We start from the raw sequence: 72,089 nt of genomic DNA, 5'->3' as shown, positions 1-72,089 counted from the left end.
GTCAACAAATTTGAACATTTTTGATAATCTAATCCAAATTTTTAAATCATTCTAAACATTCAAATTTAATATTTTTACCAATTTGGTTTAAGTGACGATTAAAATTAACGAATCTAATCCAAATTTTAATCCAATAATTTTTAAAAACTGCCACTTTATATGAAATTATATTCCCTTTCCTAATTAACCAAATTTCCAGATCTAAATTATTTAAAAAATCAACTTGCGATCTAAAAATTACAAATTTAGGGAAAATAAAATTAGGGTTTATACTTATAATTTATTGCCGAAACAGTAGGGAAAAATTTCAATCAATTCCGAGTAGTTTAGGTCGTGCAATTAATTGAAATACTTTCCGAAATTGTTAATTTAATTCGTTAATTAACAAAAACGCCCAAAAACTCAAACTTCGAGGCCTGTTTTTGCGATTCTGTTCGCATGACACTACTAGAAAAATCGGATACAGGGACAAGTCATAATTGCCTCTAAAAATGGGGATTTAGCCTCTAATGGGTTTCTGAAGCAAAAAAGTGGATGCCTCTAATAAGTCCGTCGCTAATTATTGGTTGCCTCTAAAGGCCCCTTTTTGAGGCAACACAATGTGTTGCTTCTAAAAGCCCATACATTTAGAGGCAACCATATATCCTTGCCTCAAAATATATTTAGAGGCAACCCCATATTATTGCCTCAAAATATAATTAGAGGCATCCATTTATACTTGCCTTAAAATATAATTAGAGGCAACCATATATATCTTTGCCTCAAAATATAATTAGAAGCAACCACATATTATTGTCTCGAAATATAATTAGAGGCATCTGTATATTCTTGTCCCAGAATACAATTAGAGGCTACCATATATCCTTGCATCAAAATATATTTAGAGGCAATAGTAAAAGTTGATTCTAAAGACACTATACATTTAGGAGCCGGGCAGCCATATGGTTTTGCCTCGAAATATAATTAGAGGCAGTATAAACGGTTGTTTCTAAAACGACGTATATTTAGGGGCAACCATTTAATTATGAAACTATATATAATTAGAGGCAACATCTTGTTTTTAAATAATTATATTTAGATGCAATTTGATATTGTCATAAAAGGTGTTTAAAGGCAACGAAAATAAAGATAGTGTATTGATAAAATAACAAAAGTAACCACCAAATTTGATAAGAATCGAATATTTATCAACTCCAATAATATCATTAACAATAAGAACATCAATTGTTGTCCAATCTCAAACAAAAAAACACCTTAGAGCTTGCAACAACGAGCAAGCCCAAAACAAACAAAAACCACAAAAATAACATGTCTTAGAAGATGTCTGATTGGTATATTCGGATATTACTATCACTCCTGACGGTTTAAACTTTCCTAGATTGGTGCATAAAAAAAAGTCACTGAAAAGTCAAATCAAAAGTCTAACAAAACGAAAAAACAGCAGCAAGACAGCAGCATACAGCAGCAAGACAGCAGCATACAACAGCAAGACAACAGCTTACAGCAACAGCTTACAACATCAGCAACAGAAGCTTACAGCAGTTACAGCAACAGTAGCTTACAGCAGTTACAACAGTTACAGCAGCTTACAGCAGTTACAGCAGCTACAGCTTACAGCAACAGCAACATCAGTTACAGCAACAGCAACAGCAGTAGCAGTTTACAGCGTAACAGCAGCAGCAGATCAGCGTAACAGCAGCAGCAGATCAGCGTAACAGATCAGCGTAACACCTCACCATGCTCTTCGTCCACATCCTCATCCCCATCCTCGTCCCCATCCTCATCCCCATCCTCATCCTCATCCCCTTCCGCATACAATTGCCATTATAGAATTATAATGTAATATATATTAATAATTAAAAAAAAATTAAGATAAAATTAAATATACTACTAGCATATAATGGTTTTAATTAACAAATTATCTCATCCATATCAAAACCCAAACGATCAAATATTTTTCCCATGAACCCTTTCATAAGTTCCATAATTTTTTTCATGACTTTCATCTCTTTAGTAAGTGCTTCATTTTTCTCATTGGCCTCCTTTGCCTCAATCTTTGCCTCATTAGCTTCTTTTCGTAGTTTTTCTCCTTCACTGAATGACCCATATAATGATGTAATAGAGGGGCTTACTCCCTTGCCACGATCACGACCGCCTTTACCAATGGGTTTAACTTTTGCATAGATTTCTTCACCTGTCATCTTTATTTCTCCAGCCTCACGTTGCGCTAAAAGCTCTTTCATTTTTGACTGCGCAAAAAAAATCGTTAAGCATTACTAAAAGATTGAAAAACACATAACCACTACATATTGCTTCATAGAAGCTTTTTATTTTTCAAGTTCTAACATTGGCTTATGTAACTAACAGAAGTGTTGAAACGATGGAAAAATTAAAATGCATCAACAATTAGCAATTAGTATATATATATCAAAGCATTCATTTCTTACCATTGTTTCTTCTGCCACTTCAGTAACCGGTGTCTTATCCTTTTTTGAATGAGTTTCCTCGTACAATTTCAGCATGGTTGGCATTACTTTGTCACGTTCGAACTAGTATTACAAAGGAAAAATAGATTAACAAATTGATATTTTACTCTTTTTTTATTAATACAAAAATCGTAGCAAGCAGAGAGTATTACCACGTCTTCAACTTTTTGAGCAAAACTCTTTGTACCAGAAGTGTGTCCGACATCTTGGTAAGATCGATTTTCGGTATTTCTTGTACTCTTACCCTATATTATGTAAATTTAATTGGAAAATGAGAAGTTGAAAGATCGTGGACGGATATACGGAAAAGGATTAATATTATACGTAATTACCTTAAACTCGTCTGATCCAAAGTACTCAACAAGCCATTCCCAGTCATCTTTGTCAACATTTCGTGGCCTGTTTTCTTCTTTAAGCCTCTCCTCGTCTGTGCTCTCAATATCATAATAATCAGCTTTCAGTCTTGCACGATAATTCCTGTATTTTTTATTCAAAGACCCCATGATGTATGTTTTCCTTTCTTTTTTTTATTTTTTCACGTTCCCCTTCATCTTGATCATCCTCAAGTCCAATATCGAATTTTTCCTTGCAAACAAAAGTACAACTCTTAGTAAAAACAAATACGACACGAAAAGTATATGAAAATTATTTATTACTAAACAAGAAAAACTTATACCAGAACAAGATCCCACATCTTCTCCTTAGTCTCTTCTGGAATTTCTGAAAATACTTTCAACTTTTGAAGTGGGGAATTAAGAGGATCTCTAACAAGGGAGCCACAATAACTTGCAAGACAAGCTCTATTCACACCAATAGGTTGGCCTTTTATGTTGAAATCCACTTTTTTCTTCTCACCGGGTCTCATTTTTGCCATTTGAAGATTTCTTATAGGACCTCTAGGAGTGACGGCCTTGTATATTTTCTTCTTTTTCTTGTTTGCTGTAGTACATGTATATATAGCTTAAACCTGACTCAATACCATTGCAAAGAAGAAAAAATATTAAATTAGAGAGTATAAAATAAGCCATACCAGAATTATCCTCTTCTCCCTCCTTGTCAGCAAGTGTCTCCTGATCATGATTTCTCAACATGTTTGAAATGATATTATTTTCTTGATCTTCTAAACCATAGTTTCTTGTCTCGTCTAGATCGTTACCGCCTTCTTGATCTTCTACAACATTATTATCATTGTTCTCAACAAGTTGCCTCTCATCATGCTCTAAATCAAATGTATTTTCATGTTAAGTATCAGAATATGTAGATTTAATACATGTTCTGAAATAAAATATTTTACCAGACTAATAGGTGGGGGGTGGGGTAGGGGGAATGTGCTGCAATTATTAATATAATGCTTATTTATCAAATAAAAAGAATAACTTATACCTCTATGGAGATTATTGTTTTGCCTATCCTTTAACGTCTTTTGTCGTTGACGGTCTAGAAAACGTGAATTAAAGATTCGTCAATTTCTAATAAATGTGTACTTTAATCATATACGAAATAACATTCAAACTCTAATGAGAAAATAAATAAACCTTCTTGAAAAGTTGAGAGGTTTGCTTTAATTGTTTCCACTTCTTTTGATCCATGTGTTGCTTGTTTTTCCTTGTTCGGTCTTGATCTTAATAACTTGGCAACTGACATCGGTGGAATAAAGTTGTTTTTTTCCCTCCTCCTTTGATCTCATTATTTTTAACCTGAAAAAAAAATCAAATAAAAAGTAAGTTTTTCCTGACATTTGATAAGTATACAGTTCATAGAGGTTCCATTAAAAGTCTAAAACCATCAATCTTTAGTTCTTTACCATATAGATATAGCACAACTTGTTGCAAGTGTTCATTCTGAGGTTACATTAGCATCAAAACATGCAGAATCTAGAGAGGTAGGCTAATTCAACAATACTCCTAAAAAACCTCTTTTAACTGAAACATATATTGAATTGACATGAAGGAGTGCCATTGCATGCTTTTCTTGACCCCAGCGAATGATTTTGCAGGCAAGGATCAGGTAAATTCTACTTGGTTGATTTAATTGAGACATATTATCATCGCTGCAGTTTAGTTCACTCCTATACTTGACAGGAAATTTGACCTTCACTGCAATTAACTAAAATTTTGTTGCAGACAATCGGCTTGGATACGGGTCTCTATATCAACAATGTTCATCATCTGAAGCACAAATAAAGCTCATTGAAGGATGAGAGCAGACTTTAAGTACAGTACTAAGCAACTTACTTGAAAGAATACAAAATGTACAGGCTGGTCGATTGCAACTTCCCAAACAATTCAGATTTAATATGTAGGAAAATAGTCGATGACCCTTTTCTTTTTGTATAAATAATCAACTACTTTGCCTCAAGTCAGATTTAATATGTAGGAAAATAAATCAAGAATCCATACATCCCTTATCAGTGTAAAACCCTGATGACAGAATTCAGAAGTAGGCATTTGTAAAAAGATGCCTCCATAAATTACGGTATAACTTAACTACTATATGCATTAAGCCTAACTGAACAAAACTAGTACCAAAGGATTAGAAGAAAGTAATACTCTAATGTGATTGACTGATTGTTCAAATAACTGCATTGTACTCTCTCAGAAAGTGACCTAAAACATCATGAACATCAAGTCACTTATTCCATATTGCCATAAAAGATGTGGGTGAGAAGCTAGCTAACTCAATCAATCATGAACATCAAGTCACTTTAGGCCATATTGTCATAAAAGATGGATTGGAAGCTAGCTAACTCAACCGGAAACAATTTTCTCCTATAACATAAACAATATCATTTGCAAGAAGATAAGAGGGTGAGGAGTCCTCCAATCAGTAAAAGAGTGAAGGAAAGCACATGGCCCCCAGCTACACTGCACTCAGAAGGAGATAATTACAGAAAGCTTCATGAAACATGAGCTGAAAAGGAGGCCAAAAAATCAACTCTATCCCGCAAAGCAACTCACAGTGAAACTCTCATCGCAAGAAAAATTAGAGATGAAAAGACTTACTTATACTTGTGCCCACCAAATCAAAGCAGGGTCTTTGCAACAACACCAAAACAGAAGGCTAAGAGTTCCGCAGCACTGCTAGAACATTAAATGCAAAGTGCTGACAACATAAAAATGACTTAAAAACTCACAGCTCCATAAATACAAACAACGAAAGAGTTCTTTTGGCTTCTGAACTAGTACAGAGTTCATACAGATCACCATCAAACATAATTCTTTGCCTTTCTAGAAGGCTCAGATTCAGCTTGAGAAAAAAGGAGAGAGTGAGGATATTCAGGGCTGTTTTCCAAGTCTTTATCTACAAGCTAAAAGAAAAGATACAAGAAAAATCCTATACAAAGTTTCTTTTTCGGTACAAACATAATAAATGCTATGTTGCAGGCCTGATGTAATGAAAAGAGGCATCAGAAATGGAAATAAGTGTAGATCAAGGCTGCTCCCTTGCCAAATTTTCAATATCAGCCTCCCTCTTCTTCAGGTTTACGTTTAATATATAGGAAAAGAGACACTGGGACAACTATCTCTCGATCACAGGTTTAGGTTCGGCCTCGATGGAAATGGAGCACCTAACAACGCATCTTCACAAACAAAGAACTATGAGATCACCCATAACTCTTAAGTCAGGTTGCAGATAAGATTTAAGGAACTATAATTTGTTTTTTAAGAAACTTCAATTTTTTAGCGTTTTCTTGGAAACTATAGCTAAGACTCTGAGAGCCTACTGGGAGTTACACAATCAGTTATGGCATGAAGATATAGCCGGTGCACAAAACTTATGTCAAAATTAGATGAATGAAATAATTATGTCAAAATAAGTGTATCAGTTCACAGGGAAGGGTAATTGAATTAGGTAATTAAACTGAACATACTAAAAATAATTTAGACTCCCGGTTTGCTTATATCTCCTGGTTTGCTTATTTTGGTAGCTAAGACGTTGACTTATTTTATTTTAGTCTTGGGGACCCATACAGTGTCAACATTATCCCTAACTGCCAAAAAAAACATTATCTTTACAATAATTTTGTTGATTTTAGCACCCTAAACAATCTTATTATAGACAAATCACATCAAGTTGAAGAACTTGCAGACAAGGATATAATCAATTTAATAAAAATTTAAGTCTCTAACAACTGTGGCAATTTATGTTATGCAAACAGCAAAGATCAACGTCGAATACATCTGATATCATGGGAGAAAATTAAGAAACCCGGGACCAGCTACTGCTAACCAGCGGAGGCATGAGGTTTTTGTGAGCTGGAAACCTCCGTTGCAAGACTGGCTAGCCTTGAATACAGATGGGGCAGCACGGGGAAACCCGGGGCCAGCAGGAGGTGGTGGAATCATTAGAGATCAATGTGGCACCTTACAATATGCTTATACAACAAACTTTGGGGTATGTTCTTCTTTTAGAGCTGAACAGAAAGCCCTAGAGCTGGGATGGGACTTGGAAGCTAGAATGGGAATTAGGAAGCTGATGATCCAAATGAATAACCAAGCAGCAGTCTTAGCAATGAGAAGCACAGAAGAGTATGGTGGAGATTGTGTTCACATAGTAAACAACTGCAGAAGGATGATCAAAGATGCAGGCTGGGAAGTTTCAATCCATCATGAAGACCTGATGGGAGTGGCATGGCCACGAATGATAGCTAGTACTTAGTCCTTTTTTCAGTTTTGTTGGGGCTCTGCCCCTCATTTGCACCAAAATAAAATAAAATAAAAATTAAGTATCTAATGAGTTGAAGAAGCAAACATGAATACGGAATAAATTTTATTAACAGACAACCAATTGAGAACTAAAATATGGTTCACAATAGTGATGCATGAACCAATTTGTAAGTTGAATTAGGTTGACTTGTCAGTTGCAGGAAAATCCTGTTAAATTTTCATCTCAAATCCTATATGCGTGCATTTTTAGACACATGCCCCGTTTTTCCCCCAGTTCAATATTCTAATTTCTAAAAACAGAATTATAGCAGCAAACAGAAATGAGCAGATCAGGAACATCAACACAATAGCTTGTGCAGGGTTCTGCAAGTCCAACATAAACTTCCTTTTACTCAACTGAACAAGAGGCATCCCATCAGACTAAGACAAACCAACTTAGAACAGGAAAACAACACTAAACTTCCAGGCGCATTTAACAGAAGCAAGCAAGCAATAGCAAACTAACAGTCAACTTCCCAAAACCAAACTCACACTCAGCTTTCCAAAACCAAACTAACAGTAAGCTTCCCAAAACCAAAAACCAAACTAACAGTCAACTTCCAGCCGCATAAAACAGAAGCAAGAAATAGCACCCAAGATAATTCTAGGCTAGAAATATAAAATAAACATCAACAACTGAGAAGAAAGAAATACGATAGCATTCAACAGGAGACTACAGGCAAGTTATAACCAAAAGAGTAGATGGAGAGAAAGAAAGCATCAAATAAAGAAAAGACAAAAAAATAAAGACAAAAGAAGGAGAGGAACAGAATGGATGGGCAGTGAACAAGATCAAACACGGAAGTAGAACATACCTTTTTATTTGTAGTCATAATTTGAGTTTGATCCTCACGCTCATCTTCCTCATCCTCGTCAGGCACATAGTCACCATCTTTCTCAAGTGTAAAATTACATTTTTGTCGTCTTTTCTGAGGTTTTGAGCTATCCACCAAACTTGTCACACAAGCAGCAATGCGCTTTATACCTAAATTTTGCATTTTCAGCTTGTTAGATTTAATATGCCTGAGTCTTTGTTGTTCATAATTATTTGGAGTCGTATCATCATGATTAGAAGGCGTCTTCCCTCAAAATCTGGACATTTTAGTGCTAAGAGAAAAAAAAGATGTTGTTAGAAATAAATACAATTATTATAATTCGAATTTAAAATAAAATCATAACATTGTGTCTGCATTAATGAAAATGTAGGCAGAAGACTGCATCTTATCAAACATGTGAAGAATTTTTATTATGGTGGCAAGAGAAGTTGGCAAACAAATTCATCAAACAATCTAATCAGTCACTCTTAACGTAAACGACATGGTAAAAGGCAAGACAAAAGAGCAATTTACTAACACAAATATATTCAATGTAGAAAGCTTAAATTGAAACACAATTGAAGTTCATAATTAATAACATACCAATGAAAATGAGTAATAGGAAAATAGTTATCGAGCATTTAATCTGCTTCGTTCTATTCATTTAGCTCCGGGATATCATAGGAGTTTCTTGGTGTAGTCTTAACTACGACCTTCCAATTGGGCTTCACAACATCATCGACATAAAACACTTGTTGAGCTTGAGAAGCTAAAATTTAAGGATCATTAGCCAACACTTTTGAGGTATTGACGCTTACAAACTCAAAAGAATCTGTAATGATCCCTCGGCCCTGGGTATGAACATCCCACCAATCGCATTTGAAAAAAATGACCCGATTTCCTCCAATATATTGAACTTCTATGATTTCTTACAAAAGGCCGTAATATTCTAGATTTGAAGCTCCACTTTCTCCCTTCACAACAACGCCGCTATTTTGTGTTTCTCTCCCCCTTTCACTGTCCTTAGTGCGATACATCGACCCATTAACCATGTATCCATTGACAGACACCACCGCACGATCTGGACCTTGTGCTAATGATATTAAATTATTGGTAGCACTTGGATGTTTTCTCTTAGACAATGTTGTGACCTATAAATAAACAAAATATAGGTTTTAGAGGATTGCTACAATTATAAAAAGAAACTATTAAAAAAGGATTTCGTTATTTTAAAATTCTTACTTGATCTCTAAACCATTGAATGAATTTTCTTTTACGTGAAGAAACCATCCTCATGGCATTTGTCGCATCGCGATTGTACTCACTATGATAAATATTTCAAAAAAGTTATACAATTTTACCATAAAACGGAGAGTATATAGAATGGAACACAAACTACAAACTTACTCGATGAATGGTTGCACTTCTTCACAATTGTTCAACACATAATAGTGAATTTCTTCCCATTCCTTTGTACTAAGTAAACGAGGATTTTCCTTCCCAAATTCTCTACCTCTTATCCCGAATATAGGAAGGCAGTCAGTTGAACTAATATCATCATCACCATCATCATCATAAATTCTATCTTGCTTGTTGAATTTTGTTTCTATATCATCCATATATCTCGAACAAAATTTCAAGCACTCCTCTAAAAGATAACCTTCTGCCATTGATCCCTCCGGGTGACCTTTATTGCGTACATACCCTTTTAGTTTGCGAAGATATCTGTTAAGTACGTAGAAACACTAATAAATATTTTACTATTATCAACCAAAAAAATGAAATACCAAATAACATAACTTCGCATACCTTTTAATAGGGTACATCCATCGATACTGAACTGGCCCGGCAATTAAAGCCTCACTTGCAAGGTGTACGGGTAAGTGTATCATAATCACAAAAAGGGATGGTGGGAAAATTCGTTCCAACTCACAAAGGGTAACACCAATTTTCTCTTCGAGTTTCTCCTACTCGTCAATCTTCAATGCTTTAGAACATAACACTCTAAAAAATTCGCTCAACTTAATAAGTGGAGCGGACAATGATACGGGCCAGTCACGTATGGCAAGAGGCAATAGATGCTCCAAGATAACATGATAATCGTGACTTTTCAACCCAGTGAGTTTACGCTCTTTAAGTGAGGAATTTCGTGAAATATTTGAAGCATACCCATCCGGAAATTTCACACTAGTCAAAAAGTTACACAGATTCCTCTTTTGCTCCAAATATAAGGTAAAAGGAGCTGGTGGGAACACTTTTGGGATCTCAGTTGGATTATTAGGATCCCTTATAGGATGCAATGACTTTCTAATGTTCAATTCCTCCAAATCTAAACGTGCTTTCATATTATCCTTACTTTTCCCTTCAATATCTAGCAATGTCCCAAGTAAAGTTTCACATACGTTTTTTTCAATGTGCATCACATCCAAATTATGGCGTATCAAAAGACTACTCCAATATGGCAATTCAAAGAAAATGCTTTTCTTTCGCCATAATTTTGTTGCCTTTTCCTTCTTCTTTGTGCGTCGCCTCTTTTTTGAAGTATGCTTTGAAGCAGCTTGTTCATCATTAACCTGTTGTAGCAGTTCCTCACCAGATAACTGCTTAGGTTTTGGTCTCAACTCTTGCTTCCCATCAAAATTACTTCCATTGTATCTCCACATATGATCCATAGGTAAAAATCTACGATGACCCATATAACAATGTTTTCCCCCATTTGACAACCACCTAGAACAAGTATCACTGTTACAAGAAGGACAACCAACAGCTCCGCCAGTACTCCAACCAGATAGATCACCATATGCAGGATAATCACTTATAGTCCACAGCAAAGAAGCAAACATTCTAAAATTCTCTTTCCTTGAGGCATCGTATGTTTCAACACCAACTTCCCAAAGCAACTTCAACTCCTCTATTAGAGGTTGCAAGTAAACATCAATCTTATCTTTGGGCCCCTTAGGACCCGGGATAAGCATAGAGAGAATAAAAGATTTTTGCTTCATGCAAAGCCATGGAGGCAAATTATACGGGATAAGAACTACCGGCCATGTACTGTGGGGAATATGTCCATTTCTAAAGGGGCTAAACCCATCACTTGCTAAACCGAGGAGAACATTTCGAGGCTCGGAGGCAAATGTTGGATATTGTTCATCAAATGATTTCCAGGCTTTGGAGTCCGCTAGATGTCTCATTACTCCATCAGGATCATCAACACGTTCATCGCTATGCCATCTCATACTTGCAGCGGTTTTGGTTGACATGAAAATCCTTTGAAGCCTAGGGATCAACGGAAAATAACGCATTGTCTTGCTAGGAATCTTCTTAGGCTTAGATTGTGAGGTAGAAGATTCGCTACTTGGTTCATTCTTCTTCCATCTAGAAGCATGACAATTTACACATTCCTGTGCATCGGCATGCTCCTTCCAAAATAACATGCAGTTATTAGGACATGCGTCAATCTTAATGGATTCAAGCGACAAGTTCTTTATGATCTTTTCAGCTTCATTATAAGATTCTGGCAAAGTGTTATCCTTAGGTAATGCTTCTTTGAATAGGCTAAGAACCATTTCCAAACTTTTGTCGGGTATTCCAGTTAAGCACTTTATGTGAAACAACTTAACTAAGAAGGACAACTTAGAGAATTGCTTACACCCAGGATATAGCTCCAACTCAAGATCACCCATCAATTTGTAAAAAGCTTCTGCTGCATCTTTAGGATCTCCACCTTCACTCACTTTATCCCTCTCTCCCTCAACATCATTTTCTAGCGGTACTCCAAATGCCTCATGTAGCATATCTAACATTTCATCATGCTCATGCTCCTGGAATTCATTTGACTCGTTTATGATATTGTTATGAGTTGCCTGATCACCGATGCTTTCCCCATGCCGCAACCAGAGTGTATAACTCTTAACAATTCCGAATTTATGCAAATCCAACTCTATTTCATCTCTACATTTTCTCCTTTCGTTGTTGCATTTCACACACGGACAAGGCACCACATCTTTGACACTTTTTTGTGAAAAAGCAAACTCTATAAATTGTTTCACACCAATCTTATACCTAGGGCCACTTTTTTTGCACTGCATCCACTCACGACTCTTTGACTCCATAATGTCCTATTTAATTATCATAGAGTAAAGAAAAAACAGAAAAAATAAGGTAATTATAGCACATAAGTGGCAATCATATATATATACAACACGCTACATGCGATCAACCAAGTACCAATTTGAAATCAACCAAGTACCAATTTGAAATCAACCAAGTATCAATTTGCAATCAACCGAGTACCAAAATATCATTGAAAAAAACATCTCAACAAGTTGTATTCTACTTTTCTTATCTCGTGAGATTGACGTTGCATTTACTTTGCTTTCAGTGTGTCTTGTGACATGTATTCTTTAATTGCATAGCTACTAGATCTAGTGATAGATCAGTTCAATTATTGGACATTAAAAGTGGGGAGTTTTTCCATTTTTTCTATATCTATATCCAGTTATTGATAACTAATAAACCAATTTAAAGCAAGTTTTCAGACCAGCTAAAAGAGGTCACAACTAGCTTATGGTTTGGTTTACTATGTCAGCCACCAGTTCATTAACCAGCAACAAAAATCCCACCTGACTCATGTTGCTTCACAACAAGCCTCAACAATGATCAAGAGATCAACATAATTTAAATTAAGCAACCTCTTGACATGAAAAAATAAAACCATGTACTGTATCATGCCGAAATGGCCACCAGAGAAACTGCTAATACAATGTCAGTAGATGTCAGTTTGTGTGCTGCAGTTCTTATGGGTATTACCAATTTTGCTTTTTTCTTACGAATTTGAGCTGATTATTTTGCAAGTTATTGTTTTAGAATGTTGGTCCTTTTTTCTAAATTAATACACTGACAGACTGCTTAGTGTTAATTGAATAAAGACAATTAGTTTCCTAACAACAACCACCTTATTTATCATCAAAGCAACATAGAATATGACCTGAAATTATCTATATTTTTGGCAGATGCAGAAATGAAAATGCAAAGATGGCAGCAGCATTGTAAAATCAATGAACAGGAAACCCATATAAGAAAGATAATCCACACCCGAAAACCCCATTGCCTAATACCACCATAAATTATTCAATATACCACTACAAACATATATCAGACCACCATAACCATTTTCCACACCGCTACCGGTATCCAAGGTATCACCATAGCCAATCCAATTGAACTGTTTCACCACCAATCCATCCACTCCCCGATTCCCCAACCAATGACCCCAATTCTAAACCATTCCAATTTTTCCATTTATTTGCAGACTGATTCTTGCATAATTTCTTTTAAGAAAAAGATTCAATGATTGGCTTGTGATGCTGATTAGTTTAGAGATGATATTCGTGAAGGAAATAATGCCCTTGGTCCAAGTATGCATTCAATGTTAAAGTCTAATAAATGCGGTTCAGTATTGATTAACAAGTTAATAAATCAGTGAGATCAAGTGAGCTGAATGCCTAGCCAGAGGCCGCTTCAGTTCAAGTGGAATTAATTATACTAATCCACAGCTTACTCTTGAGTGAACCCGTAGGGTCACACAAATAGTACGTAAACGGATCAAGTATTTAATGGCATTAAATACTCCATCTATGGATATTCGGAATCGACGGATCTTGGTTTCAGTGGGAGCTGAGATCGTCACAGGCAATAAATGAATACTCCGGAAACGATGATATTACCGGAAACGGAAATATGGATCGTATTGGAAATATAAATATTATCCAAGTCGTAGATGTTGCCGGAAACGGAAACATGGTACGTATCGGAAAATATTATCGGAAATGGAAATATTGCCGGAATCGGAAATATTGCCGGAAACGGAAATATTGTCAGAATCGGAAATATTATCGGAATCGGAAAATAATTCCGGAAACGGAAATATTAAATATTTGTTCGAAACGGAAATTGATTCCGGAATCGGAAATATTAAATATTGTTCGTATCGGAAATGAATTCCGGAACCGGGAATTTAATCGGAAGCGCATCGTACGAATAAACATCGGACGAGCTTGCTAGACGCAAGGCCTAGCACGAAGCTAGGCCCAACGCCTAGCAAAGCCCGCGCGCGACCAAAGCAAGCAAAGCCCAAACGCGAGAGCAAGGCCAGCAGGCGCGCGCCCCTCGTGGGCTGCGAGCACTTGTTGGGCCAGGGCTCAGCGCGCGCGCGCGCACGGCGCCCCTCGTGGGCTGCTGCGCCTGCGTGAGTGTTTGTGCTTGCGTACGAAACCTTGATCGGTTAGGATTCGTATAAGATTGATTCCCTAAGTCTACTAGATAAATTAAGTGATTGAATTTTAGATTAATTCAGATTCACTAAATCGTTTCCTAGTAGGATTCTAATATTCGATACCCATGCCATATAAATAGGTGATCAATGCTCACAATTTATATCGAGTATTCAAATATTCAAAGTGATTTTTGAGAGAAAAAATTCAGTCATACAATTGCCTATAAGTGCCGAAAATTCTAAGTACCTTAAGGGCGATCCTAGTTGGTCAAGCTTAAGGCGGATCCCGACGTGCTGTGGACTATCTACGGAGGGACGACACTTGGAGTCCTAAAGACTTGTTCTTGTTCGGTTCGGGCGCAGCTAGGGAAGGCACGCAACAAAGAGTATGCATCTAAACTATGCTAAATGATTATGTGTAAATAATATGCTTTCCTGGCTTTATGTTTTTTTTTCCGCATGATTTATGAATTGTCATATGTATCATAACCTAACAGTGGTATCACGAGCCTCTTATTATTTTCATAATCTAAATTGCATGAACATGGTTAAATATTACAAATTTGCAAGAATTAAAAGGGTTGATTAATTTTCGTAATTGTTAATTAATTGCAAATTGCGTTTATTTAATTATACGTACGCAGTTTTTCGGCAGTTTCTTCGTTACTCATCCAAATCGAGTGATTTTTGTGTCAATTCCGCATGTAAAAGGCATTCTAAAATTTTGGCAAAAAAGAATTTTTCGGCCGAACCCAGAATTCTCAAATTCGAAGCCTAACTATGACTTTTCGGAGGTTTTAGTTTTTCGAATGCAAAATTTCGTAAATTTAAGATGTTAAATTTAATATTTGCGATTCTTGTTGATAAATCTTGAATTTTTGATTGACCTACTGTATATGTTTAACAAGTTTGAATGCCTAGCCTTGTTAATTATGCAATCTAATTTGTAATTATGATTAATTTGTTGAAAATTGGAATAATTTAGAATTAATTTGATTTTCATAATTAGTTATAATTTAATTAGATACCTATGATTAAAAACCACCATAAAAATTGTAAATTTATGTTAAATTTTAAATTTTTATGACCTAGACTTGAATCCATGTTAATCGGAAATCAATTGAATAATAAATTCTCGATTTTTCGCCCTAAAATTATGAAATAAATATTATTTATTAATTTGTCATTAATTTTGAATATAAATTTTAAATTTTTATGCGATTCGCTCATATAACTTGCACGCACAAAGCAATAGACGCTACGTGTTACCCTTAAGGGGTGTTGTATAGTGCGGGCATGTGACGACGAGCAAGGGAGCTCGTCGCCCATGCGGTACGAATGCAATGAGCAAGGCCATGGTGCACGAGCACAAGGCAGCAACCCTGCCTTGTGTCGTGGGCTGTGTGCAATGGGCCGAATGGGCGAGGGCGAGAGCAAGGCACGAGCAGTCGCGTGTGGGCAGCAAGCTCGCTGCGCCACAGCGCGCACTGACTCGCGCAAGCGTGCGGAGCCTCGCGCGCAGCGAGCGTAAGCTCGCGTGCCACGAGTGCTGCGCCAAGCATCGATCGCTCGCGCGCAGCGAGCGCTATTGTGCGTACGACAAGCGCTGCGCCCAGCGATGGCGTGCGAGTGCTTGTTGTGCGTGCGATGAGCGCTGCGCCCAGCGATGGCGTGCGAGTGCTTGTTGTGCGTGCGATGAGCGCTGCGCCCAGCGATGGCGTGCGAGTGCTTGTTGTGCGTGCGACGAGCGCTGCGCCCAGCGATGGCGTGCGAGTGCGTGTTGCGACGTGCGACGAGCGCTGCGCCCAGCGATGGGCTGCGGCAGCATGCTCGTGCGTTGAGTGCTGGCGCGCGCAGCGAGCACCAGCTCGCGTGATGCCTTGCGATGGTGAGCAGCAGCAATGCGAGGCAGCGCATGGGCTGCGCGCACATGGCCAGCGATGGCTGTGTGCGTGTGGCCCATGGGCGTGCGATGCGTGGGGTTGTTGCGTTGCGATTAGATCGTTTTGAAATTTTAATTTGAAATTTTCAGTTTACGTAATTTTGATTAATTTTAAAATTGATAATTTAAATTATTTTCTTGGATTTTAATTTTGAATATTGTAATTATAATAAAGTTTATTTATTCTAATTATTTTACTAAAATTAAAATCATGAATTAATTTAAATACGACTGAAATTAAATTAAACTTTTGGATTCAATTATAGATTTATATGAGCTTTAAATTTTAATTAAATTTGTATGTTTCCGGTTAGACTAGAAATACATTTTTATGTTTAAAATTAGTAAAGCATATGAATTTATTTGTTTAAGTGGGAGCCCCTTTTAGTCATAAACTCTTGATTAGGTCTACAAATCCTTAAGGTTAAAACAACTCGATTAGAATTAATAAGGACTGAATAAGATTATTGGTGCCCTTGATTAATTGCTGCAAATGTTTATGTGATGCATAATGTGTTTTACTAACCAGCTATGTGGGCCATTCATGATAATGAATGGGTGAATGGTATATATTGTATATGTACTGTTTTGCAGGTTATGAAGTGACTAGTATGGCCCAAATAGGATAGAAAATATGGTCTGCGTACCATTAATTTGAATGTAATTGGTCTAAAGTACCAAAGTTGTTTTTCAATTCAAATATGGTTTGCGTACCATCAAATAGTTGTAATTAGTTTTAATTACAGCTTATTCTATTTGAAGAAAATGGTGCCTCCCATGGAGATTTTCAAGACGGACTTTAAAGTTAAAGCTTCAAGATGAAGTCGGGCCATACTAGATTACATTTATCTTATGCATGTTTTAAGTTATTTATTGCTTTTAAATATGTCTTAAAATGCATGAGAACAAAAGCTTGATTATGTTGCATGATTAAGGATTTTAGTTCACTTAAAATCTAACCAACATAGTAAGAGCCTTAAGTTCCAAACTTAAAAATTGAGTTAAAAGGTGCCATGCCAAAATATACACTTGCTTGGATATCCTTTACATCAATCTAGTAATAGTTTTCGCTCAGCGAGGTGTTACTTATTGGTCCTAAAGGGGCAAGGTACACAAATAATTGTGATTACATGTTAGTTTTGGCGAAACTCAACGATATAAGTAAGGAGTCCTTTTATGTCGTGGCAAAATCGATAGGTTTACCTAATAAGTTCTTAGACGTACCTATCAACCAAGAATAGTTTCTAGACTATTAGCAAAAGGCTTTTGCTTACCTAAGATGTTTTAGGATTAAGTCGACAAACTGTGCTTAGTTCTTCAATGATTTTAGGATCTTGGAATCATTTTATTCACACCTGCCGGAACACATAACTTGAATAAAATGCTTAATGAACATTGAATTATGCATGTATGCTAGAATTTAAGTTTATTAAGAGAAACTGTGAATGGTTATTTATTTGTTTATTCTTTTCAATTGTAGTTTTAACTATGGCAAACAACAATCAAAACATCATCATGGGTTCTGAGCTTATGGTCAAGCTGAACCTAGCAAATTTTCTTGAATGGGAAGCTAAGCTAGTTGAAATAGTCAGACTCAATGGACTTGAGTATGTACTGACCAATCCCATGCCAAGCTACTATGCCAGAGACATGACCCCTGAGAGATTTTACGCCTGGGATGCGGATCTCAAAAAGGTTATGAGTCTCATGCTGAACAATATCCCTGATGATTGGGCTAGAAGGTTTGTAGCCTATGAACCTTTTACGCTCATCAAGAATCTGAGGGATATCTGTCGTGGAAGCACGGAGGACAGGGACCTGAACGTCCATGAGTTGATTGAATCAATGTCTGGTCTAAAGGTTAGTTCTCCCAACAGGTGTTATAGGATGGAAGTCCAAGAAACACATGTTCAGCTCCTTCGCACTAAACAGAGGGTAGGCGTCCCACTAAGGTTCCATGTGGATCTTATGCGTTCATACTTTGATCGCCTAAGTCTACTAGGTACACCAATAAGCGAAAGGATGGCAGTCTCTATCTTGCTCAATTCACTACACAGTGGGTTTGGTCGCTTCAAGCAACTATACCTAAGTGAACCAAGAGAAGAAACAGTTGCAGAATTTGTTCACCTTGTCAGAAAGGCTGAAATAATACTGGACTGTGATGCCAAAGATTTACTCAAGGCTAGAAGGAGACCGTTCAAGAAAAGTGGAAAGTCCAAGGGCGATGCTAAATCAAAGCAGGACAAGTCCACATCAAGCTGCCTTTATTGTGATGGAATAGGCCATTACAAAAGAGAATGTCCAAATCTAAAGGAAGATCAGAAGAACGGAACAGTCGTTCCATCTTCAGGTATTTTCGTTATAGACTGTATACTTGCTAATTCAACTTCTTGGGTATTAGATACAGGTTGTGGCTCACACTTATGTTCCAATCCACAGGGACTAAGAAGAAGTAGAAAGTTAAGCAAGGGTGAAGTCGACCTACGAGTGGGAAATGGAGCACGGATTGCTGCATTAGCTGTAGGAACTTATTATTTGTCGTTGCCCTCCGGGCTAGTTTTGGAACTGGAAGAATGTTTCCATGTTCCAAGTCTTACTAAAAACATCATTTCAGTTTCTTGCTTAGATGCTAAGGGATTTTCCTTTTTAATAAAAGACAATAGTTGTTCGTTTTATTTTAAAGAGATGTTTTATGGATCTGCTAGATTAGTCAATGGACTTTATTTATTAGATCACGACAAACAAGTATATAACATAAATACCAAAAAGGCCAAAAAGGATGATTCAGATCTCACCTATCTGTGGCATGGTCGATTAGGCCATATAAACTTGAAACGCTTAGAAAGACTTCAAAAGGAAGGAATTCTAGAACCATTTGACTTAGAGGATTATGGTAAATGCGAATCATGTTTACTTGGCAAAATGACAAAGCAACCTTTCTCTAAAGTTGGAGAAAGAGCAAATGAACTATTGGGTTTAATCCATACAGATGTATGTGGACCAATGAGTACAAATGCTAGAGGTGGTTTCAGCTACTTTATCACTTTCACTGATGACTTCAGTAGATATGGTTATGTCTACCTAATAAAGCATAAGTCTGAATCCTTTGACAAATTCAAGGAATTTCAGAGTGAAGTAGAGAATCAATTAGGCAAGAAGATTAAGGGACTGCGGTCTGATAGAGGCGGTGAATATCTGAGCTATGAATTTGATGACCATCTGAAAGAATGTGGAATTCTATCAGAATTGACTCCTCCTGGAACACCACAATGGAACGGTGTGTCGGAACGGAGGAACAGAACCTTGCTAGACATGGTCAGGTCAATGATGGGTCAGGCCAAACTTCCATTAGAATTTTGGGGACATGCACTAAATACAGCTGCACTCACTATAAATAGAGCTCCGTCTAAAGCTGTCGAAAAGACTCCATATGAGTTATGGTTTGGAAAGCCTCTGAATGTGTCTTTTCTTAAGATTTGGGGATGTGAAGTATACGTCAAACGATTAATTTCAGACAAACTTCATCCAAAATCTGACAAATGTATCCTTGTGGGCTATCCAAAGGAAACAAAGGGGTATTACTTCTACAATACATCTGAGAACAAGGTGTTTGTTGCTCGAGATGGTGTCTTTTTGGAGAAAGATCACATTTCCAAAATGACAAGTGGGAGAAAAGTAAACCTCGAAGAAATTCGAGTCGAACAACAAACTCTGGAGAATGCTCAAGATGACATTCAGGATGAAACTCAGAGATCTTTAGAAGAATCTGGTGAGAATCATGGTCAATCTAGAAATGTTACCCCGCGTAGATCGCAAAGATATAGATCTCAACCGGAAAGGTACTTAGGTATTTTGACGAACGAGAGCTATGACGTTCTATTACTTGAAAGTGATGAACCTGCGACTTACAAACAAGCTATGAAGAGCCCTAGCTCCAAGCAATGGCAAGAAGCCATGCAATCTGAATTAGACTCCATGTCTAAAAACCGAGTATGGGATTTGGTCGATTTGCCAGATGGCTACCAAGCCATTGGAAGCAAATGGGTTTTCAAACTGAAAAAGGACAAGGATGGGAAACTTGAAGTTTTCAAAGCTAGATTGGTTGCAAAAGGTTACAGGCAAGTCCACGGTGTGGATTACGATGAAACCTTTTCACCAGTTGCAATGCTAAAGTCTATTCGGATAATGTTAGCAATCGCTGCATATTACGATTACGAAATATGGCAGATGGATGTCAAAACTGCTTTCTTAAAACGGCGTTTTAACAGAAACTGTGTTTATGACACAGCCTGAAGGTTTTGAGGATCCAAAGAATGCTAAAAAGGTATGCAAGCTAAAGAAGTTAATCTACGGTTTGAAGCAGGCATCCAGGAGCTGGAATATACGTTTTGATGAAGCAGTAAGTGACTTTGGTTTCATCAAGAACGCAGACGAATCTTGTGGATACAAGAAGGTCAGTGGGAGCAAAATTGCTTTCCTAGTATTATATGTCGACGACATATTACTTATCGGAAATGACATTCCTATGTTGAACTCTGTCAAGATTTGGCTTGGGAAATGTTTTTCGATGAAAGATCTAGGAGAAGCACAGTACATATTGGGCATCAAGATTTACAGAGATAGATCTAAAAAGATGATTGGACTTTGTCAAAGCACTTATATCAATAAGGTGCTTGATAGGTTCAAGTTGGCGGACTCCAAGCGAGGCTACCTACCCATGTCTCATGGAATAACTCTAAGCAAGACTCAGTGCCCAAAAACACTTGATGAGCGTAGACGAATGAATGAGATTCCATATGCATCATTGATTGGTTCAATAATGTATGCTATGATATGTACACGCCCGGATGTTGCGTACGCACTCAGTGCTACGAGCAGATACCAGTCAAACCCAGGAGAGGCGCATTGGACTGCTGCCAAGAATATTCTAAAGTACCTTAAAAGGCACAAAGATGACTTCCTGGTCTATGGTGGAGATGATGAATTAATTGTTAAAGGCTATACGGACGCAAGTTTCCAAACCGACAAAGATGATTCCAGATCACAGTCTGGGTTTGTCTTCTGCCTCAACGGAGGTGCAGTAAGCTGGAAAAGTGCTAAGCAAAGCACCATTGCGGATTCTACAACTGAAGCGGAGTACATTGCTGCACATGAAGCAGCAAAAGAAGCTATATGGCTAAGGAAGTTCATAGGTGAACTTGGTGTAGTCCCCTCCATTAAAGGACCAATAGCCCTGTATTGTGATAATAACGGAGCTATTGCACAGGCAAAGGAGCCTAGACACCACCAGAGAGTCAAGCATGTACTTCGTAGATTTCACCTTCTACGAGAGTTCGTTGAAAGAAAAGAAGTCAAGATAAACAAGATTGGAACTGATGACAACATATCAGATCCATTGACTAAACCTCTGCCGCAGGCGAAGCACAACTCGCACACTGCAGCTATGGGAATCAAGCATATTGGAGATTGGCTTTGATATCCCTGTTTAATGTTTTAAAGTTTTAGAGTTTAAATCTTTGTAAAACATTATTGGTTAATCATTCACAATAAATGAAAAGAATTCATTTTTCCATTTAATTTGTGGTTTATTAAATGATGAGTCCCTTCAATTTGACGATGTATTCAAGATAGACTGTCAGGACCAGTTCTGTGACTAAGAAATGTCTATCAAGTGAACTTGAATGTCAAAGGTTGAAAATGGTCCCTAGTCGGAGTTTTCTATAAAATTGGACGCATAGAAAACGTTAGACGACTAGAATGCAAGATGACTAGTAGTTCTGTTTCTTGAACTATGTGGACATGGCAATGTCATAATCATTTGCATAGATACTTACTTTGGGAAGACTAGTATCGGACAAGACCTATGAAACTTTATTGTAAGAGATGAAAATCTGTCATAAGTAAATTTCATTAAAATTATTAGACACTAAATCCTCAATACCTGAGTGATTTGAGATTACTTGTTTGAGAACTGGTTGCTTTGACGTTGACCAACCGTCGCACCGTAAAAGGAGGCTATAAAGGCAACGCTCAGGTAATCGCCTATCAAACGAAGTCTAATCTCAAGATCGCAAGATTGGGATTGTCCTCCCATAAATCGGGATGAGATGCTTAAAAGTTGTACAAGGCCACTCGGAGAGCTAGAGACTGTGAAATGCATGGCCGTGCTCGGATGAATCATAGGCTATGATTATCTGTTTATTTGATCACTTGAACTCTGAAACCGAGGAACACCTCTGGACAAAATAAGGATGACAACTCTTACCTTAAGTTCAAGAGCAAGCATCGAGCGACAAAGGAATTAGGAAATGCACACTTGTCCCTAAGGACAAGTGGGAGACTGAAGGAAATAATGCCCTTGGTCCAAGTATGCATTCAATGTTAAAGTCTAATAAATGCGGTTCAGTATTAAATAACGTGAGATCAAGTGAGCTGAATGCCTAGCTAGAGGCCGCTTCAGTTCAAGTGGAATTAATGATATTAATCCACAGCTTACTCTTGACTGAACCCGTAGGGTCACACAAATAGTACGTAAACGGATCAAGTATTTAATGGCATTAAATACTCCATCTATGGATATTCGGAATCGACGGATCTTGGTTTCAGTGGGAGCTGAGATCGTCACAGGCAAGAAATGAATACTCCGGAAACGATGATATTACCGGAAACGGAAATATGGATCGTATCGGAAATATAAATATTATCCAAGTCGTAGATGTTGCCGGAAACGGAAACATGGTACGTATCGGAAAATATTATCGGAAATGGAAATATTGCCGGAATCGGAAATATTGCCGGAAACGGAAATATTGTCAGAATCGGAAATATTATCGGAATCGGAAAATAATTCCGGAAACGGAAATATTAAATATTTGTTCGAAACGGAAATTGATTCCGGAATCGGAAATATTAAATATTGTTCGTATCGGAAATGAATTCCGGAACCGGGAATTTAATCGGAAGCGCATCGTACGAATAAACATCGGACGAGCTTGCTAGACGCAAGGCCTAGCACGAAGCTAGGCCCAACGCCTAGCAAAGCCCGCGCGCGACCAAAGCAAGCAAAGCCCAAACGCGAGAGCAAGGCCAGCAGGCGCGCGCCCCTCGTGGGCTGCGAGCACTTGCTGGGCCTGGGCTCAGCGCGCGCGCGCACGGCGCCCCTCGTGGGCTGCTGCGCCTGCGTGAGTGTTTGTGCTTGCGTACGAAACCTTGATCGGTTAGGATTCGTATAAGATTGATTCCCTAAGTCTACTAGATAAATTAAGTGATTGAATTTTAGATTAATTCAGATTCACTAAATCGTTTCCTAGTAGGATTCTAATATCCGATACCCATGCCTTATAAATAGGTGATCAATGCTCACAATTTATATCGAGTATTCAAGTATTCAAAGTGATTTTTGAGAGCAAAAATCCAGTCATACAATTGCCTATAAGTGCCGAAAATTCTAAGTACCTTAAGGGCGATCCTAGTTGGTCAAGCTTAAGGCGGATCCCGACGTGCTGTGGACTATCTACGGAGGGACGACACTTGGAGTCCTAAAGACTTGTTCTTGTTCGGTTCGGGCGCAGCTAGGGAAGGCACGCAACAAAGAGTATGCATCTAAACTATGTTAAATGATTATGTGTAAATAATATGCTTTCCTGGCTTTATGTTTTTTTTCCGCATGATTTATGAATTGTCATATGTATCATAACCTAACATTTCGAAATTTCCTTTTACCATCCAAAAACAACTGTAAAATTAAGAAATTAACACAAAGAATCCGAAAATTAATGGAAGATTACATCAATTGCATTAGTTCCAACTCGAATTCACGAATAATTAACACACAGAATTCAAAAAAATTATGGAAAATTACTGCAAATACCTGAATTCGATCGTGCAAGCAAGTTCAATTCTTCGCGCACCTTAGGTCCGAGTCCACGAAAAATCGAGATGGAAGTTTCTGAATTGACAACAATTATTCCGAAGACCAGTTTTAGGAGAAAAGAAAAGAAAACCATAATTGTATTTTCTTTATCCCAAATACTGCGGGATTTTTTTAAAGGGAATAATTGTTGAAAATTAAAAAAATTCCAACTCGATTTTTAAAAATCCAGCAAAATTTGGAGTTGAAAAAAAAAAAAAAGTCTTAACAGAAACGAAGAAGAAGAACAGAAAATCGCGGAGGAAGATTTAGGAAGATTTAGGAAAGTTCCCTGTTTTTCTTTGTAGTTAAGAATATGGACCAGGGTAATATAGGTTAAATAATATTCAGTTACAAAGTAATCACAAAGATTCATTTGTCCCAGTGGTTACTTTAGCCCATGCCTTCAGCAGTTTAAGGCCTGGGTTCGAATCTCAACTATAACATATTATTGTGTTTTGCTAGTTTTTAAGCCTTTTGCGTTTAAAAAATTTTACCACGTATATTAAACATTTATTTTAAATAAAATTTTCTATTTTCCCATTATATGTCCATGTATAATTGCAACTTGCAACCACCTTGAACTTATCAACAATTTGATATATTATTACTGAAAAGAAAGATAAATGTACTACGTACCACCTTGACTATTTGCAACTTGAAAATATTATTGAAAAGAGAGATAAATGTACTCCGTATCACGTTGACTATATATCTTAATTTCACTATCTGTGTTTATTGTGTTTATCAATTTATTTCTCATTAAAGTTTATTATGATACAAATTCTACTTATTCCTCATCTTAAATTCTACTTTTTCTAAATATATTTTTAGCTGTAAATTCAATATTTTGTTAAATCATTATACTCTTGAGAATTCGTTTCATGATACTGTAATTTAATATTTTTTGAGTTATTATATTTTAGAGTAATTCATTTTCATAACACATAATTCATAATTATTTTGAATATTATTACCATGTAACTATTTCCTTTAAATTATTACCATGTCTCTGCCTCAATTTCCCAACATTCGAAACATCAAACACACAAAACTTCTCAATGTAAACTATTCTCATGTGTTGTCAAATTTCTTCGATTATTTTTCGAATTTAAACAGAACCTATATTTTTATCAATCCCTTCTATGAGAAATGCTTGATTAATTTTTAAGATGAAAGTATTTGGTTTGGGTAAATGAAGATTTTAAATAAGAGAGAGAAATTTATAGAGATCTACAAGTTTAGGGAAGAATTTCAATGAAATTAGCAGCCATGTAAAAATATGAGGAGAGAGAATTTAAGGAGGATAGAGAAAGGACTGAAACACCGGTAAGGGAGGAACGACAGAGGAGAGAGGGTGAACGAGACATATCATAAAAGTATACAACGCTTTCCCCGAGAAAACCAAAATCATGAATCCGAACAAGAATTGGGCAAAAGTTAATTTTTTAAGTAGTTTACCCGAACAAGAATTGTTTAATATTTTAAGGAAAAAAATGGAAAAACGGGAAACAGTAATAGTTCTGAACGTACAGATCCTTAGAATTCGATTTACGATTTGAAAACCTCGTAAATCTAAATCACGCCACGAAAGTTACTAATAGATAAATATTGTTAATTATTTCATACTTATCTAGTAAAATAACTAGATAGTTCACCTATAATATAATATAATATAACCATGCACTTTCAATATAGGTTTCAAATATGTCATTTCCGAGCAACATAATATAGGTTTCAAACTTGATTCGTAATGCCACATGTTTGGTTCGGTTCTATGATTAATAAGGTCCTATATATAGTGATCTCTTGCAATATGCAGGACTTATATATCAAGTCCATTCAATTCCTATAATTAAGTTTCAATAATGCCAATAACGTCCTATAGTTTTACAGTTGGTGAATGAGTAAGGACATGACTACATATATAGTACATACATCATATCTAATCTTCAAAAGTTGGCAACACTTGATGAATGAGTAAGGGTTCATCAAAGATGTAACAAAGAGACTAAATCAAAAGATTTAACATACTCCCAAAGGTTTTGCGCGCACAAGGTGTACAATAAATTTATCGTACACCAAAGTAACTTTTACATAGTTTTTTGTAACTTTTACATTATGAAAAAGAAATTGATAGATTAACATTTTAAAAGCTTAAATGATTAATTTTTATACATTATTAATGATTTTGAAGATTTTTTTTATTAAAATGAACAAAATTTATCAACAGAAAATAGATAACTTTTACATATATAAGGGTAACTTTTATGTATTTTGAGTCAACTTTTACTTCGGTGTACAATATTTATTGTACACCCTTTGTAAATAAGAATTTGTGAACATACTCCTTTTCCCATATCCCCTAGAAGATTGAATCATATTTGGTTGTTTATGTTGGACTTGTAGAACCCTGCACAAGCTGTCAGTTTGCTAAGCGGAAGTAAAATTGGTCCTACAACCACCCGTGCTTTATAGATGAATGCATGGTAGATTGATAAACTGGCCTGATGCTATTGCTTCGGAGGTCCAACCTTGTGGCATAATGAGCTAACTGACATAGAATATTAGAATTATTATATCAATTTAGTCTAAACAAGTTCAATCAACATAACAACAAAGAGAGTAACAAAACATATAACTTACATATTAGTTTAGATAAAATAATGTTTTATGATTCGATTAAATACTTAATTACTCCATATGTTATATCGAATAAAATTCATTTGTTTAAACCAGTTATATTTGTTTTTTCTGGTAAATAAAATACAACATAGTACTCTTTATATCATAGTTTAAACAAATAGAAAGGCATAGCCCAATTTAGTCCTAACCGATTCTGATTTTGAACTGAATACTCGTTTTTTTAGCTCACCCCTAATTACGAACACTTATCTTTTATTTTTTTATTTTTTCAAAATCTAAATTCCGTTCAACCCTAAATTTTCATAAAAGCGGGATTAAAATTGATAATGGCGGGCTTATTAAACTTGGGAATAGCGGGCACCCTCTCTCGTGAAAAAGGACAAATTGTTTTTACCACCTAAAAAAATCGAAAAATTGTTTTTTACCACCTAAAAAATTAAAACTTGTATTTTACCACCTAAAAAATAATTAAAACTTGTTTTTTACCACCTACAAAACGAAAAAATAGATGAAACATTTATGTATGGCTACCTAATTCAATTTTTCTCCAATTTTATACTTTCCTTGTGTGACTTTCTTTAACTCTTTCACCCTTCGCTCTTTACTTCCATTAAATTTGTCAATTTTGTAAATTAATGGTGGTGAAAAATTATGTAAATTAATGGAAAATAAGGAAGCGGGGGAAGAAAATAGAGTTAAATACATGAAATCGTGGAAGAATAGAACATATTAGAAATATTACCGTTATTGTAACCCCCTACATAACATTTTCATCTATTTTTCTATTATTTAGGTGGTAAAAAATAATTTTTAAATTTTTTTTAGGTGGTAAAATACATGTTTTAGTTTTTTAGGTGGTATAAAATAAATTTTTGATTTTTATAGGTGGTAAAAAATAATTTATCCCATGAAAAAAGGAGGAAAAAGAAGGGAAAATATTCCCTACTCCACAACTTCTTCCCAACTCCGATCCTTAATCTTCAATGGCTGAATTCTCTACTCCAAAAATCCATTCCAATTAATCAATTCCATGAACCACCAACGCCAAAATCCACTGGTGTTGTAACAACGTCAACCTCGACAAGTCCGAGCAATCATCACCCTACATTCCGCCATCAACGATGATTCCTTCTCCGTCAATTCCTTGGAATCCGTGCTCTGCAACGTCGACTTGCGTTCCATTGGCGGGAAATCATTATCTGATCCTTTCATAAGGCGTCTCAGTTTATTTTACCTCCCAAAGATCTACAGGCAATTTTCTCTTTCTCCTGCGCCTTAATTTTTACCCCCCAAATTTCTAGGGTTTATTTAGGATTATCGTCGTAGTTCGAATAATCTTTGAAATACAGTCAGGCTTGTTAGTTTTTTGAATTTTGTAACCTGATTACTCATTTCGATTGTGTTTGTTGGATTAATTTTGTTTAATTATACAACCTGGTTCGTTTTTCCCCTCTTTGGCTCGGTGAAATTTTGTTTCGGACTTTTTTCAATTGAAGTAACAATTCGTATTTTTGCTCAGTTCATATTTGTAATAACTCAATCTGATTCTTTTTATTTATCTCTATGGCTGTGTGCAATTTCTACTTGTGTCCCTCAATGCAATTACTGTAGCATTCGCTTGTTTTATGAATTTTGTTAAATCATCATCTAGATTACTGGATAATCTTTGCGATAGTTTTTTCCGGTTATGGTTGGAAAAATCAATTTCTTTTCGTAATTTAGTTTAGTGAGTTACAATAGTGGTTCTTGTAAATTAATTTTTGGTACTTTTTTCAAACAATATTCTGTTCAACTCGAACTTGGATGGTTCAGTTTATAACAGAGCCTTGTAATCCTCAATTGTAACACAACTAGTAGTTTCCTCTAGTTCTAGGTTGATTTGGTAAACAATTTTGATAGACATAATAGGATAAATAGATAGTTTTTGAATGTGAATTGTTTATCTGGTGTTGTGTGTGTGTGTGTTTGATTGTTGTTAGGTTGTCTGCTAGTGTGTGTGTAAGAGAAGAGACAGTGTTGCCTGGCATATCAGGTACAGTGTAAGCATGATTTGTGGGTTAGGAATTTTTCTTGAATGAGACCTAATAACAGTCAAAAACTCCGAGTTCTCCACCGTCCTCCACCCCTCTGAAGGTTCATTGTCGTTTGAGCGACTGTCATGTTCTTCGTATTCTCAAGCAATCCTTATTTCACTCTACGCAGTTTTTGTTAGATTCTTCTCGAATTTCACTGGTAAGTTTTCCCCATATGAATCACTTTTGTAAAATTTCTATATGAATTTATTTCAAGATTTGTTTTTTCGAGTATAAATTGCAATATTAATAATTGTTTGCACTTTGAATTGATCTCAATCGAATTTTGCTGATAATTTGTTGGTAGTTTTATTTCATTTTTCGATTCCAATGCCTCTTAAATTTGTCTTTCGATCTGAATTTTTCTTTGTTATAAAGTGAGATTGGTAATGATAAAAACACATTGTTTAATCCCTCCCTAAATATTATTGAGGTAAGATTTAAATTTGAATTACTCTGGGAACTTATTTTCGCTCAAAATTTGTTTTGTTGGAAGTTAAATTTGGGGTAATATGAGGAATTTCTTTGTTATATACGAGTAACTGCCAGATGTGGGTCTAAATTATTATTGATTCCAATTTTAATTTTCCCTAAATTTCTCTCTCTTAGAGAATTGTAAGTTTCAATAAATTTGATTTCTTTTGATTTTTCAATGTGAATTGCTATCGTGTTTTTCTTCCAGAGGTCCAGCTGATCTCAATTTGTTTTCCATAAGTTTCCAGCAAGTGATAGTTGGTGCTGATAAAAGGAATCTCACAATGGTAAATCACGACCCCTTGTTTAATTTTAGTTTTTATACTTTATAAGGTATTTAACTAAATTCCTTAAAAGCGATACGCAATCAAATTTAATGGAGTAGTTGATATATATCTCTGGTTATAGTGGTATAAAACTGTAGCATTGATATCTATGAATGCAGCTCTACAGGGGAGCCATTATCTAGGCCTCTTTTATCTAACGAGAGTTGCCCCGATGCTCTACCAGCAGTTAAGTCCATAGCTCCAAATCACAGTGTACTGGTTCTTCTAAACTGTGCAAGCTGGTTTCTTGGTGGAATGCTGATAGCCAAAACAAGGATTCTGCTGCATTATTACATCAAGCATATTGGTTAGCCTTACATCAAGCAGATTGGTTACTTTGGCTACTACATGGGAAGCTAGGCATATCGGACTACAACAATGCTCTTAAGGTACTTTGCCTCTCTACTCATCTGTTCTTAATCTTTTTATTTGAGAGTGTGTTGTTGAAGGTGCTTGTGTCTCTCATAGGTTTGGTTTCAACCACTCACAATTTATTTTATTCTGGTTTATTTAATTGATCACTATGCAAAAGCCAAAGAACAGTTTTAGTGATTGTCCATGTTGCTCTCAATTCCTTTTCCTTCTCAGTAGGAGACTACTTGAAGTGGAATAAGGATAGTGTGGGCTGCTGTTCTTGAGTTCATCAAGTCTAAAAGTGACATTCAATAAAGTGGAAAAGGACTTGCATTATTGTGATTAAACCTCTTGAGTTTCACGAAGGCCATCTTTTTTACTTAGATTTTTCACGTGCTCAGCATTTGAAGCTCAATGTGAATACTAATGATTTTTGTTTTTCTTCAGGGGGTGCCCAACTCTGTGCCACGAAATGGATGCCTATCCACCTTGGCTGCTCGTACAACCTTACTCGAGTGTTTTACCTTGTATTGTAGCCCCAGGATCTGCAATAGCGAATGTGAAAGAGGATGTCAGACAAAATTTTGGTATTTCACTTTCCGTATGCTCTACTTATTCTGTTTATAGTCTAGTATTGTAGGAATATATCCTTCTACCTTTGAGTTCTATGAGAGTGATTACATTCTTTACATGAATTGCATATGCTTTACGAGATTTTTGTAACCCTGTGGTTTTCGGAAGAGCAACTAGTTGTGATGTTAATAAGATGGCAGCAGCTCTTTATCATCACTCATCAGTAGATACCAGGGACAAAGAAGTTTAATTACGGTCTGTTTCAAAAATTCTTGCCTTCACACATTTATTACTGAATATTTTGGCAGGTTTCTCAGAAGATTGTGTTGTTTGTGCTAGTTAAAATTCTCGTACCTTATAACGCATAATAATCCCCCTAGGCCCCTATGGCAGTTTACAGAATTCTTTAATTACTTTTCTATAACTATTCCTCAAGATTCTGCATTTTTTTTCTTATCAACACACTGTATGCAGTATATTGACTATGTTTTGTAACTGTCTTGATTAGAATTTAGATATTGATACTTCGTTTGACAATCGAGAGTCATTGTTTGTCCAAAATTGTTTCGTTCTTCCTGTTATATGGAGATGTACCCAAATTTTTTGCAATTTATCCGTTTCCAAGTAATTATTATTATTAAGTACTTGTCATTTTTTTTTTGCAGGTTAATCTTCTAAAATTCTCAAACTGAAACTGAATGTGGATGAGAAATGACAGATGAATTTTGTCTTCAAGGATATTTAGATGGTGTACTTGATTCACTTTTTGGTTCGTTAGTTTTAGAAACCTGTAAAACAATGTTATTTATTTATCATCCAATACAATTTTATTCTTCCAATTCATTTGTGTTTGTAGAATGAGTTTTTTTAGTTTACAAGTTATTTATTATTTACCATGAAAATTAAGTTTCTATGCCACTATTAGTGAGCTCTGGTCTAATATTTTGTGGCTTCTTTAAAAATCACAGTAACGCTCTTGCGACACTTTTAGTGTACTCTAAAAGGTAAGGTAGTGGAAAACGTGAATTAGATCTCTGGAGGCGCTTAAAAGCGTAGTAAGTCTGTAGCAACGCTAATCATATGTTTTACCGACGCAAAAGAATAGTGTCGTAAGAGCCTCATCAACCTAATACTAAGTGTATTAGACGTATAAAGGACATAGAAGACTATGTAAACTAATATGTCACTACACTTTATTTTTTCTTCTTAAAACTACCATAACACTGTACCAATAAAAAGAGTCTATTAGTTCAATTGGCAGAGCTTTGTGCAATTGCACAATGATGTAGGTTCGAATCCTACATAGGCTACTATTAATTTATAATATTATTCTCCTATTGGTTGATCGTTTACTTTAGTTTATTATACCCTTATTAATCTAAGGAAAAAAAAATTAGAAACCTAAATCATGAAAAATAAGTCGGAGAAATGAACAGAAGAATATAAAAACCACATTTACGAGCACAAAATATGGATAAAAAGCAAAAAACGAACAATAAAAATAAAAGACTTGCCCGCAAATTTTTTAGCTAAAAAATACTTTTTAGGGGCATTATAAATTTCATTGATGCTAAAAAAAGGTTTTAGAGGCAAACATTATTTTATTAAAACTAAAAGAAATAGGGAAATTCTATTTGGTAGCATTATACTTTTGCAAATTCTCATTTATAACAAATACTAGTTTTAAGCCCGTGCGATGCACGGGTTAATTTAATTATTTTTTTGTGTTTTGTTGTTGCAGTCCAATTTTTTTATTGGCTGATTTGAAGCCTAATATTACAAGGCTTGTATTTATAAAATATCAAATTTAAATAATACGTGATAATAGTTGTTTCTTTTTTATATTATTCAACAACAATAAGTATTCCGCATAACATGATAAAGACGACTTAATCTAGACATCCGGAGCAATTAAATATTACAACATGATTCTATCTTTATATTTTTTCATTTGTCATGTTAATCTTCGTGTTATTTTTTGTAGAGGAGGAGAGCGGGATGGGGGATATTTATCTTTGATGTTAACTTTTTAACCACAAATAAGTTTCGTAAAAATTTTATTCTATAATTTTTGTAATTGGATGATATAAAATTTTGATGCAAAAGATAAATATTTTTTTGGCTTAAATTAAAATTTAATATCAATTCAATTTGATACTATATTAAAGAGCTACGTAAAAAAAAAATTAAAAACGACCTTGCGGAATATTAAAGTTAATATATTTGACATTAAATTAGATGTTAAATATAGATGATAAAAACAAATTGAACTATATTACATCAAATCAAAATACAAATATATAAATGTAAATATTTTTTTTGAGGGAAAATGTAAACGTAAAAGTTTACCTTTATAAATCTCCTTACTCCAAACCACGATTTTTCTTTAAGTTATATAAGCTGCAGATCTAGGGAAAAAAATTGTCAATAATTTTTTTGTTAAATTCAAAATAAACATTTAAACACTTTTTTTTAGGGAAAAATAAACATTTAAACAATTATCGTTAATATATCAATCAATAAAGATCTAAATAACAAACTACTTCGTATATATTCAAATTTAAATTCAACAAATATAACATTAGATATGGAAATATGGTAAAAAGAAAATCAGTTAAAGTAATTAAATACATCTAATAATCAACAATTAAAAGTTTACCTTACGAATTATACATCTACGAACATTGCATCATAATCTCCCCTCCAACTATAATTTTCATATCCTTGAAAGAAATTTCAATAAGAAAAAATTATTAAACTCATATAAAATTTTCTAAACATAAATAATTAACAATAAAAAGAGTAGGAAAAAAAAAAAATCAAAACACAATTTGTTCTATATACAATATAAGTATTTTATTTTATTTTTCCAAAAAAAAAAAAAAAGTGCTACGTGGGAGTTGCAGCAGATTAGATAACTCCACTACATTATACATTTATAGTTATACAAAGTAATATAGTGGTATGGAACTTTAGAGATAATCACACAAAAGGATAAAATTTATCTTTTATTGATCTTAGAAAATCGTTTTCAATCAAATTAGGGTCAGAAAATCGAAATTTCGACACTTTTTGAATTCAGAACATATTCTACGAATCATCCAATAATCCAAAATATTTCGTAAATTCATTAAAAAATTCAGAAAATTTGGACAGCATACAAAAACATATTAATCATGCTAAAAGGTACTTTAATACATAAGGCACATGATACCACTGTAGGGGAATACAGTTAAATACATATTAACTGTGCGAAACAATCCCCAAAGCCAGGAAGCATGTATAAAGCCCAAATTAAGCAAACTTACATTCGAAGCGTGTTTTCCCTAGTTTATCGATTCACGAACACGAACACGAACAAAGAACTCCAATTGTCGTTCCTCTATTTGGTTCACCGACACGTTGAGATCCGTCTTGAGATTCGTATCTTAGACGTCACTCAAGAGTTTGTGCTTTTGGGAAGAATACATCCATGGAGGCTAAGAGAGAATTCGGGTTTATCTCTCCTCCTTAGGGTTTGATGTAAACTGAATTGTATTTTTTTGGAAAACATGTGTTTTTTGTTATTAGAATAACCTAACATTTAAGCTAGCTAATCGACCCAGGCCTAAGGCCATTGGCTTGCTAGCAAGCCCACGAGGAGCATTATGCGAGCACAGCAACATGGGCCGCGGGCCGTGAGCTGCTGCTTGCCTTGTGCCTTGTCCGCGCGCGCCACACAGCAGCAAGGCCTATGGGCCAGCGCTGCATTGCCATGCACGCTGCGCCCATGGGCCTTGCGCTTGTGCGCTCCGGCTCGTGGGTTGCTTTCGTATTGCAAATAAATTATCTTTCGATAACTTTATTACTCGTTTCGTACTTGACGATCTAATGTCGTACGATACGATTATTTGTCTCGCCTAGCTTACGAATATACGCAATACGCAATACGATTTCACGATCCAATGTTTAATCATATAATTATGTTTTCCAAACCAATTTCTCGAAAAGCTATTAAATGAATTTCCGATTCATTTAATCCAGTGATCTGTTACATGCCAATGGTGTGACCTTATAGGTTCAGTCAAGAGTAAGCTGTGAGCCTAATATAGATTAGAACTCACTGATCGGAAGCATTGCTCCAGCTAACTATTCCGATCACTTGATCTCACTGAATTAAGTGTTCGTAATTAATCTGAACCTTGGTATTAGACTAATGCATCTTGGGTGAAGGATACATTTCCTTCATTTACTAATATGGGGAGTGCCCAACATTAGCCCACGCAGCGATCCTTACTAGTTCAACATTACGACGAAAGGGACATGCGTTATGCTACATTACTAATCTGAGTGTATTTTAATGCACAAATGATTAACTAAACAACGTCAAAATAATGATTTAGATTGATTCAAGGTGCTTAGCAATAAACAGGTTTGTCCAGAGATTATCTTATTTTGGCGTGATTAATAAAACAGATTAGGTGAACAGATTTTTATGGTGATGAAACCGATAACAATATAGATTTCATGTTAGAGTATAGAGTAAGCTATACTTTGGTTCTCATTAATACTAACCACTTGACTTTGCTAGCTTTCCTTTTAGCTATCGAACTTCCTGGTAACTGAATGATTACGGGGTGAGATTTTTCCAGGGTTTCGTGTGTTAAGGCTAGGGATTTGGTCAGAACTTGGCCAGTAATTGGACTGGATCGAGTGGTGGTAAGGGCAGAGTCTGCTTAGCATTGCGTTAATACGGCAGACGGTCACAAATACAAGACAAGAAGAAGCTTTGGTCAATACTCAAGCTTAGGGTGTTATCTGTGAAGGAAATAATGCCCTTGGTCCAAGTATGCATTCTATGTTAAGTCTAATAAATGCGGTTCAATATTAATTAACAAGTTAATAATTCAGTGAGATCAAGTGAGCTGAATGCCTAGCTAGAGGCCGCTTCAGTTCAAGTGGAATTAATGATATTAATCCACAGCTTACTCTTGACTGAACCCGTAGGGTCACACAAATAGTACGTAAACGGATCAAGTATTTAATGGCATTAAATACTCCATCTATGGATATTCGGAATCGACGGATCTTGGTTTCAGTGGGAGCTGAGATCGTCACAGGCAAGAAATGAATACTCCGGAAACGATGATAATGCCGGAAACGGAAATATGGATCGTATCGGAAATATAAATATTATCCACGTCATAGATGTTGCCGGAAACGAAAACATGGTACGTATCGGAAAATATTATCGGAAATGGAAATATTGCCAGAATCGGAAATATTGCCGGAAACGGAAATATTGTCAGAATCGGAAATATTATCGGAATCGGAAAATAATTCCGGAAACGGAAATATTAAATATTTGTTCGAAACGGAAATTGATTCCGGAATCGGAAATATTAAATATTGTTCGTATCGGAAATGAATTCCGGAATCGGGAATTTAATCGGAAGCGTATCGTACGAATTAGCATCGGACGAGGCCCGCTAGACGAAGGCCCAGCACGAAGCCAGGCCGTCGCCTAGCGAGCCAACGCGCACCAGCGCACGCCAAGCCTCGACCAGGCCCAGCGCAAGGCCAGGCCCAGCCAAGGCCTTGGGCGCGCGCGCGCGGAGCGCAGCAGTGGGCCGAGCGCTGTGCGCCTAGCGTGGGCCGCAAGGCTTGCGCGGGTGTACGGTGCTCGTGCAATGCTTGTGCGGGAATCCTGAAGCAATCAGGATTCGAAGTGTGATTAAATCCTAAAACTATTAGATAATGATTATTTAATTAGAGTCCTAGTAGGGTTATAATTAAATAAATTAGTATCCTAATAGGATTCCAAAACCCTTTCCATAACTCTATAAATAAGTGCCTAGGGTCACATATTTTCATAGATTATTCAAGTATTCAAAGTGAGTTTTTGAGAGAAAATTCAGACACATTTCTTGACTATAAGTGCCGAAAATCTTTAGTACCTTAAGGGCGATTCTAGTTGGTCAATCTTAAGGCGGATCCGGACGTGCTGTGGACTATCTACGGAGGGACGACACTTGGAGTCCTAAAGACTTGTTCTTGTTCGGTTCGGGCGCAGCTAGGGAAGGCACGCAACAAAGAGTATGCATCTAAACTATGCTATATGATTATGTGTAAATAATATGTATTCCTGGCTAAATGGTTTTTCCGCATGATTTATGAATTGTCATATGTATCATAACCTAACAGTGGTATCACGAGCCTCTTATTATTTTCATAATCTAAATTGCATGAACATGGTTAAATATTACAAATTTGCAAGAATTAAAAGGGGTGATTAATTTTCGTAATTGTTAATTAATTGCAAATTGCGTTTATTTAATTATACGTACGCAGTTTTTCGGCAGTTTCTTCGTTACTCATCCAAATCGAGTGATTTTTGTGTCAATTCCGCATGTAAAAGGCATTCTAAAATTTTGACAAAAGTAGTATTTTTCTGCCGAACCCAGAATTCTCAAATTCGAAGCCTAACTATGACTTTTCGAAGGTTTTAGTTTTTCGAATGCAAAATTTCGTAAATTTAAGATGTTAAATTAAATATTTGCGATTCTTGTTGATAAATCTTGAATTTTTGATTGACCTACTGTATATGTTTAACAAGTTTGAATGCCTAGCCTTGTTAATTATGCAATCTAATTTGTAATTATGATTAATTTGTTGAAAATTAGAATAATTTAGAATTAATTTGATTTTCATAATTAATTATAATTTAATTAGAAACCTATGATTAAAAACCACCATAAAAATTGTAAATTTATGATAAATTTTAAATTTTTATGACCTAGGCTTGAATCCATGATAATCGGAAATCAATTGAATAATAAATTTTCGATTTTTCGCCCTTAAATTATGAAATTAATATTATTTATTAATTTGTCATTAATTTTAAATATAAATTTTAAATTTTTATGCGATTCGTTCATATAACTTGCACGCACAAAGCAATGGACGCTTCGTGTTACCCTTAAGGGGTGTTGTATAGTGCGGGCATGCGACGACGAGCAAGGGAGCTCGTCGCCCGTGCGGCACGAATGCAATGAGCAGGGGCATGGTGCACGAGCACAAGGCAGCAGCCCTGCCTTGTGTCGTGGGCCACGAGCTATGGATGAATGGGCATGGGCGAAGGCAAGGCATGGCAGTCGCGTGTGGGCAGCAAGCGAGCTGCGCCACAACGCGCACTGCCTCGCGCGGAGCGAGCGCAAGCTCGCGTGCCACGAGCGCTGCGCCCAGCGTTGATCGCGCGCAATTGCTCGCGCACAGCGAGCGATGGCTCGCGTGCATCAAGCGCTGGAGCGCGCGCAGCAAGCGCTGGCGAGCGCGCGCAGCGAGCGTTGGCTCGCGTGAATCGAGCGCTGGCGCGCGCGCAGCGAGCACCACTTGTGAGATGGCTTGCGATGGGAAGATGCAGCAGCTATGCGACGAGCGCATGGGCTGCGCGCACATGGCCAGCGATGGCTGTGTGCGTGTGGCCCATGGGCGTGCGATGCGTAGGGTGTTTGCGTTGCGATTAGATCGTTTTGAATGTTTAATTTGAAATTTTCAGTTTACGTAATTTTAATTAATTTTAAAATCAATAATTTAAATTATTTTCTTGGATTTTAATTTTGAATATTGTAATTATAATAAATTTTATTTATTCTAATTATTTTACTAAAATTAAAATCATGAATTAATTTAAATATGACTGAAATTAAATTAAACTTTTTGGATTCAATTATAAATTTATATGAGCTTTAAATTTTAATTAAATTTGTATGTTTCCGGTTAGACTAGAAATACATTTTTATGTTTAAAATTAGTAAAGCATATGAATTTATTGGTTTAAGTGGGATCCCTTTTAGTCATAAACTCTTGATTAGGTCTACAAATCCTTAAGGTTAAAACAACTTGATTAGAATTAATAAGGACTGAATAATTGGTAGATTATTGGTGCCCTTGATTAATTGCTGCAAATGTTTACGTGATGCATAATGTGTTTTACTAACCAGCTATGTGGGCCATTCATGATAATGAATGGGTGAATGGTATGTATTGTATATGTACTGTTTTGCAGGTTATGAAGTGACTAGTCTGGCCCAAATAGGATAGAAAATATGGTATGCGCACCATTAATTTGAATGTAATTGGTCTAAAGTACCAAAGTTATTTTTCAATTCAAATATGGTCTGCGTACCATCAAATAGTTGTAATTAGTTTTAATTATAGCTTATCCTATTTGAAGAAAATGGTGCCTCCCACGGAGATTTTCAAGACGGACTTTGAAGTCAAAGCTTCAAGATGAAGTCGGGCCATACTAGATCACATTTATCTTATGCATGCTTTAAGTTATTTATTGCTTTAAATATGTCTTAATTATGCATAAGATTGTGGCTTGATTATGTTGCATGATTAAGGATTTTAGTTCACTTAAAATCTAACCAACATAGTAAGAGCCTTAAGTTCCAAACTTAAAAATTGAGTTAAAAGGTGCCATGCCAAAATATACACTTGCTTGGATATCTAGTAATAGTTTTCGCTCAGCGAGGTGTTACTTATTGGTCCTAAAGGGGCAAGGTACACAAATAATTGTGAGTACATGTTAGTTTTGGTGAAACTCAACGATATAAGTAAGGAGTCCTTTTATGTCGTGGCAAAATCGATAGGTTTACCTAATAAGTTCTTAGACGTACCTATCAACCAAGAATAGTTTCTAGACTATTAGCAAAAGGCTTTTGCTTACCTAAGATGTTCTAGGATTAAGTCGACAAACTGTGCTTAGTTCTTCAATGATTTTAGGATCTTGGAATCATTTTATTCACACCTGTCGGAACACATAACTTGAATAAAATGCTTAATAAACATTGAATTATGCATGTATGCTAGAATTTAAGTTTATTAAGAGAAACTGTGAATGGTTATTTGTTTATTCTTTTCAATTGTAGTTTTTAATATGGCAAACAACAATTCATTCAACATTCGATCAATTCTCGAAAAGGAGAAGTTGAACGGGAAAAACTTCCTTGACTGGCAAAGGAACTTGCAAATAGTTCTTATGCAGGAAGAAAAGGAGTATGTCCTAGATGAGGCGATGCCCGAAGCCGCAGGCGACGGGGTCACTCAGGCAGCCCTCAATCGTTGGATTGATGCCAACAAGGATGTGAAATGTCTAATGCTCGCCACCATGAGTGCGGATCTGCAGAAAACGTTCATCAACTCAGATGCTTTCACAATCATCAGTGAGTTGAAGAACATGTTCCAAGATCTGGCTCGAGTCGAAAGATTCGAGACTCATAGGCAAATTCTTGAGACCAAGCTTAAGAAAGGCGAGCCCGTAAGTCCACATGTTCTCAAAATGATTGGACTCATTGAGAATATGAGTCGGCTGGATCAGCAATTTTCTCAGGAAATGGCTATAGACACCATCCTCCATTCTCTTCATAGCGGGTATGATCAGTTCAAACTGAACTACAGTATGAATAGTCTGGACAAAACGCTCACTGAGCTTCACGGTATGCTGAAGACCGCTGAAAAGACGCTCAAAAGTGATAAGCAGGATGTGCTTATGGTGCGTGGGGGCAAGTTCAAGAAATCTGGAAAGAAGAGGAATGCTAAGAAAGGTGGCGACAAGGCCAGCCCAACTAAGCAAACTGGCGCCAAATCTGTAAAGAGGAAGGTCAGTCAACCCACTTCTGAATCCAAATGCTTCTACTGCAAGAAGAAGGGGCATTGGAAGAGAGATTGCTTGAAGCTAAAGGAAAATCAGAAGAACGGAACAGTCGTTCCATCTTCAGGTATTTTCGTTATAGACTGTATACTTGCTAATTCAACTTCTTGGGTATTAGATACAGGTTGTGGCTCACACTTATGTTCCAATCCACAGGGACTAAGAAGAAGTAGAAAGTTAAGCAAGGGTGAAGTCAACCTACGAGTGGGAAATGGAGCAAGGATTGCTGCATTAGCTGTAGGAACTTACTATTTGTCGTTGCCCTCCGGGCTAGTTTTGGAACTGGAAGAATGTTTCCATGTTCCAAGTCTTACTAAAAACATCATTTCAGTTTCTTGCTTAGATGCTAAGGGATTTTCCTTTTTAATAAAAGACAATAGTTGTTCGTTTTATTTTAAAGAGATGTTTTATGGATCTGCTAGATTAGTCAATGGACTTTATTTATTAGATCACGACAAACAAGTATATAACATAAATACCAAAAAGGCCAAAAAGGATGATTCAGATCTCACCTATCTGTGGCATTGTCGATTAGGCCATATAAACTTGAAACGCTTAGAAAGACTTCAAAAGGAAGGAATTCTAGAACCATTTGACTTAGAGGATTATGGTAAATGCGAATCATGTTTACTTGGCAAAATGACAAAGCAACCTTTCTCTAAAGTTGGAGAAAGAGCAAATGAACTATTGGGTTTAATCCATACAGATGTATGTGGACCAATGAGTACAAATGCTAGAGGTGGTTTCAGCTACTTTATCACTTTCACTGATGACTTCAGTAGGTATGGTTATGTCTACCTAATGAAGCATAAGTCTGAATCCTTTGACAAATTCAAGGAATTTCAGAGTGAAGTAGAGAATCAATTAGGCAAGAAGATTAAGGCACTGCGGTCTGATAGAGGCGGTGAATATCTGAGCTATTAATTTGATGACCATCTGAAAGAATGTGGAATTCTATCAGAATTGACTCCTCCAGGAACACCACAATGGAACGGTGTGTCGGAACGGAGGAACAGAACCTTGCTAGACATGGTCAGGTCAATGATGGGTCAGGCCGAACTTCCATTAGAATTTTAGGGACATGCACTAAATACAGTTGCACTCACTATAAATAGAGCTCCGTCTAAAGCTGTCGAAAAGACTCCATACGAATTATGGTTTGGAAAGCCTCCAAATGTGTCTTTTCTTAAGATTTGGGGATGTGAAGTATACGTCAAACGATTAATTTCGGACAAACTTCATCCAAAATCTGACAAATGTATCCTTGTGGGCTATCCAAAGGAAACAAAGGGGTATTACTTCCACAATACATCTGAGAACAAGGTGTTTGTTGCTCGAGATGGTGTCTTTTTGGAGAAATTCCAAAATGACAAGTGGGAGAAAAGTAGACCTCGAAGAAATTCGAGTCGAACAACAAACTCTAGAGAATGCTCAAGATGACATTCAGGATAAAACTCAGAGATCTTTAGAAGAATTTGGTGAGAATCATGGTCAATCTAGAAATGTTACCCCGCGTAGATCGCAAAGATATAGATCTCAACCGGAAAGGTACTTAGGTATTTTAACGAACGAGAGCTATGACGTTCTATTACTTGAAAGTGATGAACCTGCGACTTACAAACAAGCTATGACGAGCCCTAGCTCCAAGCAATGGCAAGAAGCCATGCAATCAGAATTAGACTCCATGTCTGAAAACCAAGTATGGGATTTGGTCGATTTGCCAGATGGCTACCAAGCCATTGGAAGCAAATGGGTTTTCAAACTAAAAAAGGACAAGGATGGGAAACTTGAAGTTTTCAAAGCTAGATTGGTTGCAAAAGGTTACAGGCAAGTCCACGGTGTGGATTACGATGAAACCTTTTCACCAGTCGCAATGCTAAAGTCTATTCGGATAATGTTAGCAATCGCTGCATATTACGATTACGAAATATGGCAGATGGATGTCAAAACTGCTTTCTTAAACGGCGTTTTAACAGAAACTGTGTTTATGACACAGCCTGAAGGTTTTGAGGATCCAAAGAATGCTAAAAAGGTATGCAAGCTAAAGAAGTCAATCTACGGATTGAAGCAGGCATCCAGGAGCTGGAATATACGTTTTGATGAAGCAGTCAGTGACTTTGGTTTCATCAAGAACGCGGACGAATCTTGTGTATACAAGAAGGTCAGTGGGAGCAAAATTGCTTTCCTAGTATTATATGTCGACGACATATTACTTATCGGAAATGACATTCCTATGTTGAACTCTGTCAAGATTTGGCTTGGGAAATGTTTTTCGATGAAAGATCAAGGAGAAGCACAGTACATATTGGGCATCAAGATTTACAGAGATAGATCTAAAAGGATGATTGGACTTAGTCAAAGCACTTATATCAATAAGGTGCTTGATGGGTTCAAGATGGTGGACTCCAAGCGAGGCTACCTACCCATGTCTCATGGAATTACTCTAAGCAAGACTCAGTGCCCAAAAACACTTGATGAGCGTAGACGAATGAATGGGATTCCATATGCATCATTGATTGGTTCAATAATGTATGCTATGATATGTACACGCCCGGATGTTGCGTACGCACTCAGTGCTACGAGCAGATACCAGTCAGACCCAGGAGAGGCGCATTGGACTGCTGCCAAGAACATTCTGAAGTACCTGAAAAGGCACAAAGATGACTTCCTGGTCTATGGTGGAGATGATGAATTAATTGTTAAAGGCTACACGGACGCAAGTTTCCAAACCGACAAAGATGATTTCAGATCACAGTCTGGGTTTGTCTTCTGCCTCAACGGAGGAGCAGTAAGCTGGAACAGTGCTAAGCAAAGCACCATTGCGGATTCTACAACTGAAGCGGAGTACATTGCTGCACATGAAGCAGCAAAGGAAGCTATATGGCTAAGGAAGTTCATAGGTGAACTCGGTGTAGTCCCCTCCATTAAAGGACCAATAGCCCTGTATTGTGATAATAACGGAGCTATTGCACAGGCAAAGGAGCCTAGACACCACCAGAGAGTCAAGCATGTACTTCGTAGATTTCACCTTCTACGAGAGTTCGTTGAAAGAAAAGAAGTCGAGATAAGCAAAATTGGAACTGATGACAACATATCAGATCCATTGACTAAACCTCTGCCGCAAGCGAAGCACAACTCGCACACTGCAGCTATGGGAATCAAGCATATTGGAGAATGGCTTTGATGTCTCTGTTTAATGTTTTAAAGTTTTAGAGTTTAAATCTTTGTAAAACATTATTGGTTAATCATTCACAATAAATGAAAAGAATTCATTTTTCCATTTAATTTGTGGTTTATTAAATGATGAGTCCCTTCAATTTGACGATATATTCAAGATAGACTGTCAGGACCAGTCCTGTGACTAAGAAATGTCTATCAAGTGAACTTGAATATCAAAGGTTGAAAATGGTCCCTAGTCGGATTTTTCTATAAAATTGGACGCATAGAAAACGTTAGACGATTAGAATGCAAGATGACTAGTAGTTCTGTTTCTTGAACTATGTGGACATGGCAATGTCATAATCATTTGGATAGATACTTACTTTGGGAAGACTAGTATCGGACAAGACCTATGAAACTTTACTGTAAGAGATGAAAATCTGTCATAAGTAAATTTCATTAAAATTATTAGACACTAAATCCTCAATACCTGAGTGATTTGACATTACTTGTTTGAGAACTGGTTGCTTTGACGTTGACCAACCGTCGCACCGTAAAAGGAGGCTATAAAGGCAACGCTCAGGTAATCACCTATCAAACGAAGTCTAATCTCAAGATCACAAGATTGGGATTGTCCTCCCATAAATCGGGATGAGATGCTTAAAAGTTGTACAAGGCCACTCGGAGAGCTAGAAACTGTGAAATGCATGGCCGTGCTCGGATGAATCATAGGCTATGATTATCTGTTTATTTGATCAGTTGAACTCTGAAACCGAGGAACACCTCTGGACATAATAAGGATGACAACTCTTACCTTATGTTCAAGAGCAAGCATCGAGCGACAAAGGAATTAGGAAATGCACACTTGTCCCTAAGGACAAGTGGGAGACTGAAGGAAATAATGCCCTTGGTCCAAGTATGCATTCTATGTTAAGTCTAATAAATGCGGTTCAGTATTAATTAACAAGTTAATAATTCAGTGAGATCAAGTGAGCTGAATGCCTAGCTAGAGGCCGCTTCAGTTCAAGTGGAATTAATGATATTAATCCACAGCTTACTCTTGACTGAACCCGTAGGGTCACACAAATAGTACGTAAACGGATCAAGTATTTAATGGCATTAAATACTCCATCTATGGATATTCGGAATCGACGGATCTTGGTTTCAGTGGGAGCTGAGATCGTCACAGGCAAGAAATGAATACTCCGGAAACGATGATAATGCCGGAAACGGAAATATGGATCGTATCGGAAATATAAATATTATCCACGTCATAGATGTTGCCGGAAACGAAAACATGGTACGTATCGGAAAATATTATCGGAAATGGAAATATTGCCAGAATCGGAAATATTGCCGGAAACGGAAATATTGTCAGAATCGGAAATATTATCGGAATCGGAAAATAATTCCGGAAACGGAAATATTAAATATTTGTTCGAAACGGAAATTGATTCCGGAATCGGAAATATTAAATATTGTTCGTATCGGAAATGAATTCCGGAATCGGGAATTTAATCGGAAGCGTATCGTACGAATTAGCATCGGACGAGGCCCGCTAGACGAAGGCCCAGCACGAAGCCAGGCCGTCGCCCAGCGAGCCAACGCGCACCAGCGCACGCCAAGCCTCGACCAGGCCCAGCGCAAGGCCAGGCCCAGCCAAGGCCTTGGGCGCGCGCGCGCGGAGCACAGCAGTGGGCCGAGCGCTGTGCGCCTAGCGTGGGCCGCAAGGCTTGCGCGGGTGTACGGTGCTCGTGCAATGCTTGTGCGGGAATCCTGAAGCAATCAGGATTCGAAGTGTGATTAAATCCTAAAACTATTAGATAATGATTATTTAATTAGAGTCCTAGTAGGGTTATAATTAAATAAATTAGTATCCTAATAGGATTCCAAAACCCTTTCCATAACTCTATAAATAAGTGCCTAGGGTCACATATTTTCATAGATTATTCAAGTATTCAAAGTGAGTTTTTGAGAGAAAATTCAGACACATTTCTTGACTATAAGTGCCGAAAATCTTTAGTACCTTAAGGGCGATTCTAGTTGGTCAATCTTAAGGCGGATCCGGACGTGCTGTGGACTATCTACGGAGGGACGACACTTGGAGTCCTAAAGACTTGTTCTTGTTCGGTTCGGGCGCAGCTAGGGAAGGCACGCAACAAAGAGTATGCATCTAAACTATGCTATATGATTATGTGTAAATAATATGTATTCCTGGCTAAATGGTTTTTCCGCATGATTTATGAATTGTCATATGTATCATAACCTAACAATCTGGGGTTTGTGTGTAATTTTCCGAATTTCAGAGGGTCTATTTAGAGTGTAACAGGCCGGAATTAGATATATATTGGAAGAGATAGAAGTTCACTGAAACGCAACCAGAAGCGCCAGAATATTCTAGCGCTCTGATCAGGAGCGCTATTATATTCTAGCGCTAGCAAATGAAGCACCAGATCTGATTTGCGCTGAGTCATTGATAGTTGTTTAAAACTTTATCTTTGCCATAATTGGGTGAGAACTAAACTGTTGCGCAAGGATATTATGGAGCTGTCTTTGGTGTGCTGGAATAATTGTGGTGCACGTGTGCCTAACGCTAGAAATATCTAGCGCTGGTGTTTTACTTACACTCTTCCATTTTTATCCGATATTATCCGAATCTTATATGTCACTAGTTTTATCTCTTTTAAGGATATTGGTTGGAATGCAATGCAATACTTGAAAACTTATCTTATATGGTTACTATTCTTGGCAGCGGGTAAGCATAGCAGTTACTATAAATAACAGTTAATAAAAATGGAAATATGGTTTTTGGGATTGTCAGTAAGTCACAGGTTGTTCGTTGCATGTTTAGGAAATCTTAGTCAAGCAATGTTTGGTTTAATCATCGAACACACCCCTTCGAGCCTAGGGACAAATGTAGGCGTCTGCAATATTATATTTCCAAATAGATCTATTCAAAAATTATACATAGTATATATACTTTGTCCTCGCTACATCCAACACTATGTGTACTTGGAAAATTAATCAAAATTCTGCCTAAATATGTTTTTCGCTCGATTCATTGAGACGAATTAAACATGGCCCCAAATGAATTTGTTTTTTTCTTATATATTAGAAAAAATTTAGAAGATTCTCTTCAACTATTAATAGTATAAAAAACCTGTAATGGAGCATTATTATTGAACATAGGGACTATAAAATTAATAATACGTATTGAAATCGAAATTTATAGATCTATAGAAGCTCTGGATTTTGGTGCCGAAAATGAAATTTTTACGCCAAAATCAGGGTTGCAACATCTTCAAACACGTTCTGAAATGCAACATTCATTTAATGAATTCATGGAAGTGATTCATGGTTCAGCAAATCAGATGAAACAAGGTAATGCTCGATCTAATATGGCGGTGGGTACGATTTCAATTCCTATTTTGCAGCAATTTGATGAAGTTGCTAATACTGATAATGAACCTATTGCTGAATCAAATAGTGCGAATGAGTCATTTTTTAATCCAGAACATATTGACCTAGATAATACTGATGACAATGAATTTCATAATGTTGAGAGTAACCCTGTTGAAATTGAGTTAGATGATATTCAAGAGGAGATCGGTTTTTGGAAGTCAGATGTGGCGTGTTACATTGTGGGGGCTAATCCTCCTATCAATGTCATGGAGGGATTCATTAGGAGGATATGGAAGCACCTGAATATAGACAAGGTTGTAATGGTGAGAAAGGGGTTTTCCGGTGAGATTTCTTACTATGGATTCGAGAGATAAGGTGATGACAGGACATTATTTTTTTGACAACAAACCCCTTACTCTGAAACCATGGGATCCTGATATGGATATGGATAAACCAGAGCTTCAATCTGTACCAATATGGGTGCAATTGAAGTTAAACTTTAAGTATTGGGGTGAGAAGGCAACATTTAAGATTGTGGCACAATTAGGGAAGCCAATCAGGAGGGACCAGGCTACAATTTGTAGAGACAAATTGCAGTTTTCTAGGGTAATGGTGGATGTGCCATTGTCACAAGACTTACCTGACTACATCTCTTTTAGAGATGAGAATGGAGTAATGGTGAGAGTTGCTCTATTCTATGAATGGAGGCCAACAATGTGCACACAGTGCAAGATGTTTGGTCACTTACAGGCTGAGTGTAGACAAGGTATGAAGAGGGTTTGGGTCAATAAGATCACTAAATCTTCACAACCTGATCCAGCACCAATCATTGAACATGTGGCTAGCCCTATTGTGGATCAAGAGGGATTTCAGAGATCTCTGGAGCCAATAAGGGTGAGAGTTGAATCAGAGGTTCCAGTTAGGATATCTAATGCATTTCAGATGTTGGATGCCCCAATAATTGATAATGCAGACTTGGTAGGAGGACAGGTTCAGGGGAATGAACAAAGTAGAGTTTTAACTGGAGATGGGAACTCTTCCAACTCTAATGGATAGAGTATTAGCTTGGAATGTCAGGGGTCTACACTCAGTTCAGAAACAGAATGAGGTTAAACACTTCATTCAGGAGTATGCAGTGGGTTTAGTGGTACTCCTGGAACACAAGGTGAAGCTCTCTAACCTAGGGAAGCTTTACCAAAATGTCTTTGCAAATTGGTGTTTTACAAGCAATTCTAGCTATCATCCTGGTGGTAGAATTGTTGTAGCTTGGAAGGCAGGATGATTTATAGTTAATATTGTAGCTGCTTCTAGTCAATTTGTGCATTGTCATGTTACTCCTGTAAGTGGTAGGCAAGCTTTTTACTGCACTTTTATTTATGTTTTTACTGATGCTGGTATGAGACAAGATCTACGGAGGGATTTGTTATTGCTTCATACTCAGGATCCTTAGATTGTGTGTGGGTATCTTAACTGTGTTAGGGCTCTAGATGAAAGAATTGGAGCTCTAGTAAGACATAGTGACATTGTATATGTTAGCAATTGTATGCATGCTTATGGTATGGAAGACATTAAATGTGTGGGCAATCTGTTTACCTGGAATAATAAGCAGCAAGGTAGTAGCAGAGTCTTTTCAAAAACTGATAGAATTATGGCCAACCATGCTTGGAAAAGTTGTTTCTCAGCTGCTGAAGTGTGTTTTATGCCAGAAGGCCACTTTGATCATTCTCCTGGGTTTCTATCTGTGTATCCTAGATATGATGGAGGGAAGAAACCTTTTAAATACTTCACAATGTGGAAGTGTTCAGCTGTTTTTTCAGACATTATTCAGAAGGCTTGGAACATCCAGATAAGTGGGAGCAAAATGTTCATCTTGGTTAATAAACTGAAGAGAGTAAATCATGCACTTAAGGATCTGAATAAAGTAGGGTTTACTGATGTGCAAGCTGCTGATTTTAGAGGACATCAGAATATGGTGGCTGCTCAGAGTGCAATGTAATAACCCTACTGATCAAGGTGTTGCAGATGCAGAGTTGAAGGAAATCCAAGAGTATAAAGAGAAATATAAAGCTTAACTGGCTTTTCTCAGTCAGAAAGCTAAGGTGTCATGGCTTAAAGATGGGGATGAAAATACTGCCCTTTTTCATCAGAGTATTAGGAGCAGGAAGGTGCAGAACCAAGTTTATAACATCTATGATATGAAAGGGGAATGGAAAGATACAACTGATGGGGTTTCACAAGCTTTTTTAGATTATTACAAAGTTCTACTAGGTAGTACTCATGAACTTAGAACTCTAATAAGCAGGCAGGTGGTTCAACAGGGGCCAGTTTGTATGGATCTTCACAAAGCTATCTTAAATGCTCCTTATACAGCAGATGAAGTGAAGAAGGCTCTCTTTTCTATTCCAGGTGTTAAAGCTCTTGGACCAGATTGTTTTGGTTCTTATTTCTATAAAGATGCATGGCATATTGTTGGGGATGAAGTCATTGCAGCCATCCTTGATATGTTGCAGCAAGGTCAACTCTTGAAAGAAGTGAATCATACAGTGATTACTCTCATTCCTTATACTAAATGTCCAAAAGATGTGAGTGAATTTAGACCAATCTCTTGCTGTAACACTAACTAAAAATGCATAACAAAAGTTCTGTGTGGGAGATTAAGACATGTTCTTCCTGATCTTATTCTAGAGAATTAAGGAGGTTTTGTTCATGGAAGGTACATAGTGCATAATATTATGGTGGTCCAAGACTAAGTAAAGCATTATGGGAGGAAGGGAGTTAAGCCTAGCTGTCTTATGAAGATCGATCTTCAAAAAGCTTATGATATTGTTGATTGGAAATTTTTGCATGAAATGCTGGAATTTCTTGACTTTCCCAAGAAGTTTGTAGATATGGTCATGCAGTGTGTTGGTACTCCTATGTTTTCCTTGATGCTGAATAGGTCTATGCATGGTTTCTTTAAATCCCAAAGAGGTTTGAGGCAAGGAGATCCTATCTCTCCTCTGCTGTTTTTCATCTATGTGGAATATTTGTTTAAGATTCTAAATAGAATGAGTGCTATGCGGCCTATGCCTCAATTTCAGTTTCATCTAAGGTGTAAAGATCTGATATTATGCAGTATGGGTGATTACCAGTCTATCTATCTTCTTCTTCGAGCTTTCAAACTTTTTTCTAACTCAGCCGGCTTAAAGGCAAATCAACAGAAGTCTTCTATCTACTGTCATGGTATGTAGGAAGTTGATATCCAAAGGGTTGTGGATGCTTCTAGTTTTTGTAGAAGTATGCTGCCATTTAAGTATTTGGGAGTTCCTATCTGCTCTTAGATGATTTATGTGGCTCAATGTGGTCATCTGGTGGATAAAATGATAACCAGGATTAAGGTTTGGAGCTCTAGAAACTTGTCTTATACAACCAGAATGCAACTAATTAATTATGTTTTGCTTAGTTTGCATATGTACTGGGCTCAGATCTATGTGCTTCCAAAAAGTGTTATGCAGGATATTGTGAAGATATGTAGAGCAGTTCTATGGAGTGGGCATGCTTTCAGTCATGAACCAAGCAACATAGCTTGGGAGAAGGTCTGTAGTGACAAGCAAACTGGAGGATTGGGTTTTAGAGATGTTCTGCTATGGAATACTGCTTTTATGGGGAAATATGTATGGGCTTTAGTCAATAAACAGGATAATGTCTGGATCAGGTGGGTTACTTCCGTATACTTAAAGGATGGGGAATGGTGGGAGTATCTGTAATAGTCCGCCCTTAACGAGCTGCTTGCAAATTAAAATTAACTCTGCTAAACAGACTTAACTTATTAAAACAACTTCAAACATTTAAACACAAGCTTAGTTTGTCTTAAAGACACTAATTAACTTTAAACTTTTAATTATCAAAGAAAAATTCGGCAGCATTTCCCCTAAATATGGACAACCTAAAACATTATTAGGAAATTACGTCAGATTTTCTTTCTTTCACCTGCTTCAGTTACAACATTCCAACATATAACATTTCCCAAAACATCATCAGGGTGTCACTGCAACAACCCACACTTAGTAAGCTACTTCTAAGCACACTTAACCTTAAACCAACAACTTAACTTAACTACAACTCCAACACGGATATATAATCCAAAATGTATAAACCAAAAGCTTTAAGAAGAAATTATACAGCCCAATAACAAACTCTAGAAAACTCAATTAGATTTGGCGAATCCATAACCCAACCTTGGACGTATAAGGCCCCCGGAGATCTCTACGAACCTTGAACCTGAACTGAGACTCGACTCTTGCTACCTGCAAAACATTTTAACTCTGCCCCCACCGAGACAGGTTCATAAAAAAAAATCAGCGGAAATCTGAGTACACACATCCAACCTGAAATACATTTGATAGGTGGCTCAAAGTAATTTTAGTTTTAGTTTTATATTTTGCTCGAAAAGCAACTTCGTTCTTAAACATACTTGAATTGGAAGAAAAAGGACAATACTTGATAAAACGTTATAATTTCTTTGAAATATATTTCATGAAATCCTTTTTACTCAATCAACATCTTGGAAAACAATACAATAGTATTTCTCGCAATAAATTCCGTCCTTACTTACCAAATGAAAAAATTTCTAAATTCACAATCACATCAATTGAATTAGACTCACAACTTAAGATTCGTCTTGTCATTCTTATACTCTTAATCATGTTCAATCATAACCTAATTCGACAATTACTCATAACGATTGCTCGAGTATTATAGGTAAATCTTTTTCCCAACCCATAGTTTATGCCACAAGGTGAAACTCAATATATGTATTCACAACTTAATGCGAAACTCAGTGCCACAACATTGCCTGAGTTATATGACTTTGCTTCGTAAAACTCTTGCAACCACAATTCAATTGCACAATACATATTCGAAAGAAATTCATAACACAGTGCGAAAATAGATAATTTAATTCAACATATTAGTTTAGCAATTGGGGAAAGTGAACACGAATAGAGAGGGGTCACCACGACCAACTGTCTCTACACGGTGGGGGTCGTCACCCTCCTGTTTACCATATGCTTGCAAGACTTGCAGGACGCGTCCTAAGGGCACCACGCCCTGATGTAAAAGAGCACCACGCTCTGAGCACCACGCTCGATAAAAGGTTGTTCATCACCGATGCAAGTGAGCACCACGCAACACAGACACGGCTACTTTCCCCTACAGAATTACCTTGATATTGTTTTATATATAATCGTGCTCAACACATAACTTGCATTATCTTATTCTCAAGTTAGGTTCTTTCTCATTATGATTCATCTCAATTATCTTCATATAATTCTTTAACCCAAGTAGTTACTTCCTCAATCATTTACCATAAGCAGACACTTCATTCCACTAACTCTTTGATCAAGACTCTTACCTCATATTTCATTAGACAACTTAGTAACGCAACTTCCATACTTTATACATTAATCCTCTATTTCTAGTAATAACGTCAATTTAAAACGAAAAAATGCTGGTAATAACATCAATTTAAAACAAATGAATTCTAAAACAATGTAGTAATCCCTTTTATGAAGAACATATATGTAAAACTAGTATTCTTACTTCGAAAGTCTTTGAGGTTTGGAAAACTTTTTCGATCCATCTTATATACATAATTATTTATTTAATTGGTGAGCTTAGTGTGCCTGAAATGTGTTTTATAAATATTTGCATAAAACTTAAATGCTCAAAATAAACATCAATATTCATAGAACTTAATATTCTTAGAATTCCTATATATTGCAAACTCATAAGTTATAAAACATGAAAACTTGATTTTTAATTTTAAAGTACGTCGTTTACTCTTTATAATAAACTCCTTTTTAAACTTGTTGAATATTTCAATATTTGCAACCATTGTCATGTTTAAGAACTCAAAACAAATAGAAAACATCCTTATCTATAGTCGTTCCAATTCTCAAATTCCTTTAAAGTTAACGTTTTCCAAAACTAGTTTAAATTCATAATTCATAGATTGAACAAAAACATGTAACTTTTTAAGAAATTACAAAGTAAATATGTATTGTTAGGAATGATTTTAAACCCTATTAACAAAAACATGCATCTTTTAAGAAACTCAAAGCAAGTTTGACCCGATTGAATGAAAATATAAACCTATTTGAAAATAGAACATCTTAGAATTGATTAAAATTACTTCTTTGACTTCACTTAATCTTATTTTAGGATCTCTTAACTTAGTATCAAGACCTTAGCTCCTTTAGAGACTCGAGTATGACTAGTTATATTACGAAAGGACCTTTACTTAATCATTAACGTTTTCAATTTATGATTAACTCTTTTAAGACTCACTTAACCTTTTGACTCATCCACATAACTCATGATTAATCATGACACTAATTTACTCTCTAATTCAACCTCAAGAACCCTCCATGAACTCAATTATCTAATCGCACAATCTCTCAACTCAAACCATCCCTCACTCGAATTACCAACTGACACAAACATTCATTTCACAAGAATCAAGGTTCTAAAATAAACATTACAATCCAATTTGCAAGCATAATTTTATTTGCAAACACAAATCAATTTGCAAAATATAATTAAATTTTACAAATCACAATTTAAAATCCATACCTATATACATATATATACATAATAGTCACTCATAGTCACTCATAAGTCACTCATAGTCACTCATAGTTACTCATAAGCGTTGAAGATGGTTGGACAATGTGTACCTTCAATAGTCACTCATAAGTCTCCAAAGCTACATATTCAATCTTTATTCTCCACTTAACTTCATGACACAAATCTTCTTAACCGTTCTCCACCAGTTTACCTCAACAAGAAAGACTTAATTAATAACTATTTACTCCGATCTAGCTAGAACTAAATTAATTATTTTGGAAACCATAATTGATTTTTTTTTGAAACTTAATTTAGAACTAATACAACATGTGTTTTATTTTAGAAAACCCAATCGAATTTCATAAACATAAATAGCAATTAAATGCAAAAGAAAAATCAAAATACTCGTTTAAATTAATACAAATAAATTCTAATTGTATTTTCTCAGGATTACTCTTTAGAAAAACAAAATTTAATCTTCGAATCGCTTAGTTATATTCAAATTTGCTTGATTGATCAATTGAAATCATTTTTATATATACAAGTATAATAATAGAACTTATACAATTTTCAAATGAATAATAATAATAACAAAGAATAGAGAAGAATTGAATTGGCTTGAGGTATACCCTTAAGATAGCAGAGGCAGCAGAGCAATGACCAACGATAACAATCAAATCAACAACAACAACCAACATCACGGCAACAACGGCAACAAAACGGCGGAACACCGTTGCACCGATGGCCAAAAAGGGTGGCGCACCCACGAAAAAGGAGAGAGAAAATGAATTAGTTAGGGTTTGAGTTCCATAAATCAAAATCAATTCGATCAATTAAGGAAAACTGTTGAAGTGAGTTATCGATTAGGGATGTGGTGTGGATGGTGGTGGATTAGTGGCCACCACCGACGGCGACGACAACACAAAGCAAGAACGAGAGGGGAAGCAGCGAAGCAACACAGCGATCAACAACAACCGCAACACCGGCGGCAACTGGCGAGGAAGGGAGGTGAGGGAAGCAGTGGCGTTGTGGTGGACCGTCGTGGTGGAGTGAGGAGAAGAGAGAGAGTGAGCCGAGTGAAGAGGGGAAGAAAGAGGACCACGAGTGAGGGGAGAGAGAGAGAGTGAGTTAGAGATTTTTGTTTTTTTCCTTTTCCCTTTTTTTCCAGCAAATGGTTTAGTAAAAACAATAGAAAGAGTTTGATGGTTTTACTAATGATGATTCATCTTTCAAACAAAGGAAATCGGACATCAGGCAAGAGAATATTCGATTAGATTAATTCAACTTGAATAAGCTTTGATTAATTTAATTCGGAAAATATTCCTTTAACTTATTAAATTAACGAAAATAAAAATTAATATATTATCATTAATTTGATTTAAAATAGAAATTCTAATTCCATTAAAATTATTGAGTTTAAATAAATTAATTTAAAATTAACAAAATATGAACTCTTAAAATAAATAAATTTCCAAAAATTTATCTCAAGGTAAAGCTCGAGAGTCAATTCGAAAACTAGCTTAGATATACTAATGAAAATCTCAAATTCATTCACCAGTTTAATAAAATTTCAAGATCTTAATCTCAAATTAGATTTAGGAGAAATTCTAATGACACGTTTAAGACGATAATTACTCTTAGTGTCATATTAAAAGCTTCTTAAAATCAGGGCTATTACAGTATCAACCTAGCTCTTCTGCTAGTTGGTACTGGAAGTAAGTATGCAACACAAAGGAGAAGTTAAAACAATTCTTTACTCTTGCAGAACTGGAGAACATGACTCAATATTCAGTGAAGCAAGTGTATGAAAATTAATTGGGAATAAGCCTAGGGTCCATTGGGATAAAATGGTTTGGAATAGATTGAACATTCCCAAGCTTAGATTCATCTGTTGGTTAGCTGTTCAATCCAGACTTCAGACTACAGACAAGCTAGCAAAGATATGTATTAGTCAATCCTCTAAATGCCTGATTTGTGGTTTAGATGATGAGACTCATCAACATTTATTCTTTCAATGCCCTTATAGTAGGCAGATTATTCATGCAGTGCATTAGTGGGTTGGATTCTCAATTGATGGCAATTTGGTTCAGTTACTCAGGAAAGCTGGTCAAAGTAGAGCTTCTAGGTTCAGGAAGCAAGTGTATTTTGTCGCCATTGGTGCGGCTGTCTACTTGATTTGGAAGTGTAGGAACACTAGTTTCTGGGATAATTCATCCCCACTGCCAGTCACAATGTGGAAAGCTTGAAGCAGATGGTAAGAAGCAGAATCCAAGTAGTTTTGCCAAGACATGTAAGCAAGAGAGATAGTGATTTGTTTACAACTTTGTAATAGCCTTTCTGGCTTTCTGTCTTTCTGTTTTGTTCTTGAAAGCCTTGTTATAGCTTTGTTTTTTGTTGATTCCTGGTGCATAGAGTCCAACCTAGTTGGTTTTTTTTTGTTTTTTTGAGGGAAACCTAGTTGGTTTGTATGGCTGGGAATTGGCTTAAGTTGTAATTCTTGGTTCTATTAATATTATTTCTCTCTTGCTTAGAAAAAAAAAACCATATACTATAACAGACACCAAAAATGACATGTGTCACTTTCTGATGCAATTTTTGAAGGAAATAATGCCCTTGGTCCAAGTTTGCATTTAATGCATTTAATGCTATGTCTAAAAAATGGGGTTCAATATTAATTAAACAAGTTAATTATTCAATGAGATCAAGTGATCTGAATGCCTAGTTAGGGGCCGCTTAAGTTCAATTGGAATTAATAATATTAATACCACACTCTTGACTGGCCCCGTAGGGTTACAAAAATATTACGTGAATGGATCAAGTATTTAGGTGAATATAATATTCAGTAAATACTCTAATTATTGATATTCGAAAATGATGGAGGTTGGCTCCAGTGGGAGCTAAAATCGTGAAAAGGCAAAGAAGGAATATTTACTGGAAATGAAGATATTGCCGGAAACAGAAATATGGTTCATAACGGAAATATAAATATTATCGAAGTCGAAAATATTACAGGAAATGGAGGTATGGTTCGTTTCGAAAAATATTAAAGGAAATGGAAATGGAAATGTTGCAGGAATAGGAAAATATTGTCGGAAACGGAAATATTATCGGAAACGGAAATATTGCCGAAACGGAAATATTATCAGAATCAGAAATATTGTCGAAATCAGAAAATATTGTCGGAATCGGAAATATTATCGGAAACTTAAATATTGTTCGAATCGGAAGTACGACGAGTGACAGGCCAGTAAGCGAGTCAGCCCGTCGCTTGACGAGCAGGCCCACGAGGCACGACAAGCCAATGCCAAGAACAAACCCCAACGCCAGCGCCAAGCACGAATCCCAGCATCAACGCTAGGCCCAGCGCCCAACGACGCTTGCCATCCTTGGCATGGGCGGCGTGGCAACGTGCGTGGCAAGGAAGCAAGGCAAGCCTTGCGCGTCAAAGTAGTAGCGTGTGTGGCAGCACAGTAGCTTGGGCCACAAGCTATCCGTTTTCCTTGTCCTACTTAAACTTATAATTTTATGTTTATCCTAATACTCAAGTATTTGGATTTTCCTAAAAGACTAAGAATTTGAGATTGATATAAACCCTAAATATACACGTTTAATAAATCTTCATTCTAATAGGATATGACTATTTTATTCCCCTATAAATATGTGATCCATGATCATAAATTTAGACATCACAACTTGAATTCAATAAATTAAATATTCTTGCCTATCACTTATAATGAGTTCCCGAGTGCATATTGAAGGAAATAATGCCCTTGGTCCAAGTATGCTTTCTATGTTAAGTCTAATAAATGCGGTTCAGTATTAATTAACAAGTTAATAATTCAGTGAGATCAAGTGAGCTGAATGCCTAGCTAGAGGCCGCTTCAGTTCAAGTGGAATTAATGATATTAATCCACAGCTTACTCTTGACTGAACCCGTAGGGTCACACAAATAGTACGTAAACGGATCAAGTATTTAATGGCATTAAATACTCTATCTATGGATATTCAGAATCGACGGATCTTGGTTTCAGTGGGAGCTGAGATCGTCACAAGCAAGAAATGAATACTCCGGAAACGATGATATTGCCGGAAACGGAAATATGGATCGTATCGGAAATATAAATATTATCCAAGTCGTAGATGTTGCCGGAAACGGAAACATGGTACGTATCGGAAAATATTATCTGAAATGGAAATATTGCCGGAATCGGAAATATTGCCGGAAACGGAAATATTGTCAGAATCCGAAATATTATCGGAATCGGAAAATAATTCCGGAAACGGAAATATTAAATATTTGTTCGAAACGGAAATTAATTCCGGAATCGGAAATATTAAATATTGTTCGTATCGGAAATGAATTCCGGAATCGGGAATTTAATCGGAAGCGTATCGTACGAATTAGCATCGGACGAGGCCCGCTAGACGAAGGCCCAGCACGAAGCCAGGCCAACGCCCAGTGAGCTGCACGCAGCAACGCACGCCTCGACCAGGCCCAGCGCAAGGCCAGGCCTAGCCAAGGGCGCGCGCGCGCGCAGCACCGCACATGGGCTGTGCGCCTGTCGTGGGCAGCAAGGCCTGCGCGGGTACACGGCTTGTACGATGCGTGTGCGGGAAATCCTAATCCTATTAGGATTCGTGCGAAGATTAAAATCCTAATCCTATTAGATTTGCTTTGTTATTTAGAGTCCTAATAAAGTTCTAATTAACAAATCCACATCCTAGTAGGATTATAATTCCTTTTCCATACTCCTATAAATAAATGCCTAGGGTCACAATTTATGGGTACGATTGAAGTATTCAAAGGTTAAGTTTTTGAAATATAAATCAGCCATACACTTGCAATAAGAGCCGAAAATCCTAAGCACCTTAAGGGCGATTCTAGTTGGTCTAACTTGAGGCGGATCCGGACGTACTGTGGACTATCTACGGAGGGACGACATTTGGAGTCCTAAAGACTTGTTCTTGTTCGGTTCGGGCGCAGCTAGGGAAGGAACGCTACAACATGTATGCATCTATACTATGCTAAATGATTATGTGCAAATAATATGCTTTCCTGGCTTTATGGTTTTTCCGCATGATTTATGAATTGTCATATGTATCATAACCTAACAGTGGTATCACGAGCCTCTTATTATTTTCATAATCTAAATTGCATGAACTTGGTTAAATATTACAAATTTGTAAGAATTAAAAGGGGTGATTAATTTTCGTAATTGTTAATTAATTGCAAATTGCGTTTATTTAATTATACGTACGCAGTTTCGGCAGTTTCTTCGTTACTCATCCAAATCGAGTGATTTTTGTGTCAATTCCGCATGTAAAAGGCATTCTAAAATTTTGACAAAAACAATGTTTTTCGTCCGAACCCAGAATTCTCAAATTCGATGCCTAACTATGACTTTTCGGAGGTTTTAGTTTTTCGAATGCAAAATTTCGTAAATTTAAGATGTTAAATTAAATATTTGCGATTCTTGTTGATAAATCTTGAATTTTTGATTGACCTACTGTATATGTTTAACAAGTTTGAATGCCTAGCCTTGTTAATTATGCAATCTAATTTGTAATTATGATTAATTTGTTGAAAATTGGAATAATTTAGAATTAATTTGATTTTCATAATTAGTTATAATTTAATTAGATACCTATGATTAAAAACCACCATAAAAATTATAAATTTATGTTAAATTTTAAATTTTTATGACCTAGAATTGAATCCATGTTAATCGGAAATCAATTAAATAATAAATTTTCGATTTTTCGCCCTAAAATTGTGAAATTAATATTATTTATTAATTTGTCATTAATTTTGAATATAAATTTTTAATTTTTATGCGATTCGCTCATATAACTTGCACGCACAAAGCAATGGACGCTACGTGTTACCCTTAAGGGGTGTTGTATAGTGCGGGCATGCGACGACGAGCAAGGGAGCTCGTCGCCCATGCAGTACGAATGCAACGAGCAAGGGCATGGTGCACGAGCACAAGGCAGCAGCCCTGCCTTGTGTCGTGGGCTGTGTGCAATGGGCGCATGGGCAAGGGCGAGAGCAAGGCACGAGCAGTCGCGTGTGGGCAGCAAGCGTGCTGCGCCACAGTGCGCACTGCCTCGCGCAAGCATGTAGAGCCTCGCGCGCAGCGAGCGCAAATGTGCGTGCGACGAGCGCTGCGCCCAACGATAGCGTGCAGCGTGCTTGTTGCGACGTGTGACGAGCGCTGCGCCAAGCGATGGCCTGCAGCGTGCTTGTTTCGACGTGCGACGAGCGCTGCGCCCAGCGATGGCGAGCAGCGTGCTTGTTGCGACGTGCGACGAGCGCTGCGCCCAGCGATGGCCAGCAGCATGCTTGTTGCGACGAGCGCTGGCGCGCACCTTGCGATGGGGAGCAGCAACGATGCGACGCAGCGCATGGGCTGCGCGCACATGGCCAGCGATGGCTGTGTGAGAGTGGCCCATGGGCGTGCGATTTGTGGGGTTGTTTCGTTGCGATTAGATCGTTTTGAAATTTTAATTTGAAAATTTTCAGTTTATGTAAGTTTAATTAATTTTAAAATTAATAATTTAAATTATTTTCTTGGATTTTAATTTTGAATATTGTAATTATAATAAATTTTATTTATTCTAATTATCTTACTAAAATTAAAATCATGAATTAATTTAAATACGACTGAAATTAAATTAAATTTATGGATTCAATTATAAATTTATATGAGCTTTAAATTTTAATTAAATTTGTATGTTTCCGGTTAGACTAGAAATACATTTTTATGTTTAAAATTAGTAAAGCATATGAATTTATTGGTTTAAGTGGGAGCCCTTTTAGTCATATACTCTTGATTAGGTCTACAAATCCTTAAGGTTAAAAAAACTTGATTAGAATTAATAAGGACTGAATAATTTGTAGATTATTGGTGCCCTTGATTAATTGCTGCAAATGTTTATGTGATGCATAATGTGTTTTACTAACCAGCTCTGTGGGCCATTCATGTTAATGAATGGGTGAATGGTATATATTGTATATGTACTGTTTTGCAGGTTATGAAGTGACTAGTATGGCCCAAATAGGATAGAAAATATGGTCTGCGTACCATTAATTTGAATGTAATTGGTCTAAAGTACCAAAGTTGTTTTTCAAATCAAATATGGTCTGCGTACCATCAAATAGTTGTAATTAGTTTTAATTATAGCTTATCCTATTTGAAGAAAATGGTGCCTCCCACGGAGATTTTCCAGACGGACTTTGAAGTTAAAGCTTCAAGATGAAGTCGGGCCATACTAGATCACATTTATCTTATGCATGTTTTAAGTTATTTATTGCTTTTAAATATGTCTTAAAATGCATGAGATCAAAGCTTGATTATGTTGCATGATTAAGGATTTTAGTTCACTTAAAATCTAACCAACATAGTAAGAGCCTTAAGTTCCAAACTTAGAAATTGAGTTAAAAGGTGCCATGCCAAAATATACACTTGCTTGGATATCCTTTACATCAATCTAGTAATAGTTTTCGCTCAGCGAGGTGTTGCTTATTGGTCCTAAAGGGGCAAGGTACACAAATAATTGTGAGTACATGTTAGTTTTGGTGAAACTCAACGATATAAGTAAGGAGTCCTTTTATATCGTGGAAAAATCGATAGGCTTACCTAATAAGTTCTTAGACGTGCCTATCAACCAAGAATAGTTTCTAGACTATTAGCAAAAGGCTTTTGCTTACCTAAGATGTTTTAGGATTAAGTCGACAAACTGTGCTTAATTCTTCAATGATTTTAGGATCTTGGAATCATTTTATTCACACCTGCCGGAACACGTAACTTGAATAAAATGCTTAATGAACATTGAATTATGCATGTATGCTAGAATTTAAGTTTATTAAGAGAAACTGTGAATGGTTATTTATTTGTTTATTCTTTTCAATTGTAGTTTTAACTATGGCAAACAACAATTCATTCAACATTCGATCAATTCTCGAAAAGGAGAAGTTGAGCGGGAAAAACTTCCTTGACTGGCAAAGGAACTTGCAAATAGTTCTTATGCAGGAAGAAAAGGAGTATGTCCTGGAAGAGGCGATGCCCGAAGCCGCAGGCGACGGGGTCACTCAGCCAGCCCTCAATCGTTGGATTGATGCCAACAAGGATGTGAAATGTCTACCATGAGTGCAGATCTGCAGAAAACGTTCATCAACTCAGATGCTTTCACAATCATCAGTGAGTTGAAGAACATGTTCCAAGATCTGGCTCGAGTCGAAAGATTCGAGACTCATAGGCAAATTCTTGAGACCAAGCTTAAGAAAGGCGAGCCCGTAAGTCCACATGTTCTCAAAATGATTGGACTCATTGAGAATATGAGTCGGCTGGATCAGCAATTCTCTCAAGAAATGGTTGTAGACACCATCCTCCATTCTCTTCATAACGGGTATGATCAGTTTAAACTGAACTACAGTATGAATAGTCTGGACAAAACGCTCACTGAGCTTCACGGTATGCTGAAAACCGCTGAAAAGACGCTCAAAAGTGATAAGCAAGATGTGCTTATGGTGCGTGGGGGCAAGTTCAAGAAATCTGGAAAGAAGAGGAATGCTAAGAAAGGTGGCAACAAGGCCAGCCCAACTAAGCAAACTGGCGCCAAATCTGAAAAGAGGAAGGTCAGTCAACCCACTTCTGAATCCGAATGCTTCTACTGCAAGAAGAAGGGGCATTGGAAGAGAGATTGCTTGAAGCTAAAGGAAGATCAGAAGAACGGAACAGTCGTTCCATCTTCAGGTATTTTCGTTATAGACTGTATACTTGCTAATTCAACTTCTTGGGTATTAGATACAGGTTGTGGCTCACACTTATGTTCCAATCCCCATCCCCAGCCATACACATCACCAGCTTCTGTGACAGCAGCACTATGCTCAGCACCAGCAGCAACCATTTTCACAGGTGTTCCCTGGAAAAAGAGTAACAGCTACAAATTTCAGAAAGGCCACCCAAGCACTACATAAATACACAACAGAAAATATTTTATAACAAATTAAAAATTCAAAAAATCATCCAAATTTTTGAATAAAAAACATCAGCTCAGAAAAAAAAAAAATCAAAAGATTCAAAAGAATGATTTAAGAAAGTGCAGTTCTTTGGAGATATTATCTGTACCTGGAAGGCTTTAATCCTTTGTGGGACAAGAGAGTCCTCAGCAGTGCCAATACCAAGCTGGCCATTTTGGTTCCTTCCCCAACTTCAATTAATAAAAGACACGAGCAGGAGATACATTAGCCGAGGAAGTCTTGTTCTATACTCGGTATACCATTGAAATGGTATACTAATATTCTGCATTTTCATTTAGTACCAAACCACATAGTTTGGTACAAGAAGAGTAGTTGTATTTTCTCATTGGTAACAAACAACATAGTTTGGTAACGTGGTTTCATTTTTATTTGGTTCCAAACAACATAGTTTGGTACTCACAAGTCAAAGATAAATGTTATTTTTCGTGGGTCAGAATCAATTTATTACATGAACTTACCATTTAGCCCTTAATATACCACCTAAAGTTACTATTTTGTCCTTAGTATACCATTTCAATGGTATACCTATTATAGAATTAGAAAGCCTCTTATTAGCCAGTCACAGATCTTCCCATCCGTAAAGAAGTATCCTTAAAACTATTCTAGATGTCAGAAGTCAAAACCACACAAATTTCTACTCATATATCAAATAAGCAGAAGGTTAGGACACCAAGGAGGTCGATTGATTTTATTAGGAGGGAGAGGTCTAGAAATCACCACGTTGAATATATCAAGTGAGCATTAATAAATGCAAATGAAAAAGCTCAGATTTAGCTACAAGCTTATAAGAATCTTTCAAGAATCACTAGATGAGGGAGTAGACCCAAAGTCTATGAACATTAAAAGTTGAAATCTTTTAAACTATATATTGGAGTTAGGTCAATCCATTATAGCACCCTAGAGCACAACTAGAAACAAGCTGCATTGGTCCTTAAATTGACAAATCGGTAGAAAACAAGCAACTTGATGACTGGTAGTAACAAATCGAGTATCATAAATTCAGATATGAGAAAAAGGACTAGATTGGTTAGTTTTACAGCACTTTGAAGCTCGATAATAATTGCTAAGGTTGTTCAAGTTTTTATCAGTTTACATTCAATAAAAGCGGACGAGCAAGGATATATATACACAACTAACCTTGCAATTTCCCCGTCCATAGTGATTGCCAAACAGTGGCTGTCACCACAGGCAATTTGCTTGATCTTAACACTATCTAAGGTCTTGATTGGATGGGGAGTGAACAGATCGGTAGAGTTTCCATGACCTAATCTCCCAAAATCACCCCTGAAAATCTGTATCATATGAAATTCAACTTGCTGTGCAATAGAACTTGAAATTGCACCAGGTCCTATAACCTTAAAAAACATGAAATCACAAACAAAATGAGTATGGGATAGTCAACACGAAAACATACCATCCCCAACTGTAGACTTGTACACGTGGCTCGGAATATGCAAGGGTATGGTCAGCTCCACATGTAATGGAGTTAACCTCATGTTCATCCAATGCGCTCAATTGAACTGGTACAAATCGATCTTCAGGATCTCCATGGCCTAATTGCCCGTCCTCTCCTCTTCCCCAAGAGCAAACCACATTTCCAGCTGAACACAGATCAAATCATCATTGATCACAAATTCACAAGTAAAAAGATGAATATATCTTCAAATAAACCTAACAATAAAAATTTCATGAGTTTTGTTCTTGTGTTCTTCTTCCTGACTCACCCTTTTTCCTTGGGGGACCTAGGCTCCCTTTGGTATGGTGTAAAACGTTTTCAGTGCAAAATGATTTTCCGCAGTTCCTTATCCTGCAGCTAATGTAGCTATTGTATTTTGCTGCTCTTTCTTCTTTGTTTATGTAGCTACCTTCTTCCTGTAGCTAGGATATACCTTCTTATTGTTGGATATCATTTAAGCCATCCAATCCCGGAGCTTTATCATCTGCAATACTCCACATAGCCAGATCAATTTCTTTTCCAACCCTCGAAATCCTTTTTTTTTTTAACGGGATGTGGAAGCATATCCAATCTATTACAGATGTAGATGTGAGTCGCTTTCGAAGCCTGAAAAAAGGTGTCCAAGTGTAGAAGCTAAGGAAGCTCCGGAAGAAGTTCATCGACAACACCAAAGAAAACGGATACCGAATCAGAAGTCAAGGCACAGAAGAAATTGTTTCAATGGAAGTCGTTTCTAGCTTACGCCACCCCCAGTGAAGTAGCTCGCTCAATGTGCTAGCTCTATAGTTGCTTTTATGCTTGTTGGAGCTTTGCTTGAGTCCATACTAAACCTGCTTTATTTCCTGAGAAGAGGGAGGAGCACAAAGCTGGATTTGCTGATGGTGACAAAGAGTAGGACCTCTAGCAATGAGACTCTTATCAACCATAGGGATAGCCTCGGCAGCACTACCCATAAATAGGTCCATTTACCTCATACAATTTGGAAATGACACCCATGGCTATTAAAGCATCTTTTTGATGGATGAAGTCGCTAAAGCGAAGTTTTTGTTTACTCGCTAAAGCTTCGCTTAAGCGACTACGTTTCATTGAGTTTTTTACGTGGCCTGACCTGAAAAGGGATCAAAGGAAGGAAGCTACTATGATGTGAACTCACTCTATCCATTTATAATGAAAGAATATCCTATGCCTGGGGCCTGAGTGGCATGGTAATCTGGCTGATAAGGACTTAGATACCCTCTTTTAGCTCTATTACAGAAAGAAAAAAGGAAAAAGAAACAAAATTAGCCTTGAATTGCAAAGTCTTGTTAATATCAGAAATTTGAGCATGAATAGCTTGCTCATGAACATAAAGCACATCAACATCAAAAATAAGCGAATTCCAACCCAACCACATTCTCCCTTTAGGGGAGAAGTCACAGGGACTAAGAAGAAGTAGAAAGTTAAGCAAGGGTGAAGTCGACCTACGAGTGGGAAATAGAGCACGGATTGCTGCATTAGCTGCAGGAACTTATTATTTGTCGTTGCCCTCCGGGCTAGTTTTGGAACTGGAAGAATGTTTCCATGTTCCAAGTATTACTAAAAACATCATTTCAGTTTCTTGCTTAGATTCTAAGGGATTTTCCTTTTTAATAAAAGACAATAGTTGTTCGTTTTATTTTAAAGAGATGTTTTATGGATCTGCTAGATTAGTCAATGGACTTTATTTATTAGATCACGACAAACAAGTTTATAACATAAATACTAACAAGGCCAAAAAGGATGATTCAGATCTCACCTATCTGTGGCATTGTCGATTAGGCCATATAAACTTGAAACGCTTAGAAAGACATCAAAGGGAAGGAATTCTAGAACCATTTGACTTAGAGGATTATGGTAAATGCGAATCATGTTTACTTGGCAAAATGACAAAGCAACCTTTCTCTAAAGTTGGAGAAAGAGAAAATGAACTATTGGGTTTAATCCATACAGATGTATGTGGACCAATGAGTACAAATGCTAGAGGTGGTTTCAGCTACTTTATCACTTTCACTGATGACTTCAGTAGATATGGTTATGTCTACCTAATGAAGCATAAGTGTGAATCCTTTGACAAATTCAAGGAATTTTAGAGTGAAGTAGAGAATCAATTAGGCAAGAAGATCAAGGCACTGCGGTCTGATAGAGGCGGTGAATATCTGAGCTATGAATTTGATGACCATCTGAAAGAATGTGGAATTCTATCAGAATTGACTCCTCCTGGAACACCACAATGGAACGGTGTGTCGGAACGGAGGAACCGAACCTTGCTTGACATGGTCAGGTCAATGATGGGTCAGGCCGAACTTCAATTAGAATTTTGGGGACATGCACTAAATACAGCTGCACTCACTATAAATAGAGCTCCGTCTAAAGCTGTCGAAAAGACTCCATATGAGTTATGGTTTGGAAAGCCTCCAAAAGTGTCTTTTCTTAAGATTTGGGGATGTGAAGTATACGTCAAACGATTAATTTCAGACAAACTTCATCCAAAATCTGACAAATGTATCCTTGTGGGCTATCCAAAGGAAACAAAGGGGTATTACTTCTACAATACATCTGAGAACAAGGTGTTTGTTGCTCGAGATGGTGTCTTCTTGGAGAAAGATCACATTTCCAAAATGACAAGTGGGAGAAAAGTAGACCTCGAAGAAATTCGAGTCGAACAACAAACTCTAGAGAATGCTCAAGATGACATTCAGGATGAAACTCAGAGATCTTTAGAAGAATCTGGTGAGAATCATGGTCAATCTAGAAATGTTACCCCGCGTAGATCGCAAAGATATAGATCTCAACCGGAAAGGTAGTTAGGTATTTTGACGAACGAGAGCTATGACGTTCTATTACTTGAAAGTGATGAACCTGCGACTTACAAACAAGCTATGACGAGCCCTAGCTCCAAACAATGGCAAGAAGCCATGCAATCTGAATTAGACTCCATGTCTGAAAACCAAGTATGGGATTTGGTCGATTTGCCAGATGGCTACCAAGCCATTGGAAGCAAATGGGTTTTCAAACTGAAAAAGGACAAGGATGGGAAACTTGAAGTTTTCAAAGCTAGATTGGTTGCAAAAGGTTACAGGCAAGTCCACGGTGTGGATTACGATGAAACCTTTTCACCAGTTGCAATGCTAAAGTCTATTCGGATAATGTTAGCAATCGCTGCATATTACGATTACGAAATATGGCAGATGGATGTCAAAACTGCTTTCTTGAACGGCGTTTTAACAGAAACTGTGTTTATGAAACAGCCTGAAGGCTTTGAGGATCCAAAGAATGCTAAGAAGGTATGCAAGCTAAAGAAATCAATCTATGGATTGAAGCAGAAGGGTGTTATTGTTGCTTAGGGTCCATCCCACCAAAATTTATGTGGGATGGATCTTTGAAATGAAACATGATCCTGAGTAACACAATCCATCACAATATCTATTCGAACAAAGCCATACAATTAAATTTTGGTGGGATGGAATATACGTTTTGATGAAGCAGTCAATGATTTTGGTTTCATCAAGAACGCAGACGAATCTTGTGTATACAAGAAGGTCAGTGGGAGCAAAATTGCTTTCCTAGTATTATATGTCGACGACATATTACTTATCGGAAATGACATTCCTATGTTGAACTCTGTCAAGATTTGGCTTGGGAAATTTTTTTCGATGAAGGATCTAGGAGATGCACAGTACATATTGGGCATCAAGATTTACAGAGATAGATCTAAAAAGATGATTGGACTTAGTCAAAGCACTTATATCAATAAGGTGCTTGATAGGTTCAAGATGGCAGACTCCAAGCGAGGCTACCTACCCATGTCTCATGGAATAACTCTAAGCAAGACTCAGTGCCCAAAAACACTTGATGAGCGTAGACGAATGAATGGGATTCCATATGCATCATTGATTGGTTTAATAATGTATGCTATGATATGTACACGCCCGGATGTTGCGTACGCACTCAGTGCTACGAGCAGATACCAGTCAGACCCAGGAGAGGCGCATTGGACTGCTGCCAAGAATATTCTGAAGTACCTGAAAAGGCACAAAGATGACTTCCTAGTCTATGGTGGAGATGATGAATTAATTGTTAATGGCTATACGCACGCAAGTTTCCAAACCGACATAGATGATTTCAGATCACAGTCTGGGTTTGTCTTCTGCCTCAACGGAGGTGCAGTAAGCTGGAAAAGTGCTAAGAAAAGCACCATTGCGGATTCTACAACTGAAGCGGAGTACATTGCTGCACATGAAGCAGCAAAGGAAGCTATATGGCTAAGGAAGATCATAGGTGAACTTGGTGTAGTCCCCTCCATTAAAGGACCAATAGCCCTGTATTGTGATAATAACGGAGCTATTGCACAGGCAAAGGAGCCTAGACATCACCAGAGAGTCAAGCATGTACTTCGTAGATTTCACCTTCTACGAGAGTTCGTTGAAAGAAAAGAAGTCGAGATAAGCAAGATTGGAACTGATGACAACATATCAGATCCATTGACTAAACCTCTGCCGCAGGCGAAGCACAACTCGCACACTGCAGCTATGGGAATCAAGCATATTGGAGAATGGCTTTGATATCCTTGTTTAATGTTTTAAAGTTTTAGAGTTTAAATCTTTGTAAAACATTATTGGTTAATCATTCACAATAAATGAAAAGAATTCATTTTTCCTTTTAATTTGTGGTTTATTAAATGATGAGTCCCTTCAATTTGACGATATATTCAAGATAGACTGTCAGGACCAGTCCTGTGACTAAGAAATGTCTATCAAGTGAACTTGAATATCAAAAGTTGAAAATGGTCCCTGGTCGGAGTTTTCTATAAAATTGGACGCATAGAAAACGTTAGACGACTAGAATGCAAGATGACTAGTAGTTCTGTTTCTTGAACTATGTGGACATGGCAATGTCATAATCATTTGCATAGATACTTACTTTGGGAAGACTAGTATCGGACAGACCTATGAAACTTTACTGTAAGAGATGAAAATCTGTCATAAGTAAATTTCATTAAAATTATTAGACACTAAATCCTCAATACCTGAGTGATTTGAGATTACTTGTTTGAGAACTGGTTGCTTTGACGTTGACCAACCGTCGCACCGTAAAAGGAGGCTATAAAGGCAACGCTCGGGTAATCACCTATCAAACGAAGTCTAATCTCAAGATGGCAAGATTGGGATTGTCCTCCCATAAATCGGGATGAGATGCTTAAAAGTTGTACAAGGCCACTCGGAGAGCTAGAAACTGTGAAATGCATGGCCGTGCTCGGATGAATCATAGGCTATGATTATCTGTTTATTTGATCATTTGAACTCTGAAACCGAGGAACACCTCTGGACATAATAAGGATGACAACTCTTACCTTATGTTCAAGAGCAAGCATCGAGCGACAAAGGAATTAGGAAATGCACACTGAAGGAAATAATGCCCTTGGTCCAAGTATGCATTCTATGTTAAGTCTAATAAATGCGGTTCAGTATTAATTAACAAGTTAATAATTCAGTGAGATCAAGTGAGCTGAATGCCTAGCTAGAGGCCGCTTCAGTTCAAGTGGAATTAATGATATTAATCCACAGCTTACTCTTGACTGAACCCGTAGGGTCACACAAATAGTACGTAAACGGATCAAGTATTTAATGGCATTAAATACTCTATCTATGGATATTCGGAATCGGCGGATCTTGGTTTCAGTGGGAGCTGAGATCGTCACAAGCAAGAAATGAATACTCCGGAAAGAATGATATTGCCGGAAACGGAAATATGGATCGTATCGGAAATATAAATATTATCCAAGTCGTAGATGTTGCCGGAAACGGAAACATGGTACGTATCGGAAAATATTATCGGAAATGGAAATATTGCCGGAAACGGAAATATTGTCAGAATCGGAAATATTATCGGAATCGGAAAATAATTCCGGAAACGGAAATATTAAATATTTGTTCGAAATGGAAATTAATTCCGGAATCGGAAATATTAAATATTGTTCGTATCCAAAATGAATTCCGGAATCGGGAATTTAATCGGAAGCGTATCGTACGATTAGCATCGGACGAGGCCCGCTAGACGAAGGCCCAGCACGAAGCCAGGCCAACGCCCAGCGAGCCGCACGCAGCAACGCACGCCTCGACCAGGCCCAGCGCAAGGCCAAGCCCAGCCAAGGGCGCGCGCGCGCAGCACCGCACATGGGCTGTGCGCCTGTCGTGGGCCGCAAGGCCTGCGCGGGTGCACGGCTTGTACGATGCGTGTGCGGGAAATCCTAATCCTATTAGGATTCGTGCGAAGATTAAAATCCTAATCCTATTAGATTTGCTTTGTTATTTAGAGTCCTAATAAAGTTCTAATTAACAAATCCACATCCTAGTAGGATTACAATTCCTTTTCCATACTCCTATAAATAAGTGCTTTGGGTCACAATTTATGGGTACGATTGAAGTATTCAAAGGGTAAGTTTTTGAAATATAAATCAGCCATACACTTGCAATAAGAGCCGAAAATCCTAAGCACCTTAAGGGCGATTCTAGTTGGTCTAACTTGAGGCGGATCCGGACGTACTGTGGACTATCTACGGAGGGACGACATTTGGAGTCCTAAAGACTTGTTCTTTTTCGGTTTGGGCGCAGCTAGGGAAGGCACGCTACAACATGTATGCATCTATACTATGCTAGATGATTATGTGCAAATAATATGCTTTCCTGGCTTTATGGTTTTTCCGCATGATTTATGAATTGTCATATGTATCATAACCTAACACATATTACCTTAGACGATATCCTAGTTGGTTGAACCTAAGGCGGATCCGAACATGTTGTTGACTATCTACGGAGTGGCGAATTTTGGAGCTCAATGCTTGTTCTGGTTCGCTTCGGGAGCATCTAAGGGAAGACACGCATCACATATTGTGTATTCCTAAATTATGCTAATTGATAATGGGATTTGCTTGGAGTCAATTATGGTTTTTCGCATGTCAATTACATTTTTCATAGCCTAACAGTGGTATTACGAGTCTCTTGTATAATTGCATAATCAATTAAATAAATTCAATATTCTTGCCTATCACTTATAGTGAGTTCCCGAGTGCATAATACCGTAGACGATATCCTAGTTGGTTGAACATAAGGCGGATCCGAACGTGTTGTGGACTATCTACGGAGGGGAGATATTTGGAGCTCTATACTTGTTCTTGTTCTGGAGCAGCTAGGGAAGACACACATCACATAGTATGTATACTAAATTATACTAATTGATTATGTGGCAATTAATTTGGATTCTGGCTATTTATGGTTTTTCCGCATGTCAATTTGATTGTCCATAAACTAACAATGGTATCACGGGCCTCTAATTAATTGATTAAAAAATTACATTAACACAGATTAAATTTTATAAATTTGCAAAGAAATAAAGGGATGAATTAAATTGGTGTAATTAATTGCAAATTCATACGATTATTTAATTATATGTTCGCGGGAATTTCGGAATATTTGTCAATATTGATATAAATCTTATGTTTTATAGTGTATTCCGCAAGTGAACGGCGTTTTAGGATTTGACAAAAATAATTATTTTTTCCCAAACTCATAATTCCCAAATTCGAAGTCCAACTATGACTTTTCGGAGGTTTTAGTTTTTCGGATGCAAAGTTTGTAATTTTTATGATGTTAAAAATTAATTTTGTGAATCTTGTATATAAATCTTGATTTAATAATTTACCTAGTGCATATGTTTAACAATTTTAAGGATTAAATTCGTTAGTTATGTAACCTAATTTGTAATTATAATTAATTTGTTAAATTACAAATAAATTAGATCTTGTTTCGTTTTTCATAATTAATTGATAACTTATTTAGGATACTATGATAAAATACCACTTAAAATTTGTTAAAAATTGGATCTTTAAAATTTTATAGACCTAAATTTTAATCCCTTGAATATTAATTCATGTAATCGGAAATTGTTTTGATTAATGAAATTTTTATTTTTTTGCCAAATTTTATGAGATTAATATGTTTTATTAATCTGTCATAATATTTAAAATATAATTTTTTTTATTTTTTATAAAACGTTCACGATCTTGCACGTACAAACAAGGTCATAAGGGCCAACAACGTATGAGTTCCCTTCATTTGGTGTTGCTGCTACGCGT

General features: G+C 36.8%; 3 protein-coding genes and 3 long non-coding RNA genes across 7 annotated transcripts; 3 read left to right on the top strand and 3 right to left on the bottom strand.

Moving 5' to 3' along the window:
• Positions 1–9,974: 9,974 nt before the first annotated feature.
• LOC110795693 (uncharacterized) lies at positions 9,975–12,119 on the bottom strand. The gene has a single exon (XM_022000707.1). It carries the CDS (start codon positions 12,117–12,119, stop codon positions 9,975–9,977), a length of 2,145 nt encoding a protein of 714 aa, XP_021856399.1.
• Positions 12,120–27,701: 15,582 nt separating this feature from the next.
• On the top strand, positions 27,702–31,420 carry LOC110795706 (uncharacterized). 2 transcript variants are annotated; one of them, XR_008932874.1, is made up of 5 exons: positions 27,702–29,010; positions 29,533–29,611; positions 29,770–30,039; positions 30,452–30,591; positions 31,243–31,420. It is a non-coding gene; the product is annotated as an uncharacterized lncRNA (long non-coding RNA). The 2 variants fall into 2 exon arrangements; XR_008932873.1 differs by having other exon boundaries at positions 27,704–29,611.
• A 15,793-nt stretch (positions 31,421–47,213) lies between these two features.
• Positions 47,214–47,891, top strand: LOC110795692 (uncharacterized). Its single transcript, XM_022000706.1, has one exon. It carries the CDS (start codon positions 47,214–47,216, stop codon positions 47,889–47,891), a length of 678 nt encoding a protein of 225 aa, XP_021856398.1.
• A 502-nt stretch (positions 47,892–48,393) lies between these two features.
• LOC110795691 (uncharacterized) lies at positions 48,394–50,581 on the top strand. The gene is made up of 6 exons (XM_056841466.1): positions 48,394–48,827; positions 48,922–49,417; positions 49,521–49,548; positions 49,650–50,023; positions 50,156–50,212; positions 50,330–50,581. Exons 1-6 carry the CDS (start codon positions 48,394–48,396, stop codon positions 50,579–50,581), a joined length of 1,641 nt encoding a protein of 546 aa, XP_056697444.1.
• Positions 50,582–50,674: 93 nt separating this feature from the next.
• LOC130459978 (uncharacterized) lies at positions 50,675–54,620 on the bottom strand. The gene is made up of 2 exons (XR_008919749.1): positions 54,071–54,620; positions 50,675–51,139 (listed from the first exon to the last, which is right to left on the bottom strand). It is a non-coding gene; the product is annotated as an uncharacterized lncRNA (long non-coding RNA).
• A 7,659-nt stretch (positions 54,621–62,279) lies between these two features.
• On the bottom strand, positions 62,280–64,110 carry LOC130472543 (uncharacterized). Its single transcript, XR_008933085.1, has 3 exons — positions 63,899–64,110; positions 62,573–62,654; positions 62,280–62,366 (listed from the first exon to the last, which is right to left on the bottom strand). It is a non-coding gene; the product is annotated as an uncharacterized lncRNA (long non-coding RNA).
• Between the last annotated feature and the right edge of the window lie 7,979 nt (positions 64,111–72,089).

The sequence above is a fragment of the Spinacia oleracea genome, chromosome 4 (genome assembly GCF_020520425.1).
Source record: "Spinacia oleracea cultivar Varoflay chromosome 4, BTI_SOV_V1, whole genome shotgun sequence".
NCBI lineage: Eukaryota > Viridiplantae > Streptophyta > Magnoliopsida > Caryophyllales > Amaranthaceae > Spinacia > Spinacia oleracea.
This window is presented reverse-complemented; position numbering and strand designations above follow the sequence as displayed.

Coding starts and splice junctions, on each gene's coding strand:
- LOC110795691 (XM_056841466.1), top strand. CDS start 48,394: ATGGAAGACATTAAATGTGTGGGCAATCTGTTTACCTGGAATAATAAG. Junction 48,828..48,921: donor GTGGCTGCTCAGAGTGCAAT/GTAATAACCCTA, acceptor GGCTTTTCTCAG/TCAGAAAGCTAAGGTGTCAT. Junction 49,549..49,649: donor GGAGGTTTTGTTCATGGAAG/GTACATAGTGCA, acceptor ATCTTCAAAAAG/CTTATGATATTGTTGATTGG.
- LOC110795693 (XM_022000707.1), bottom strand. CDS start 12,119: ATGGAGTCAAAGAGTCGTGAGTGGATGCAGTGCAAAAAAAGTGGCCCT.
- LOC110795692 (XM_022000706.1), top strand. CDS start 47,214: ATGACAGGACATTATTTTTTTGACAACAAACCCCTTACTCTGAAACCA.